The sequence below is a fragment of the Rhododendron vialii genome, chromosome 5a, assembly GCF_030253575.1.
Source record: "Rhododendron vialii isolate Sample 1 chromosome 5a, ASM3025357v1".
Taxonomy (NCBI): domain Eukaryota; kingdom Viridiplantae; phylum Streptophyta; class Magnoliopsida; order Ericales; family Ericaceae; genus Rhododendron; species Rhododendron vialii.
This window is the reverse complement of record NC_080561.1, coordinates 11,151,321-11,223,409: the sequence shown is the minus strand read 5'-3', so window position 1 is coordinate 11,223,409 and position 72,089 is coordinate 11,151,321. Positions and strand designations below refer to the sequence as shown.

Genomic DNA, 72,089 nt, shown 5'->3' with positions numbered 1-72,089 from the left:
AGTAGTAGAGTGCTCGTTCTTTGTTCTCTTCATCATTTTGCACAAGCATTGCCCCCAGTGACTCCTCTTGGGCAGCTATGTAAAGTATTAGTGGTTTTCCAGAAATAGGAGCCCCTAAAACTGGAGCATTGAGCAAGTACGTTTTAATACTTTCAAAGGCATTTTGACAAGCGTGATCCCAAATGAAAGGTGCATCTTTTTTCATCAGACGACTAAAAGGCTGGCAACGTCCCGCTAAGTTTGAAATGAATCGGCGGATGTACGCCAAATGGCCTTGCAAGCTCCGGAGTTCCTTTATGTTTTTCGGCGTTGGCATCTTTTGTATAGCATCAATTTTGGATTGATCGACCTCAATGCCACGATGTCGGACAATGAAACCAAGAAATTTTCCAGATGTAACTCCAAAGGCACATTTGAGAGGATTCATTTTCAAGTCGTACTTCCTTAATCGATTGAAAACTGCTCGAAGGTCTTGCAGGTGATCCTCTCTTTGTTTGGTCTTAACAACCAAGTCGTCCACATAACACTCCAAGATCTTATGGAGCATATCATCAAAAATCTTTTGCATGGCGCGTTGATAAGTGGCTCCAGCATTCTTGAGGCCGAAAGGCATTACTTTGTAACAAAATATTCCTTTCGTGGTGCGGAAGGCCGTTGCTTCTTCATCTTCGGGTGCCATCCTTATTTGGTTGTATCCGGAACATCCATCCATAAAAGACAATGCCTCGTGGCTGGTAGTTGCGTTTATCATCAACTCCATGATGGGAAGAGGAAAGTCGTCTTTGGGGCATGCATCATTCAAATTTCGAAAGTCGACACATATCCGAATCTTTCCATTTTTCTTCACTACTGGGACCATGCTTGAAATCCACCGTGGGTACTTTACTTCACGTATGAACCCAGCTTCAATTAGTTTGTTAACCTCTTCTTCAATAACGGGGATCCGCTCAGGTCGGATATACCGACAAGCTTGCTTTACAAGACGGGCACTGTGTCTAATCCCTACGTGGTGAACAGCTACTCTAGGGCTTAGTCCTGGCATTTCTTTATAAGTCCAAGCAAAGACGTCTCTATACTCGAACAACAGGTCGAAGTATGCTTTTTCCTCTTCTGGGCTTAGAAGTGCACTCACAAAGATTGGTCGAGGCTCGTCGGAAGTTCCAAGGTTGAGTTCTTTGAGGTCGTCAACTGTTGGTTGTCCTCCATCTTCCAGTTCGGGAGGAGCTTCTGGAAAATCGTCATCTTCAGAATCTGATTTCGAGTGTTCCTCAACCGTCATGTGGTAGGATGTAGTGTACTCCATCTCCTCTTCTTTTTCAGCTCTTTCATGACCCTTAGGTTGCCCAGTTAGTACGATGGTGCGTCGTTTAACTTTAAGTGGACCTTCTGCATTGACTTCGAGTGATGTTATCCGCTTCATACGAGAAGGAATAGAGCTTCGAGTCTCCTCATCTTCCTTTGCAGAATCTAGCTCGATGCTTTTTCCCTTTCTCTCGAAATTGTTCTCTCTCGACAATGCGCTTTTATTCCCAAGTCGAGAAAAGATTGACTTTTTTGGCTGCAACATTGCTTCCTCGCGCGTCTCTTTTGTAACACCAAGTCTATTGAAGACTGAGGTTCGAGATATGGGAGCTTTGATGCGATTGAAAACAGAGACTCGAGGAGCAACTTGTTCATTGTCGCCCTCTTTCACCTCTTCCACTGTGATATGCTGCGAATTTGCTTTCTTACCTTTTCCTTTGGCAGATATGCGGATGGGTTTCGGTGGTGTGAACCCAAGACCAGTCTTTGGAGGACTAACTCTATATCCTTGCTGCCTTAATTCTTCTTGTGCTTCACTAAGGCCGTGGACCTTCTCACCAGTGAGTTCAGGACTCAACTCTCCAAGTGGCGTAGGATTATTGAAGTCATAACCTGAGTTAGCCAAGAGCTTGTAAGCCTTTGGATCAAAACCGTCGGTTCTCTTTTCGGGAAGAGGAGAATGTTGAAGAGGACTTTGTGTAGACTTAACAAACCCTTTCAATGGAGGCTTGGTTGAGCTAGGCTGTCCCAAGGTCGGAAGAGGTGTTGTTAGGTCTCCCTTTAGCATTTGAAGATCTTCCTTGCACAAAGTTTGAGAGCATTTTGCTGGATTCTCTATAGTGGTGATGATCTCTTCAAACGGTGCCTGTCCTTCCTTTCGTCGAGACTTTGGAATGTATCTAAAGCTCTTTTCCACAGCTTGTGTTTCAGAAGATGAAGATCTTTCTCGTGAAGACTCAATTCTTAGTGGTTCTTCACAATTTCTTGCATTTTCTTGTGAATGCGTTGTTGTGGCTTGCTTCTCTTTCTTTGAACTTCCTTGTCCCATGAAAGGAACGTCAGCTGGGATAACTTCAAGAACGGCTACGGACTCCATGTAAAATTTTGCATCTGCAAAGTGAGAATCAGCTTCAGTGAATGGCTTGTCATCTGCTACTACAGTCTTTATCCCGTCTTGATAGAATTTAAAGCATTGATGGAGTGTGGATGCAACCACTCCATTTCCATGAACCCATGGTCTCCCCAGTAGCAGATTGTAAGAGGTTTTTGCATCGATGACATGAAATAGTGTACTTGCTACAAGCTCATTGATGGTGAGGTTCAAACGAATCATTCTGATTGCTCGCTGCCCTCCTTGGTTGAAGCCTTGAATGACCAAACGACTACGGGCCAACTCATCGATTGGGATTCCGAGTTTCTTCATGATGAACTTTGGCATGATATTTACTGCGGAGCCTCCATCGATAAGAATACGACCCACCTTTTGTTCTTTGATGTACCCCGACACAAACAATGGTCGATTGTGCGGTTTTGAACCTAATTGCAAGTCTTCATCGGTGAATGTGATCGTCGCACAACAAGAAGCACAAGTAGTGGAGTTCTCCGTGGTATCAACTTTATTGATTATAGACTCGTACTCCGTGAGGTCTTCTAAAACTTGAATGAGTGCGAGCCTGGCTGATTGGGAGAGTTGCGCTGCTTCGCGAAGACTAAACCGTGGAGGTGCTTCGTTCAAAGTTGTAAAGAGGTCAGTCTCTTCTTTGTTCATTGTTGCTTTTAGCTCGTGGACTTGTTCGACGTTGCCAACAATTTCTTCACTTGTTGAAACCATGTAGACATCTTCGACTTCGTCCTCCTTGAAATACCCCTTTGGAAAGAAATCTTGTAAAGTGATTGGGGCAAGAGGATTTTGTTCTACAGGTTCGCAAACTTCTAACACCTCTTTCTTGGCTTTCATTTTCCTTCCTCCCTTTCTCTTTGAATATTGGTGATGATTCCTCTTTCCTTGGATTTTTGTAGGACAGACTGATTTAGCTTTGGGCTTGTTTTTGCATGACTTCTTTCGTGTCACGACGATCCATCCTTCATCAATTTCTGCACTCGGATTTTTGTCTATGCAAGAAAAAGTTGATATTTCTTGACTTAGGACTTGAACTATCACAGGTTCAAGTGAGCCAAACTGGAGAGTTCTCGCAATTGCCCCTTCTGTCGATGTTGTTACGTGCTCTCCCTTTGCTTTAGAACCAGAAGTTGGAGAATCTTGCGACCCCACAACAATGGTGGTGGTATGGTTGGATTCCGCAGCTTCGTCTAGGTCTAGAAGGATTTTATTCTTGCTTGCTAGATCAATAAGCAGTTCCTTCAACACGAAGCACTTTTCAGTAGGGTGGCTTACAATTCGATGATATTGACAATACTTTGGGTCATTCACACGACCTATTTCCTCGGGACGTTTGCACTCAGGTAGTTGAATGACTTTCTTTTCAAGTAAGTCTTCTAGCATGCCGGGCACATCAGAGTCGGGGAACGGGTACTTCTTTTCTTGTAATTCCTTTAGAGTCAAACGTTTGTCTTTCTCTACAGGGCGATATTCTTTTTTGACCTCCTTTTTATTGTCCTTGCTGTGATCTTTATTGGGGTCGTATTTACCACCATCGCATCTTTGGTTGTGTTCTTGGAGAACTTGTCTCCTCTCTTCACATCCTTCTTGTCATTTGGATTTCCCAAAATAGGAGGATTGTTTCCTCCGTGAGTTGCTATGTTGATTTCCATATCGTGTGCACGTGTAGCCAACTCTTCAAAAGTCCGCGGCTTTACCCCTTGAAGAATGTAAAGGAGACCCCAATGCATACCCTTCATGCACATCTCAACGGCCGAGAGTTCGGAGAGTCGGTCTCTACAGTCCAGGCTTACAGCACGCCAACGGTTGATGTAGTCAACCACAGGTTCATCCTTCCACTGCTTTGTATTGGTTAGCTCCGTCATACTTACAATGCGACGAGTGCTATAGAAACGATTCAAGAACTCTCGCTCCATCTGTTCCCAACTATCAATCGATTCTGGCTCTAAGTCTGTGTACCATTCAAAAGCATTTCCCTTGAGCGAACGAACGAATTGTTTGACAAGTAGATCTCCCTCCATCCCAGCGTTGTTGCATGTTTCGACGAAGTGGGCGACGTGTTGCTTTGGGTTTCCTTTCCCGTCAAATTGTTGAAACTTTGGTGGCTGATAACCAATAGGCATCCTAAAGCAGTCAATGCGCTTTGTGTAAGGTTTTGAATACGTAAACGCACTTTGTGAAGGCCCTCCGTACTGTGCTCTGATTGTGCTTGCTATCATGTCTTGGAGTTGTTGGACAGACAACGAAGCAATAGAAGTTGGTTGAGCACTTTCAATTGCCCTTATGCGATTGACCTTACGACCATCTCCTTGATTTGATGACAAAATATGATTACCATCGTCCGTTTGCTTGAATTTCCCAGTTTGGTCACCCATCATGAGCTTTCCAGATTGGTCAGCAATTATGACTCCTTTTGGTGTGAAACCTGGTGGATGTGAAGCATCGTGGCTAGTTCCTCCCATGTTCTGAGTCTCTAACTTGTTCATAAGCGATGCAATCTGGAGGTCTTTATCTTCCACGGTCTTGGTGAGCTTTTCAATGGCGCGCGCCATAGTAGTTAGTTGCTCCTCCACCGTTGCAGCATCAGTGGTCATTGCCTGCATAGCCATGGAGTAAGATGCGTCTGAACGAATTGGCGACTCTGAGCGCTTCGGAGAAGAAGGAGAGGATCCTGAATGCGAACCCGTGCTAGAATCTGCATCAGAAACTGAATGAGTTGGGAGAGGTGAGCTTGCAGACATAGAACTTCCAGAATTGGATGGAAGCTTTTCGGAGCGCTCTTCTTCCTTCTTTGCTGCAAGTGTGGCAACACCTCGGCGCTTGTTAGGTGGCACCTTTGCTGGGTTAACTTTTGGCATAGCTCCTTGATTTGCGACGATATCGGTCGCCTTAGCTTTGCTACGCGTCGCAGGGCCAGTAGAAGTGCTACTGCTATTCTTGGCAACAGCGGCATTCTTGTTAGTGTTTTTGTTGATCGGAGCGGTTTGAATCTTCTTAGAAGCCATTTGTGAAGAACTTGACTTTGGAGAAAGAGATGAGAGGTAGAGAGGTCCCACCGGGCGTGCCAAATTTGTAACACACAAATTCGCGTCCTGCAATAAAGAAGACGAAAAAGATGCACAAAATAATACTTTTTATTGATTTTGAATTGAGAGGGTTACAATTCTCTAATAAATGCTCTTTAAATAAAGACAAGAACAAAATCCTCTGATTCGATCTCCGGAATTGGTGGCGTTCCAACGGCTTGAATGCTTGTTGTTGAATCGCAGAAACAATAACTTTCTTTGAATCTTCAAGTTGAATGAACTGAAGAACAAAGTTTGAATATGACTTGAACTTTGGAGTTTGATCTTTAAAATCTCCAAGAGTTTTGGTTTGTTGAATGATTTGTGTGGTGGACTTACAAAGAAATCGACACGGTTTTTGGTGTTTGATGATTCTCTGCAGGATGTTGAAGAATGCTTGAGTTCTTGAAGAGTGCTTGAGAGCTCTGAAGAATGCCAAGCAAAAGGTGCTCTCTCTCTCATATGAGCCTCTATTTATAGGCTCAATAAGAGAAGAGCTAAGTATGGCAAGATCTTTGATTGGCTTGATTTGATTTGATTGGCTTGACTTGATTTGATTGGCTTGACTTGATTTGATTTGATTGGATCTTGATTCCATTTCATTTCCTATGTAAGAAGATTTTATTCTTCTGTAGGGAGGTATTCCCGAGCAGATACATTTAGTTACCAAACACGTGATGTTTGGGAACACGTGGTAAATACGACTGGACTTATCGCCGAGCAGTTCGGTGAACAGCGATATGGACCAGTGATATGAGAAGTCATGGCTATAAATAGACTGTTCGGTTATGATACAGCCGAACAGATGTTGTAAAGAACCTAGCACGTGATACGAGTGATCACGGGCTGAAAGCAATACAATCGCTATCCGAATAAATGGTGCGTGGGACCATAGTTTGAATATAGACAGGACAGTCATGCTAAACATGTGTTCGGCAATATGGACCAGTGACATGAGAAGTCAATGGTCTAGGAAGGTTGAACGGGCTCAAGGACCAGTTACATGTGAGGTAGTTGGTTCAAGCCGTCTGCTCGGCTATGAGACGGCCGAACAAAGATTGAGCTCCAACTAAGATGGGAGCAAAGGGAATACTCTGGAAGATTCCAGAATAGTCATGTCCCATATAGGGATAAAAGATCCCAAGAATATAGGATCTGAGAAAGATACCCAACGAGTATGGGATGTTCGGCTCTTAAAGGAAAAGAATCCTGAAAGGACTCTTTTCCATAAACTGATAAAGGAAACGAGATTCCTTGATATCCTGGGTTTCCTATACGAGTTAAGAAATCCTATGGCAATAAGGATGCTTGGACAGCAAGCATCCATAAATCTATAAATATGAGGAAAACCTAGAGGTGAGAGGTACGCAATATTGCATTATTATTGCTTTCCTACTGATAATTAGGGCTGAGTTTTCTAGTACGTGATACTAACAAAAGCATCGGAGGGCCTTTGCCACGAGAGGCAAAGGTGCACTCACCCCCTGTCTATTTTGCAGATTAGGGTTCAGACGTCGAGCTAGGGTTCCGGTGAAGAGGCACGAATAAGCCGTTGCAATCCAGTTGATCCGAAGCGTCAATTGTTTTCATCCCCCTACAATTGGCGCCGTCTGTGGGAAACGAAAGAATTCCCTTTTGAAATACGACCATGGTGGAAGTAACTCCAGCAACGCCGCATGAACCAAAAGATGTGTTAGACGAGGGAAGGGACAAATCACCACCCGGGGCTCCGAGAAAGCCCCAGGGTGGGCACAGAAGGAACACGAGTAAGGACCGCCCCCTTACCGTGCATCATAACTCCAAAAATAGAGGAGATGGAGAGACGGCTTCAAGATCCACGAGAAGGAGTAAATCCCATCAAAGGGATGAATCAATCGCGCACTCCAGGAGTGTGCACCATAGTGACGACGTTCTTGATAGGAAGAGGCAAGAAGTCGAGAAGTATGCTCGTCTGATTAAAAAACGAGAGCATGAGATCAGAGAATTGGAAAGAATTAGGGAGCATCCGGAGGATTCTGGCCTGTCTCGAGGAAATTCTAGAGGCAGTAGGTATGCTATGGTACAATACAGAAAAGATCCTTCACGAGGAAGAAGGAGCAGAAGTCCTGTTAGAGGGCGTCACGTAGCTTCTCCACGAAAAAGGGGAAGAACAAGTAGAAGCCGAACACCGGAGAGAAAGACTTCTTCACGAAAAAAGAGGAGCAGAGACCGGAGTTCTACCCCCGAGGAAGAGGACACGAGAAAGCATCATCGAGACAGGTACGAGAGACCTGATGCTGATTGGGTCAAGGCTACGGCCCACAAGTCAAAGGAGGAAGAGGATGGGACAGTGACTGCACGAGAAGCAGCACGCAAGGCCCTGAGTAATATTGCAGCCTCTCCCTTTACAAAGAGGCTACAAGAAGCAAGTTTGCCGGGCAGAGTGAAGCACGGTGCATTCGTACTTTACGAGACAAATACGGATCCCATAGCTCACATACAGCATTACCAACAGGCCATGCTTATGCATGAGGGGGACGATTCCATCTTGTGCAAGATGTTTCCCTCCAGTCTTGGCAAGGTGGCTTTATCCTGGTTTCATAAGTTGGCCCCACGATCCATACGAGGATGGAGGCAGTTGGCAGAGGAATTCACTGCTCGGTTCTTAACGAGCAGAAAGGCCCCAAAGACTTTTGAGAGTCTTTCCACCATGAAGCAGGAGGAGAACGAGCAGATCAGGGATTATGCAAAGAAGTACTGGGAAACTTTCAACGAGATTGAAAGTTGCAGTGAAGAGTATGCAATTGCTACGTTCAAAACTGGTTTGCCTGTTCGGGGGGAGCTGCGCCGTTCATTGAATAAACATCCAGTAGCCACCTTGGCTAAATTGATGGAACGGATAGAGCAACACGCCAAAATGGAGGATGACATACTCCGTGAGGATGGCAGGACGGTTGCCGAACAGCAGAAGGCACCTGCCAAAAAGGTGGATAAGCCAGAACCCAAGTCTTACAAAGACAGAAGGGAGTACGGGCAGGCTAAGAAGGAGGCATACAAGGACAAGCAAGCTCCTGACCCCAAGTCCTTCTTTTCTATCACTACGGTTTGGAAAGAACCAATATACAGGATTCTTTATCGAATAAAGAATCAGCCATATTTTAAATGGCCCCCAAGTCTAGGTGGAGACAAAGATGCAAAACGTGCTACGAATCAGCACTGCAGTTATCACAAAGATTGGGGCCATATGACCGAGGATTGTGAGGTATACAAGAGGCACCTTGATGATTTGGTCTCTCGGGGCTATCTCAAGGAGTTTATCCAGGAGGACCCTAAAGAGAAAGGGAAGGCCATGGAACTGGGTTACGAGCAGCACCCTAAAGGCGTGATCCATATGATACATGGACTGGCTGCACCTTATACGAGGAGTGAGGTGAGGCTGTTGCAAAGACAAGTCAAGCATGATCAGCACGTGATGCGGTTGGGAAACAAGAGAGGGCGAGAGACTAATGCATGCAACGAGAGCATGGCATTCAGTGACGATGATTTGGCGGAGGTCCAAATACCCCACAATGATGCATTGGTCGTGACCCTACGAGTTGGGGAATACGACATCGAAAGAATTCTAGTGGATTCGGGGAGCTGTACAGAGGTGTTGTACTATGATGCATTCAAGAAGCTGGGCCTGGCCCAATCGGACTTGGAACAATCAACAACACCTCTAATTGGGTTCGGTGCAGGAGCAGTTTGGCCCCTGGGAAGAGTGACTCTACCTGTTCGGGCTGGGTCAGTAGTATTAAGAACAGACTTTTTGGTAGTCGATGTCCCATCTTCCTATAACGCGATTATAGGGAGGACGTGGTTGCACAAAATGAGAGCAGTCTCCTCGACTTATCACCAGATGGTGAAATTTCCAGGATCAAATGGGATTGAAGTCCTTAAAGGAAACCAGAAGGTGGCACAGCAATGCTTGATTTCCATCATCAAAACAGCCCCGAAGGTCCACCATGTTCACACACTAGAAGTACCAGATCAACCAACCATCGAGGATGTTGGCAGAAGCCCGGCTGAAAAAGTAGTTGAGGGCCTGGAGAAGATTCAGATCAACGAGATTGATCCTGAAAGATATTTTTTGATTGGGAAATCATTACCAGCAGACAAAAAAGCTGAGTCGGTAAGATTTCTAAAAGAATATATTGATGTTTTTGCATGGGTGCCAGAGGAAATGCCTGGGGTGGATGCAGACGTGATCTGTCATCATTTAAACATTGACCCTCAACACAAGCCAATCATTCAGAAAAAACGAAGGGCTGCCGTACAGCATGTAGATGCAGTGATTGAAGAGGTCGATCGTTTGTTGGAGGCCAAGGCAATACGTGAAATCTATTACCCAGAGTGGTTATCCAACACTGTTGTGGTAAAGAAGAAGAATGGGAAGTGGCGTGTCTGTGTGGACTTCACAGACCTGAACAAAGCATGCCCTAAGGACAGTTTTCCTTTACCTAGGATTGACCAATTGGTTGATGCAACCTCTGGCTACGAGCGAATGAGTTTTCTCGATGCATATCGAGGATATCATCAGATTGCTATGTTTGAACCTGATCAAGAGAAGACTTCGTTCATCACACCACGAGGGTTATATTGTTACAGTGTTATGCCCTTTGGACTAAGGAATGCTGGGGCTACATACCAAAGACTTGCAACCATTATGTTCAAGAAGCTCATCGGGAAGACTTTGGAAGTTTACATAGATGATATGGTGGTAAAGAGTCGAGAAAAGGGAGGGCATATTTCTGATCTGAGGGAAGTGTTCGCAATCCTGAGGAAGTATAAGCTGAAACTCAACGCCTCGAAGTGTGCGTTTGGGGTTGGTTCAGGAAAATTCCTGGGCCATTTGGTAACTTTGAGAGGGATAGAGGCAAATCCCGATCAGATTGATGCCTTACAAAGACTACAGAGTCCCAAAACTACCAAGGAAGTCCAGAGACTGACTGGAATGGCAGCAGCACTTAACAGATTCATCAGCAGGTCAAGCGACAAATGCAGACCCTTTTTTCAGTTATTGAAAAAAAGGGAGGGATTTGAATGGGGAGCAGAATGTGAACAAGCTTTCCAGGACCTGAAGAAGTACCTGGCCGAGCCCCCACTGTTGTCAACTCCACAGCCTGGTGAGTCTTTAATTCTGTACTTAGCTGTTTCCGAGCATGCAGTAAGTGCAGTCTTGTTGAGGGATTTGGGGATCGAACAAATCCCCATCTATTATGTTAGCAAGACATTGTTGGATGCAGAGACAAGATATCTGCCTCTAGAAAAACTTGTCCTGGCACTCAGGACAGCAACCAGGAAATTGCCACACTACTTCCAAAGCCATAAGGTTGTGGTTTATACTGAGTATCCATTAAAATCACTGCTTCGAAAGGCAGATTTCTCGGGAAGGATCTCGACGTGGTCCGTGGAGTTAAGTCAGTATGATCTCGAGTATCAGCCACGCACAGCAATTAAAGGCCAGGTGTTGGCTGATTTTATGGCAGAGTTTTCCCCCACTATTGCTCCCTTGCCTCCTACGAGAAAGGAACAGGCAGTTAAGACATCATCCTTGAAGGATCAACCCGTAGCCGAACAGGATCCTAAAGAATGGAAGTTATTCGTTGATGGATCAGCGTGTAATACTGGTTCTGGAATTGGAGTTGTCCTCTTTCCTCCTCAAGGAGTTCTGATTGAACTCTCTGTTCGGCTTGGATTCAGTGCATCGAATAATGTGGCTGAATATGAAGCACTCTTGGCTGGGTTAAGAAGTGCAAAGACCCTTAAAGCAGAACGGGTCAGGGTGTATTGTGATTCCCAGCTTGTTGTGAATCAGCTGTCCGGAGAGTACGAGACTCGGAATGAAAAGATGGTAGCCTACGTGCAGGCAGCAAAAGACTTGCTTGATACTTTCGAGAGGGTATATATTGAGCAAATAAGTTCTGGACAGAATGCTCATGCAGATTCTTTAGCTTGGTTGGCTGCAGCAGTACCAACAGAGTTTAAAAGAAGGGTGGCAGTAGAATACCTCAACGAGCCGAGCATTGGGAGGAGTGTAGACTTGGTCTTGGACGTGAACCAAGGACCAAGTTGGATGGACCCAATAATGGAGTTCTTACGAGACGAGATACTCCCTTCTGATAAAAAGGAGGCCCACAAGATAAGAGTCAAATCTGCTAGGTTTTGGCTGTCCCCAGAGGGTAAATTGTATAGGAAATCCTTTACGGGTCCCTATTTGCTATGTGTACATCCTGAGATGGTACAGAAGTTCCTTCATGAAATCCACGAGGGAACATGTGGGAGCCATGCTGGAGGCAGATCTATTGCCCACCGAGCAATTACTCAAGGCTACTGGTGGCCACACATGTAAGAAGATGCAAAGGTGTATGTAAAGATTTGTGAGAAGTGTCAAAAGTTCTCACCAATGATTCGAACACCCGCTGAAGATCTGGTGCCATTAACAAGTCCCTGGCCTTTTGCTCAATGGGGGATGGATATCGTGGGTCCATTGCACAAAGCAACTGGGAATCGAAAATTCCTGCTTGTTGCAACTGACTATTTTACAAAGTGGATTGAGGCAGAACCACTGGCCAAAATCACTGAGCCTATGATAGAAAGGTTCGTGTGGAAAAACATCATCACTCGTTTTGGGGTCCCTTATTCATTGATTACAGACAATGGATCCCAATTCCAGAAGAAATTCAAGGCTTTTTGTGCCCAATATGGAATAAGAAATTTTTATTCCACCCCAGCCTACCCTCAGAGTAATGGGCAAGCAGAGGCATCTAATAAAACTATCCTAGATGGGATAAAGAAGAGGCTGGACAAAGCTAAGGGAAGGTGGCCTGACGAGTTACCATTGGTCCTGTGGGCTCATCGAACAACGCCTAGGAGGTCTACGGGAGAGACCCCCTATTCATTGGCCTATGGAACAGAGGCTGTCATACCTCTGGAGGTAGGCCTGCCGACCAACAGGACCGTTTTGGTTGAAAGTGGAGGCAATGACAAGGCCCTTCAAATCGAGCTTGACCTTGCCGAGGAGAGGCGAGAAAAAGCCTTGGTACATCTTGCTTCTTACCAAGAACAACTGATGAAAAGCTACAACAAGCATGTTCACCCTCGAGAATTTGGTGTTGGGGACCTCGTGCTACGAAAAGTGCTCGGCAACACCAAGGTGGCTAACGAGGGCAAACTGGGGGCCAACTGGGAAGGCCCGTATAGAGTAACTGAGATTGTGGGCATCGGAGCCTATCGATTGGCTGATCTGGATGGTGATCCAATTCCGAGGCCTTGGAATGTTCATAATTTACGAAAGTTCTTTGTTTAGAAGTATTAAATTCTGTTTTGGATTTACACTACGTGATTGTGTGGGAATTACGAATATAATTCCTTTGTTCTAGTTTTGATTGTTTTTGCAAAGGGTACGAGTAACGCCCTCTTGCGTTTTACAGATTATGAATACAATCACTTCGACAAACTGTTGTGGTATTTAAATACGAACTACGAGTTTGGTTCTCCTTATTCGTATTGGGGAGCAGGGCATACCTTTTGAGTATGTGAAACTTAAAAGCATTATACATTTTTAAGTACGTGACACTTAACGAATACAAGTACGAAACACTTGTATAGAATTTCCAGTATGTGAAACTTGGGTATACATTTGCACACAAGTATGAAAACACTTGTATGTTTACTTTTAAACAAATACAAGTACGAAATACTTGTATGGACGTTCAAAGTACGAGATACTTATATGGTGTTTTAAGTACGTGATACTTGAGAACCTATATTGGCTTGACTTAAATGTAAGCCACATTTAGTTAAGTACGTGAAACTTAAACACAAGTACGAAACACTTGTGTGATGTTCTAAATACGTGATACTTAGGCGATTTTGTGTAAGTACGTGATACTTAACAAGTATAAATACACTTGTAAACTACTAAACTTAAAACAGTACGAGACACTGGGAAACAAATGTTTTTAAGTACGTGAAACTTAAACAACATTAAGTACGTGAAACTTAACAGGCGTGAAAGATTTGCTAAAAAGTACGAAATACTTATGCAAACGAATGATACATAAACGATGCTTAAACAGTACGAAATACTTAGATTGAAATTGCATACGAACAGATGCAGCAAACATGGAAGCCGAGCAAACCATAAAAGTTATGCCACGAAGGGCCGAATACCTGTTTTAAAAGTAAAGTATTGATAGTACTGGTACCACGCAGGGTAAAAAAGGCTATGGTCATGCAAGACCAGCCAGATGATTTTTAAAACTACCTGTTTATTATCTTAATCCAGGTTCTGAACCTCAGAAGGGACATCAGCCTCATCAACAACAGTAGCAGTTTGTACCTCTGGGATAACGATCTCAGTGGTCACTTCCAGAACAGATGATTGCACAACGTCATTTTGTGCCTCAACTTGTATTTCTTCATCAACATCTGCAAAATCATCAATCTGTTGATCAACGTCGTCTGCTGGAGCTGCAACTTGGTGACTTGGTAGATCATTCTCAACCCATAGGGGAGAATCCTCAGCAACTCCTGCCTTTGTAAGGCACGCCTCCCAGCAAGCAACCCAGATTTGGTCTTGAATATCAGGCATCTGCTCGACATAACTTGATGTTGTGGCGTCAAACCCCTTCTGATAACCATCTTCAAAAGATGCCTTTTTGGTGCTGTCCATCTCGGCCAAGACTTGATGCAGACTCTCCTCCGTGGTCACAAGCTTGCCCTTTGTCTCAGACAAGTCAGCTTTAGCTTTATCTCTCTCTCTCTCTAATCTCGTGACTGTTCGGATCAACCTGGTGTTGTCATTTAAAAGCCTGATCCTCTCGGCTTCAGCTTCCTGGAATTTTTGGCCCAGTACGACCATTTTTTGGATAAACTATAGCAAATACCAGATCGTGAGTAACTTTTTTCTTAAAACTTATAAAGATGAAGCTTTAAAGAAGAGAAGTTTTTATTACCTTGATTCCACTGACGAGACCAGTGGACACAAGCCGATCAGGGGGAGACAATGACTCTTTCTGTAAGTCAACAGGGAGTAGCAACCCTTGGGCCAGAGCAAGTGCTGTCTCCGACGAACTAGCACTATCCCCGACGTGAACGGGACGGTCTCCTCTAGTGAATAGAGGAGTCCATGTTTGAGGAAGTACTTGGGTAGTTGGTGAAACGGGGTGATGTGTTTCGATGTCTGCTTGAGAAGCAGTACCAGTAGGGTCTTCTGATCTAGGCCGTTTGTCTCTGTGAGCATCACTGGCCTCTATGGTAGTCTCCACTTCACGAGATGAAGTGGAGCGGCTCGAACCGCCTCTGTTACGACGGGGTGCAGGAGGGGCGTTCCCTGTGGAAGCTACCCGACCAGATCCCCGTCCCCGAGAAGAGACGGTGAGGAGAGAGCTGAGGTTTAAAGGCTGACGTGTCATGGTGCTAGAGTTAGGAGAAAATTGAGAATAACCTGAAGAGGATGATTGACTGGTGTCAAGATTCACTACTGGCTGTTCGGGTTGAAGAGAGGAGGCCTGACTTCGTGAGGATCTTCGAACTCTCACTCGTGGTAATGGAATTCCTTCAGAAATTGGGATTTCACCCAGTTGACCGGCTACGGTTACTCCTGCGTTAGCTCTTGTGCTCCTGGTCGGAGGAGCAGTTGATGTAGAGGCAGCACTGGTGCTAGGATGAGCAAGCCGCCTGTCGATGACACCTCTGTACGCAGGATCGTATCCTAGCAGCACGTCAGCGTCACGACCCCGACCAGCTGTTCGGGTACCAGGCACACCTTTATATTTGAGGACTTTGTTAATGTCCTCTGTTCGGATGTTGCTTGGGGTGCGTCTGGGACGATGATTAACGTTTTCAGCTGCAAAAATTCAAATCAACAAAACAAATTTAGTACATGGAAAGGCTACGAGAAAGCAGTAAATGAAGAAATGTAAAAGGGTAAAATCAAGAGCATACGTGGATAGCCCCATATGTGGGGGCAATGGAGCCCCAGCACTTGGCCATCTTCCCCTAAAGGTTCGAATGCTCCAGTCACATAGAGGAAGTCGATTTCGTGGTCACGAGCAGAATCTGGCAGATTGAGCACGAAGCGCTTCTCTGCTCTCCTAACTTTGAAGTAGTAAGTATTATACTCAGGGTTTAGTACTATACTATACCACCACTGGATGTCCCAGATTCCTAAATTGGTTTCTAGAATCCCATTTAGGGCTATAGTCCCCATTATCAGTCTAAAAACGTTCGTAGAAACTTGCATGGGTGTAAGACGATACCAGCTTAAAATCTGGCGGAGGAGTGGATGAAGGGGGAAACGGACCCCGCCTTCGACAATGGACACGATTGGGATACACATTCTATCCCACGATCCAGCATCCCTATCCGCTCCTAATGGAGCGAGTTCAAGCCCTACGTTTTCAGGGATATTGTATTTTTCTCTAAATGCCGCCATGGCAGCAGGGGTATCACAAAGCTTCCTAAACTTACTGGGTCTAGGAGGGTTGTCATCCGCCATGAGTATATTCAGAAAAGAAGAAAAGATGGGAATGGGTACGAATTGAAACCCTAGAAACGACCCACCAAATCTGAGAATGAGATCTCAGATAGAAACCTAAGAAGAAGAAGGGGAATGAGAGCGAGAATCTTACAAGAATATTGTGACGATTCCCTGAAATGCAATCGAGTTTGCAGACGGCGGCAATGGCAGAAAGCTTTTAAGAGAAAAACTGAACGTTTGAATATTTTTGGATGAAAAACCAAAAAGAGCCCTTTCAGGGGTTTAAAGGTAAGAGACGGAGACGAAACGTCTCCTCTCACACCGTTACAGGAAAAAGTAACGGAAAGCAGAAACCGTTCTGACGCCGTTTCATAGAACGTCAGTTCGAAGTTAATGTTAGGCATATGAAACATGCCACGTGGAGTCATTACCTCGAGATGGTATAATGACAGAGGCGCCAAAAGGCATCAATGAAGTATTGAAATTATGACTGCACGGGATCAAAAGAGTTTGGTCTAGATAGAATTCTGTTTCTAAGCGTCATATATTACCCCCGAACAGTGGTAAATACATGAAGCTGGGGAGCAATTGTAGGGAGGTATTCCCGAGCAGATACATTTAGTTACCAAACACGTGATGTTTGGGAACACGTGGTAAATACGACTGGACTTATCGCCGAGCAGTTCGGTGAACAGCGATATGGACCAGTGATATGAGAAGTCATGGCTATAAATAGACTGTTCGGTTATGATACAGCCGAACAGATGTTGTAAAGAACCTAGCACGTGATACGAGTGATCACGGGCTGAAAGCAATACAATCGCTATCCGAATAAATGGTGCGTGGGACCATAGTTTGAATATAGACAGGACAGTCATGCTAAACATGTGTTCGGCAATATGGACCAGTGACATGAGAAGTCAATGGTCCAGGAAGGTTGAACGGGCTCAAGGACCAGTTACATGTGAGGTAGTTGGTTCAAGCCGTCTGCTCGGCTATGAGACGGCCGAACAAAGATTGAGCTCCAACTAAGATGGGAGCAAAGAGAATACTCTGGAAGATTCCAGAATAGTCATGTCCCATATAGGGATAAAAGATCCCAAGAATATAGGATCTGAGAAAGATACCCAACGAGTATGGGATGTTCGGCTCTTAAAGGAAAAGAATCCTGAAAGGACTCTTTTCCATAAACTGATAAAGGAAACGAGATTCCTTGATATCCTGGGTTTTCTATACGAGTTAAGAAATCCTATGGCAATAAGGATGCTTGGACAGCAAGCATCCATAAATCTATAAATATGAGGAAAACCTAGAGGTGAGAGGTACGCAATATTGCATTATTATTGCTTTCCTACTGATAATTAGGGCTGAGTTTTCTAGTACGTGATACTAACAAAAGCATCGGAGGGCCTTTGCCACGAGAGGCAAAGGTGCACTCACCCCCTGTCTATTTTGCAGATTAGGGTTCAGACGTCGAGCTAGGGTTCCGGTGAAGAGGCACGAATAAGCCGTTGCAATCCAGTTGATCCGAAGCGTCAATTGTTTTCATCCCCCTACATCTTCTTTTTAAGGAATGATTTTAATTTAAAAGAGAAATAATATATTTATTATTTGACTCTTTTCTTTTATGATTTATTTGAAGCGGGCCTGCACTTTTGGGCTTGTATACCTTAACCCATTTGGCCAATCAAGCTAGCCCAACTCTTTAATCCAATAGGCTAATTAAATTAGCCCAACTTACTTTGGTCTTCACTGCATCTCAAATGGATTGAACCGTAGAAATTTGTTGGGTCCAATATTTATTCGAGTGCTTTGACAAATCTTTACTTTAATTAATTAAGACAATTTATCTCAATTGATCGGACGGCGATTAAGTCATGCCGAAATTTTAGTGTCTACAGTTACTCTTAACTGATTTATGTTTTTTAATTATTAACAATGAATCTTTTGTCCCTTCTGCCATTTAAGCATAGGGTACGTTTTCTATAATAGCTACAAAATTAACTGCATAAAAGCAATACATGTTTTCTTTTTGGTTAAGAGGATAAAAGAGATTAATTGAAAAATGATATACTCCTTTCTTTAGCTTTTCGTCAGGCATAAAAATACATAGATCAGTTTACTGTTGCTTCTGGTGAACTGATTGAGCGAAAAAGTACAGCAAAGAATTCATAATTATACACAGCACAGTTTTCACTAATGTGATATGCACGTCCATACTGAATGAGATATGTTGAAAAGCCAAAAAGCATTTCCTTTTGCCCAAAAAAGAGGATTCACAGATAACGAAATACATTGTTCATAAGTTAACACCAAGGAAATTTCAGTACTTACTGAATCTCTGTATTGGATTTAGAAGATAACAGAAAAGGGAATTTCTGATGATGAGGATGAAAAGAAACATGAGGAAGAGAAGGTGGAGGATGTCTCATGGGTGATTGTTTAATGAGTGCCATGAGGAGTTAGCTGTGAAGCAGTTTTTCTGTTAAGGATGAATTAGGGTTCAAAGTTGTTCTCTCTATTTCTAAGAGAGCATCTTTTGATAAGCAGATACATTGTTTATAGGTTAATAGTAAATTGATCATTTCAGCAGAGTAATCCTTTCATTTATGTCAGAAAAAGAAATGAAAGTGCACAAAGCATTCATAACTGCAGAAAGGAGATTTAGGGGATATGCTGTTCATAATCTATCAGTCAATGAGCAAACAGTAAATATTCCACAAGCGAACACCTCGCTAAAGCTAACAGAGTGCTAACGCAGCTTATAATAGTAATACACGACACTACAGGAAAAAATTGCACACAGAAAGCCCAAAAGACATTAACTGCATAAAGGAGATTTAGGGGATATGATGTTCATAATCTATCACTCAATGGGCAAAGAGTAAATATTCCACAAGTGAACACCTCGTTAAAGCTAACAGAGTGCTAATGCAGCTCATAATAGTAATACACGACACTACGGGGGGGGAAAAATTGCACATAGAAAGCTCAAAACACATGAATTTGCCTGCTTCTGTTAACCAAAATCTACATAATGCATTGAGGGTATGCCAAAACCACTCGCAGATCCTTTCCTTATCAGTAGCAGCATTAACAATGCTGACTCTTAGTTGAAGATTTGCTAATACAGTAATGAATACATAGTCATACAGTTGAGGCTGATAACTTGTCTCTGCTCATTGCTTTCCAAATGCTAAAACACAGCTGACACAATCTATCAGAATCCGCAAGCACGAATTCATGATAGTACAAAATGGAACCAAAACGATAACAGGGAAATAAGTCAGTACTGCTAGGTCCTCCAACAAAAGCATACTCATGTAATCATCCTTCATTCTTGCTTGCACAGCATCCCAAAAGCAGTAAACATAAACTCCAACAGGGAAATAAGTCAGTACTGCTAGGTCCTCCAACAAAAGCATACTCATGTAAGCATATTTCATTCTTGCTTGCACAGCATCCCAAAAGCAGCAAACATAAACTCTAAACTAAAGCCAATCGTAAATCATCTCTCTATCAGTTGTAGCATCAAGGACAACAACCCTAATGTTAAGGTTTGGTAACATAGTAATGAACACATAGTCATAGAGTTGAAGTTGTAGAGCATCCAAAAGCTGATTAAACATAGCACCATTCAGATGTCCATTGTTAACAGATATTGACCAGGTTCTATTTCCCATTCGAACAGAAATAACCTCCAAATTTAGATTGTCAAGCACAATTTGGAGCCTTCTCTGAAAGTCCTGCAGAATAGATTCATTCTATTAGAAAAGCATCAAGTTTTTAATATACGGAATAAAAGTCAATAACAAGCATAAACACTTGAAGCATACCTGGAGATTATTTGTTTGGGGCATGCACCAATATCCAGACTTCATGAGTGGGAGATTATGTTGAATTGTTGATGGTAGACAAGCAGTCACAAAATTACCTGACCTTATAGATGGCAGTATCAATATTAACCCAAGGAAATCAGTAAATTTTACTTTATATTTCAAATTACTTACCCTGGAGAGCATGTAATTCACGCCAATGTTCATTTAGTAACATTGTCCAATCATACGAGACTTCAACATCATTTGATCAAGAATTATTACGTTAAAAATCCATCTCCGCTCACATGTTAAAATGAGCCTATAATTAGTTGTTATGGCATGAGCTGTACGGAAGTCACGCCAACCATTCCGCATCACAGCATCCACAACTTGAATAGGCCAAGCTTTACATCCATGCCTTATCAAAATCCAAGTAGTCCTACTAATGCCTTCAAAAGAAGCGCGCAAACCTGCAGGCAATAACTATACAAGAGAAAATAATATATTTTTAAGAACGTACAGCGTAGCAATAATAACATATCAATGCAAACAGCCAATGCTAATAATAATAAGGACAAATTAAATGGCCACACCATAGTCGGTGCAAACACATAGAGCTGAGACATTTGCTTGATATACCAGCACCGTTCAACACCTACAAAATGGAAAAAAGTATCACGTATCTCTAAGTTATAACTTAATGCATTGCATATGTTGAACTAAATTAATACCTGAAGTACTGTGGCGTATGAATGAATTATGCACAAGAGCATCCAACCATTTAACGAAATCATCGCGCACAGCCCATACCAAATTCTCACCCAAACCCAACATCTCTCCATACTCGCGCACAAAGATACTAAATGCTTTATACTCCAACTGTCCAGGATGTCGATACCGTGCAACAGCAGCAATCACCCTTCGGCCTTGAATAGGGAGAAGACAATAAAACCCTCCATGTAGAGCTTGAGGATTTCGATGCCTCACATGCACCCACCGGCGAAATGGAACACGGATAACCATGATACTGCATCACCAAATTTAGGATTAACAATTCATTAAATCATAGAAGGTATAATGAATGAACCACATTACTCTTTAGTCCCTATTTCTCAATACTGGTATTACGTTCTGGGGCTATTCTGAATTGCATATCTTTTTTTCCTCTCCTGATGATTCTTAATTTTAGTGTATACCTATTCTCCAATAGCATATAGTTTTGACTATATATTTGTGTATGCTTATTCTTCTTGACCAGGCTGTAAATTTTGGAATTCAAGGAGAAAACCAAACATGCAACAAAAACAATAGCTGCATGATATGGGAGAAGTAACGAAGCTTTTGCTCAAAGAGCATTAGTTTTCAGTTAGAATTGAAGGAGAAAACCAAACAAAACTTATACACATATTCTCCAAAAAAAAATGCACCAGAGACCAAAAGCTAATCTACACTCAAAACTCAGACACAAATTTCAAGTTCACAAACTCTACCGAAAACCAAACATGCAACCAAAAATAACTCTGGAATTTTAGAACAAAGCAACAAAAGCAAATGTACAACAAGAAATAGCAAAGAGCCAAAACAAAAACAAAAAAACAAAATGCACCACAAAAGCACACATGCAGCATCAATGTCACACGGAAAAGAAATCAGAAGCTTAAAACTCGAAATTCTCTACAAATCCACACCCAAAACTCAGACAAAAAAATTACAAGCCCACAAACTCGCAAGAACAGAGCACTGCACGACAGAACAAGCAAAATACACCATCCAAATCGTGAGGAATACCTGTCACCAACGGCAAGAAGCAGAGCACCAACGATCGACCCCAAACACCAAAGCAAACAGCAAGAAAACCAACCTAAATCCCACGCCAAAAATCCGACAAGAAACAGCTAACAGATTACAGAAAAAAAGACAGAAGCTTCTCTCTCATCTTGTAAATCTTCTGGCGTAACCACTGCACCCAACTCTACAAAAACCCTCCACATTAGCTATACCCCTCACCTCACAACGAAGACACGTAAGCCACTACATGCATAAAAGTTACCCACCACATGCAAAAACCAAAATGCCGATTATACCCAACTCAACAAAGAGAGAACATCCATACATTGAGGGGTAGGATTGTCCAAATTGGACCAAAAATGACAAGCGGAAATCAGCCCAAACGTAATCTTCTTTAAGAGAGGTAGGATACCTTTGTGATGCCGAATGCACCCCTTGCCAGGGATATAAAAGCGAGAGTGAATTATATACTCTCACAAATGGAACCTCCGTGATTTTTTTTGCTTAATAGAAGTGGAACCCAACCTCGAGCGTTTTTGCATCTTCATACAGTTCGCTAATCAGTAATATGTGATTGAGTTGCTCCATACCCTAAGGCTGACTCCATTCTTGAAGTTGGAGGATCAACATGAGTTGAGCCCATAATGGATTACAACGAATAAGGAATTGGTAGAGGAAGCACTCTCTGAACAAGCAACTTGTCTTAGACCGCAAATGAAGAATCATAATTGAAATTGTAGGGGCGAGGGAAGCCCTCACTTTTGTCGCCATTCAAAGATTTAATGGATAATCAATCCCCTTCCCCAACCCAACCCACCCCCCCCCCCCCCCCCCCAAGCTATACTAGATTAAAATCTTATGGATAGAAGAAAATTAGCGGATGGACGGTATCAAAACAACAACTCATGGACATGATTTTACCTAATAATATTTGATTACAGACCAAAGCGACATCTTCCTAAAACTACAAGACAATATACAATGAATGGGTTGGGCTTCAAGAATCCCAGCGCAAAATGGGTTATTTTCATTTTTGTCCTATTAACTATGCAAAATGTGTTTATTAGTCCCCAAAATTATAAACCAAATTTCAACCCAAAATTATTACTAAAATAGTTGCAATTAAGTCCAATCCATAACATTTACTCTCAAAACACACTAGCTCTGTCACATACGAACTTGTAGTCTAAAAAAGATTGACCGATTATCCATTTCCTTCTGTCTTAATACTCCTTTCTATATTAATGAAAAAAAAAAAATAGGTCAATACATTGAGAGTTAAATAGTGCTAGTTTTGTGGGAACATGGAGATCCGTGATCTCTGGTTCTTGAGCTAGCAGTTGAATGTTCTCGCTTTAAAAGTGTCACGGATGAAATTAGAAAATATGGAAACAATATAATTACCAGACTTTGTTATATGTGAGATTGGTTTTCGTCTTCCGTTATCTTTTTTCTTCTTTCTTCACTAAGTTTTTATCCCGAACTGACAGGGAATACCTTTTTCCCAGATATAAATATATTTATTGGACTTGATTGCAACCATCTCAATAGTTCAAGAACAAAATAGATTGTTTTAAAAGTTGAAGAGATTACACAAACATATTTTATTAGTAGTTGGTTTAGGGGATAAAGCCCTGTTCTTTCAAATTTTTTATTTTTTAAGTATTTATTTTTTACTTTACAAGATATCATTCTTTCTCAATACATTACTTTTGATTAAAAAAATATTTATTTTAGTTGATGGAAAACCCTAAAAATAAAATTAACCCTACGACCAAAATTGACCCAATCGGTGGCCCAAAAACCAAAAGGCCCAAATTAAGTAAAACGGGCAGGGGTCATCATCAAATTCAATCTCAATTCAAAACAAAATCAAATTAAATCATTAAAAAATTGTTGGGAAGTCCACTATAGCATATTTGTAACCCACTAAATCCACTTCTAAATTTCATAACCCCTCTAGTCCACTAATTAGGTTTTGATGAGGCCTTAAGTCCAATTCAATTAAAAAAGGAATTAGTTCAGGACCAAAATACCCTTACCTTTAAAAACTGTTAATCTGATATATCTCACTCCTATAAAATTTCCCATATTCCATTCCTATAAAATCTCTCATATTCACGTTGTTCCCATATCCAAAAGGGAAACATAGTCCAAACGAGAGAGAGAGAGAGAGAGAGAGAGAGAGAGAGAGAGAAGATTACCCTTTCCATTCAAATCCCATATTTTTAGCCCATTATCCGTTATAAGTTTGAAATCCCAGTAGTTACGTTGGAATAAAGCGACAGAAGATTCTCCTTTTCTGATACACTGTATATAATGTAATTGTACATATATAACGTTATATACTCGTTTATCAGTTCTCATTTAACGTGCGATACTTACATTTTACGTTATATACTCATTCATCGGCTCGCATTTAACGTTATATGAGTTTTTGAAATCTTTTTTTATTATAATACAAGAACATATAACATTCCACGTTTACATCTGAACGTACATATATTAACATAAAATGGTATATGTTCTATAATTTTTTTGGAGTTTCGCTGCACAAAAACTCTCATATAACATTATATTTTTACTTTATTGAATTGGTCCGCGCAGCGGCCTCAATGACTTGCTTCGAGTAACAATATATGTTCTTTTTTTGTTGGGAGGTACACAAGTCAGCAGCTTTCATATAATGTTATATGTTTCTATTTTTTGGAGTTTCACAGCATAAAAACTCACATATAACGTTATATGTTTTACTTTATTGAATTGGTCCGCGGAGCGGCTTCATTGACTAACTTCTGATAACCGTATATAAATAATCTTATATATGTTTACAATGCAAAAATAAACAAAGAACTTTATATGTGTATTATTTTGCCACATAAATAAATACACACAAAAAAACGTAATAAGTGTGACAAAAAATAAACATATAGCCTTATAACATTATACATGAGATTCTGTCCTTTCTAACTCTAAAAAAAATGGGAAAAAAAAGAAGAGGAGATCTTGTAATTTCTTTCCCTTTGTCGCCGTCGCCTTCTTCACGGTCGATTTCATATGTAACTTAATACTCTTCACTCCTTGAACAACTGCACAAATAATAAGTCAGTAAGGCCGCTGCGCGGACCAATTCAATAAAGTAGAACATATAATGATCAGAGTTTGATATAATCATACCTACTCGCAATCAAAACCCTAACTTATATATTATTAACTGTTCAATTGTGCTTTGCTAATGAGTACCTATATATACCTTGAACTGGACTCAGTTACCAACATTGATATAACCATATATAACCCTATATATTTGTTGAACAGAACATCATATATAATGTCTCACGAGATAGTAGATCGTATATAACGTTATATAAATCAGAAACTATATATACATATATGCAAAAGTGACAGAACATCATATATAATGTCTCACGAGACAGTATATTGTATATAACGTTATATAAATTAGAAACTATATATACATATATGTAAAAGCAACAGAACATCATATAAAATGGCTTACGAGACAGTAGATCATATATAATGTTATATAAATCAAAAACTATATATATATATATGCAAAAGTGACGAAGGGCGACGATCGACGACGAAGGACGACGGCGAGGAGGAGTGCGATCGACGACGAAGGAAGTCTGGGGCGTGGGTTGATCTCTGTTTTTCGTCCGTTGATCTCGTTGTTGGAGTGACGACGGCAATCGAGTGCTTGACGACGGCGACGGAGACAACGCCGGTATTCGAGTGCTTCTCGCCGATCGAGGACGACGAAGAAGGGCTGACGCCGAAGAAGCCCGACGAGGACCAAGATTGCCGACTACCAAGAAGGCGACGACAGAGAAATTCGTCTGTGGTTTCTAATGAAAAATCGTCTGGATTTTGTTAGTCTGGGTTTTGTTCTTCTGGAAAAGGGGGGAGGGGGGGGGTAGGGGGGGGAGGGGGGAGGTGGGATGGGTTTTATAATTGAGGAATCTGAGAAAAAAAGGGGAAGGGAGGAAAAAAAGGAGAAAAAAAAGGGAATGGAGGAAAAAGGGGAGAAAAAAAAGGGAATGGAGGAAAAAAGGAGAAAAAAACGGGAATGGAGGAAAAAAGGGAGAAAAAAACGGGAATGGAGGAAAAAATGGGATAAAAGATTTTTTGAAAGCAGGGGTATATTAGACTAACCAGGGTTATTTTATCTTTACTAATAGGTTAGTGGACTTAGGGGGTTATAGAATTTAGAAATGGACTTAATGGGTTTGGAAAGTGGTATAGTGGACCTGGGAAAAATTCTCCCTTAAATCATTCCTCAACGACTAGAAAAAAAAAAAAAAAAAACCTCCTCAAATTCAATCTTCGTTAGCAAGTTTCTTTCCCCAACGACTAGAAAAAAAAAAAAAAAACTCCTCAAAAGAAACTCACTATCTTCAACACGCATCACGGCATCAGAATGAGCTTCAACTCGTCTCGCTCTGCGGACTCTGGTTCCAAATCGAAGAGAAGCTTCAATTCAACCACCTCGAATCGTTCGAGCAATCCTAGCAGCAATAGCGACAGCAGCAAGAAGCAGAAGAAGACTACCCAGAAAACCCTAGGCATGGCTTGGGGATCAAATTCTCGCTCCGCCTCTCGCTCCTCCTTCCGCAACTCGCCTTTCTCCGATTTCGGCAGGTCCCCCCCCGCCCGCCCCTTCTCTATTCAAATATGTATACGTATATATTGTTGGGAAACAGCATGGGGAACAAAACTTGCTGCAAATATCGATAGAATCCACAGGTTTAATGAAATTTTTCACGTTATCACTTCTTATCAATAGAACTATAATTGCTCCGGCTTTAATTGGGGCATCGTAGGTTAGGTTTAGTCGGGGTGTGCGTAAACTGGCCGCTGGCCCAGACCCTGTGTTATAAAAAAATCGTTTTCATTCACATATATTTAATTTATGTCACATGAGGGACATCATTGAGTTGAATGAACCGGATCATACACGAAATTGAATTTTCTATTTTGAAACGTCAGAGGCGCGGTATTTGTAGCTTAAATACTTTGTGGACAAGTGTATGAGTATTTTACTATGAAACATGATTCTAGGTTTTTTAGTTTGAGCTGTAGTAATTGCACAATTACAACGTGGTTTGAGAAAGTTCGTCGAATTTGCATAGGGAATAGAATGGAAGAGGAGAGCATGATTTCTGTGTGAGAAAACACGTGATGATTTTGTTTTTGGGTTTTTTCTTATCGTCTCAATTATGAAGAGATAGTGAATGTGCCTGTTTGTTGATGACATTATGCGTTAGTTAAAAAGTAGTGAAGAATCAGAAATTATAGAAATAGATTGATGGTTTTTGGATAATACTACAGTCGCGTGAGTGAGATCATTAAGTAGACTAGTAACAGAGAGCAAAAAGATTTAGGCCCTGAGCCAGCCCTATAATTTTAGTCCATTATAAAAGTCGTTCCATTTTTGTGGATAACAAAATAAAGCACTCCTGTGCATAATTTTTTGAGTTTTTTTTTGCACCAAGTTAATTCTAAACTATGCACAAAAGTGCTTTATCTTAGGATCAGAATAATAATTAGTAAAGGAGAGCATAAAATTAGTATTATTCATATATCCAAACACCAGAGCGGCATTTTCAGCTTTCATTTTCCCGAGAGACAAGTATACAATTTGTTTAATGCGAAAGAGTCTTTTTTTGGGTGTCTTTTCGGCGTTTAAAGTTGATTCGGAACTTAGACATCTTATTGCAATGGGTTTGAATGATGCAGTTAAACATGTCATTGCAATTTGGTCATATACATAGTCAATTACTCAATTGTAAAGAAATTGAGGACTTATGGTTTATTGGGCTTTTCTCCTTTTTTTGTTTTCTGGTTATCTTCGTCATGATTAGATTTTATATTTACGCTGACTGTTTGTGACATTTGTTTTCAGTTACATGGCAGTGAAAAATCAGAAACTACAGGAGCAGTTTGAAGCTGAAGCTACGAGTTCTTCTAACAGTGGTTCAAATAGCGGGAAGCCTATTTTTCAAGGGGTTTCTATTTTTGTTGATGGATTTACTATTCCCTCAAGCCAGGTTTTGATGGACTTTGATAATTTCTTTGAATGCTTTTTACTGTTGCCAAGAAACCAGGCATAAAAAGAAAACCAAATCCTTAGTTGCACTGTGACGTACAGATGCCCTTAAATCCTTGTGATAGGTTCATACTTATTCCATTACTTCTTAAAATCTTGACAGGAGCTGAAAGGGTACATGCTGAAGCATGGAGGACGCTTTGAGAATTATTTTTCGAGGCATCGTGTTACTCATATCATCTGCAGCAACCTTCCTGACAGTAAAATTAAGAACTTGAGGTTTGCATTTGACGGGCCAGTTGGACGTCAAATTTGATAATCAGCATTTTTTAAACTTTTATAATACCCCTTCGGTGTTTTTATTCAGGTCTTTTAGTGCTGGGCTCCCTGTAGTGAAACCTGCATGGCTGTTGGATTCTGTTGCCGCTAATAAACTTTTAAGTTGTATGTTTTCTTCTTTGTTAGTGCTAATTTTGGTTCTGATCTAGAAGACAGGCAAATCAGGTTGACAAAACATATTACAGAAAATGACGGGGAATTCCGTAAGAGCATTGGCAGTGTTTTTGGAAGGAAGCCAATTTAGGAAATTTATTTATTCTGAAATTTACCTTTTATATTTACCCATTGTCAGTTTTAAGAAACATGGGTTTTTTCTCGAGGCATGAACTGCATAGGTCAAAAGATTGTGGTGGAATGTAAGCGGCAGTGGACTAAATGTAGTGACAGTTCTACCTGAGGGAGATTGTTATCATAGGATGTTTTTAAGGTTATGGTTCCTCATGTTGCTCTGCTTTCTTGTACGTTTTAACTGTTAAGTGTTTGATGGTAAGGGTACATGTTTTTGCATGTTATGTGTTTGTTACCAAACCCAACCAAATCAAACCAAGCCATGTGTTCTCCCAACTGAGTTGGCAACATGAATCTTTTTTCATCGTAATGCTTTGTCAAGGGCCATAATAATGCATTAAATTTACTAAATTCATGTTCTTTTAGACAATAACATACCATGTAAATTTAGGCTGTCCTCTCCCCCTACCATTTCTGTTAGTATCATAGCGATCTTATAGATTTACTTAGTCCGGGATGGAGTGATATCAAGTTCATGTTTTATTGTGTTGTTTGTAGGGGTCCCATATGAACTTGAACAGGTTGCTAGTGAAACTCATAACCAACCAAAGCTATCATCCTTCTTTGCTTTGAAAAGCAGCGCACTCTCAAATGATCCTACAACTTGTGTTACTGGTCAAGTAAACTCTGAAATTGAGGATCCATCATTGATAGGTGGCACAATTAAGGAGTCTGATTTGTCTGGGCGGTGTGGATACACGGAACACTTAAGGCCATGCAGTAGAGAGTCTAGAGACTGGGATGATAGTGTGCATGGGAATAGCACATCAGTAAAAATTGGGGAGGCGACATGCAATGATGGAGAATGTAGCGAAGGGAATGTGGCTGAACCAAGTAATGGTCTACCAATAGACAAGGGCAGCGTTGATGATCGAGATCCAGGTAGCCCCTCTGGACCTTCTGCATCAGTTATCAGCGACAATGCTAACAAGTCAACGAGTTCAGCAATTGCTGGGCCTTCTAAACGGCATCATTCAACTCTCGTTGACCCTAATTTTGTGGAAAATTATTTTAAGGTAAGTGCAAGTGAATGTAATATTGTGGCTCTTTTTTATGGAAAAATCGGATAATCACAATTAAGACGTCTGGCAAATTAGCTGCTTGTACTATTGTATATTTGTCCAATAGGTCAAGAATTGGTTTTTGGTCATACTTAATGTATCAAGCCAAACATGTCCTAGGTGTATCATTTTGTTATCAATGTGAACTATTTCCATAATTAGTCTGTTTGAATTGGTTTCATTCTTCTAGGAAATATATTAATTGTTTTGGAATTTCAGTAATTCTAAAGAGAAATCTTGTAGATTTCCACAAGTGAACTCTCTGGAATTTCATTCCATAGTCTGTTTGGGATTTTCTCTCTTACATGTTATGTTGGGATCCACAAGTACTTTTATGGTTGTAGCAGTTCGTCTGGAATTTCTGTTGCACTTAATCTGAGTCTGTTGCTCTCAGAATTTCTAAAAATAAATATTTCATGCTACATGTTTATTGTTTTGTTATATAATCTATTTTTGCCACATTCAGGTTACTAGATCACTAAATATGCTCCTGCGATGTTATATCCTTGTGAGTTTTTGTTTTTACAGAAATCTAGGTTGCACTTCATAGGTACTTGGAGAAGTCGTTACCGTAAGCGTTTTCCCAGCTCCATATACACAAGTTCTAATGTTAATGCTTCTGGTCAGAGGACTAATGTTATCCATGTGGACATGGTAATCTCTACATTCTGGGCTTTTAGATGCTATATGATAGTTTACCTTCTTCTTCTTCTTTTTTTGTTTTCCCCGGATGGTTTATCTATTTGTTGTTTAACAGTTAACTTTGGAGTACTATCCAAATTGACATCACAATATGAGATGTAACTCATGTAAGGCTCTTGTAGGCTGTAGCACTTATTTGGTCCTCATAAGCCTTACCTGTTTGCGATATGTTGTTTCCAGGATTGTTTCTTTGTCTCGGTGGTCATCAGGAATCATCCAGAATTGCAGGATAATCCTGTGGCTGTGTGCCATTCTGACAATCCACGAGGAACTGCTGAAATTTCGTCTGCAAACTACCCTGCTCGAAGTTATGGTTAGTTTTGTGCCACATAAGTTATATTTAAATTGCCATTGGGCTCTAGCCCAATTGGCATCTCCCGGACCTCCCCATGTGGGAGGGCAGGGTTCGAGCCCTATCGTGGGTATTTGGGATTCAGGGCTATGGATAGCCTCTGAAACCCCTGTGGACTAACCTACTAACACCCTGTTGATGTATACAATATTGGCAAATAAATAAAAAAATATTTAAAATCGGGGTCACTTGGGTATTTAAGGACTTCAAATGAATGGATTTTATGATTTAATAAGAACAACTTAAACTTAGCTTTGAAATGCATAGGGATTTTGATATTGAGTTTGAGTGGTCTATTGAGATGGGTTTGAATTACCTATCTAATAGGAGTGGGTTCAAATCCTCAGTCTTAAGGATTGAAATTCATATACCTCCATAAAATACAACTCTTCCGGTTCCACTCCACATTTAGTTTAACAAGCCTCCTATAACAAACCTCTTTTTTGAAGAATTGACCATCAATTCCCTTCGTATGAAATCCAAATCTATCCAAAGAGAGCTGCAGCCGCTCTGTTTATGCTGTGGGCTTTGTCTTCATGAAATATTTTGTGTTTTCTCAGGAGTACGGGCGGGAATATTTGTTAGAGATGCAAAGGCACTTTGTCCTCACCTTACTATTTTCCCTTATGACTTTGGAGCTTATGAGGAGGTAACATTTGACATTAAATTTCACTATTCAAATGCTTGTATAGCCACTGGGTTGATGCTATGCTTTTCCCATCTCTTGTCTAGCATGTTGTTCTATCATGTGGGTTCCTTGGAATGATGGGGTCTCTTGGATATTATCCAGGTTGCTGATCAGTTCTATAACATCTTGCATAAACATTGCAAGAAAGTGCAGGTCAGCTAAAGAGTGTGACTAAAAATGAACTCCATTTTCATGCTGTTTACTTTCTAAAATTGCAAGTTTATTAACAACAGGCTGTAAGCTGCGATGAAGCATTTTTAGAAGTCAGAGACTTTGAAGTGGAAGATCCTCAGTTTTTAGCTTCAGTAATTAGAAAAGAGATAGTTGAAACTACAGGATGCACTGCAAGTGCTGGAATCTCTGGGAATTTGCTTATGGCTCGCCTTGCCACAAAAGCTGCTAAACCAGATGGTCAATGCTATATCCCTCCTGAGAAGGTTTGTTTTAAGCAATGTTCGTTATATTTGTTTTCAACAATTTTTAAGGAATCAGAAGTTCCATTGGACGTTGTCTATGTTAACCCGAGTTCCCAGATCTTGCTTAGTTGTATATGACAAGTGATGCTTCTAAGTTGATTTTCAAATTTGATTCCACCCCCCCACCCCCCCACCCACCCCCCCCCCCCCCCCCCCCCCCACCTACACTCACAAAAATAGATAATAAAATTAAAAAAAGACAAAGGTAAAGAAAGAAAAGAACACACGTATACATTGGCATATACTTTCAACTTTCTTATGGCTGAGTTTTCTCATGACTTTATGTTGTAGGTGTTTAGAATAATAATTGGGAAATTGTGGTTTCATTTACATTTCTTACTTGAGATGTAGGGGGATTTATCCTGTTGAGTAACTCCACCTAATATGCACATAGCATTTTATGGACATGGAAGTCAGTTTCATGTCATTGAAGCTTTTCTTCATGTGAACAAGAATGTTCTTTGAGTTTGCCTTGTAGAATTTCAATAGGATGCGAAAGTAGACTTCCATAGCTTTTTCTGAGCATCACACCTGAAAATAAGGTAGTTCCTTGTAGAATTTCAATAGGATGCGAAAGTAGACTTCCGTAGCTTTTTCTGAGAATCACTCCTGAAAATAAGGTAGTTCTTGCTGACTGTTGTTAATTTGACTACATGGGTTACAACTTACAAGTGCATTTGGTTTTCCAGGTGGATGATTACTTGAATGAACTTCCAATTAAGTCACTTCCAGGAATTGGGCATGTCTTAGAGGAGAAGTTGAAAAGGAAACAAATTCAAACATGTGGCCAGCTGCGGATGATTTCCAAGGTTTTCTAGTGTTATCTTTCTGAAAATATTCTCTCTATTATTTGAGAAATTTGCTCTGATTCTTAAAAATTTCTTGTCAGTTGCTATATTTTCTTCCATCATCTTATGTTACGGCTTTTTATTTTTATTTCAGGAAAACATTAGTTCGAGTAACAATCTGTATGCTGGGTATAAGTTTTATGCTCCACTTTTGTGTTTCCTAGCTGTTTACTTTCTTGGAAGTACACTTCTCCTTTCAGCTTGGGAAATGCTGAACAATTTCCATTTTTACCTATGAAGGAACAGTTAAATTACTTGTACTAGAACGCTGGTCCCACATTGTTCTAGTTTTTCCCTTGCCCTCCTGAACGTAGTACACCAAAATTATGTTGGGGTTTGCTTTCCTCCTTTGCCTTGCCCTTAGTCTCTGTGTCTTAGAAGCATATCACCTACCATAAAGAAAATAAGTAGTTTACACATGCCCGATATTGCCTATTCAAGAAGTGTACGCTTCTCGTTTGGAGAGTTGTACTACATCCTGAAGGTCGAATATGCGAGATCCTTGCCCCTTCTCTCTCTCTCTCTCTCTCTCACACACACACACACACACACACACACACACACAAAGCCACTAAGCAATGTGGGGGGTTGTGCATATCTCTGGAGTTTTGATAGGTGCTGAAAAGCACCCATTTTTTCTCCTTAATTCATGCATTGTTGGTCCCGTTGCGCTGTTATTTGATGTGTTTTAGATGCTTAGTGGTGTTTTAGCCTTGGAGAAAGGTTAGCGCTAAAACGTGCAGTTTGGAAGGGCTTAAGGCATGCTGGCGCAAAGTAGGAAGATGTAGAAGTAACCCAAAAGCAGGGAAGGAATCTCTAAAAATCCTGTTTGAACGGCTCCTGCCCAACTGAAAGACAGCTGATTTCTAAAGTTTCCGCCTGGGCAGTCCTCAAACCCACCCGCACAATCACAAATCTCTAAAAATCCTGTTTAATTAATGCTTTGTTGGTCTCGCTGTGTTGTTATTTGATGCATTTTAGATGTTTAGTCGTGTCTCAAGCCTTGGCGAAGGGTTAATCAATTTTAATGTTTTAAAAGTCGCAAGAAGCTAGTCGGGTGGTTGGCCACCTTCGAGCTTCAAAGCCTAGTAATCGGTGATTAATCGGCCCATAGCAATTAGTAATCGGCAATTAATCGGCGCAAAGCAATTAGTCGGATAGGCCCTCCCATCAATTAATTGCTAATTACTTCCAATTTTTAGAACGCTGGCGTTGCCGATAAAAAAAAAAAAAGCGTGCTGGCTCGAAGTAGGAAGCTATAGGAAGTGACCCGAAAGCAAGGGAGGAATCTCTTAAAATCCCGAGCTCCGTTTGGATGGCTCCTGCCTGACTAAAAGACAACTGATTCTCTAAAATTTCCGCCCGTGCGGTCCTCAAACCCGCCCGGATGGTGGGGACCGACCTAGACTCGTTTTGTGCATTTTTAATGTAATTTTTAGGTCCTAGGGTATAAATACAGCTACTAAACATTGTTCTAGGATTCTGAAATTATTGAGATGCTAGAGAGAGAAACAAGAGAATACATGGAGATCCCAAGTTTCCTCATCAATCAAAGCTTTTTCAACCTTCTCCATGGCCGGCTAAACACCATTCTAGGGAGAAGATGAAGCCCCGATTCAAGTAACTTTGTTTATGTGTAGATTAGGTTTATTTATTCGGATCAATTGAGTAACTAAGAACCCTTTCATTATGATCGAATGGAATGATTTTAATACTTTCAATTGATTGAGTATTTGTATGCTAGCTCTCAAATATGTAGTTATTCAATTTTTTTTCTAAGCTTGTGTTTGGGTAACTGAGATGGATTTTGCTCGTAAGATAGATCGTGCTATTGGACAGGCCGTGAAAGAGACGGGTTGTACTAGTAAGTCGGTCCGTTCTATGGGATAGTGCATACCTCATGCCTGCCAACAACTCAATATTCTCTTGAAGAATGTTGAAAGCGTTTGCAAGCCCTAGCGATAATCCCTTATGATTGGAATAGTAAGCCTAGCCTACATATAGCCTAGTTACGTGGTTGGGGTGGATTTGAAACCCTAGATCCTTCTGTCACTAGTATTCAAACAGCTCAATTACTTGCTTTCTTAATTCTCTTAATTTCTCAAGACAATCAAATTAAACAACTCTCTTTTTCCTTTCGAATTAATCCAGAAATTAATTAATTTTATAGTAGCTTAGCCATATGGTGTGCGGATTCGGTACTCGGACTTGGCCGTTAATCTCTGAGTAGTAGTTAATTCCGAGGTTTTATAAATTTATTTTTGATACGACACGACACGATCAAGTTTCACCTAAGAAAGGAGAGGGTAAGGTGAAAGTCCCTTTTACGAGGAATGATATAAAAGGGTCAATACCTGCCCTAATTAGCGATATCAAATGTTGCACCCCTAAATTGCTAACGCAAATAAGGTGCACATTCCTGTCCGAATTGTGATTTTTGGAAGCACAAATCAGAAGTTATTGAGAATACCTATTCAAATAGTTTCCAGTCTTTTGTTGGCTATAGATATGTTTACCGTAGGCTTGTCTACGTCAAGTCCATGCCACCCCTTTAATAGCTCCCATGAAGATTTGCCTTACCATAGAAATGTTACTCTCTCGTATCTTTGGCACTCAAGTCCATGCCACCCCCTTAAAACGACTTTTGGCGTTGTACATCTTTGTGTCCAAACAATCCTCTCCCACTCTGCCAGGAACTCGCAGAATATTTAAAAATTATACATTATTATGATGATGCAATCAAAATACCAAAAAGAATAAAAAATTCAAAGAAAGGAGCAAAATCCCATTCAAGCGGGATAAACCCCTAAGGGTAGAGAGAGAAACTATGTCTCAATCAATATATTCGATATTCTTCATAATCAAAAAGCTTATAAAATGAAAGACAACTTACCTATTTATAGATTCAAGACCCTAACAACACTAAGGACGCTAAAATGACACAGTAACCTTTAATTCTATTGCATCATACACCCCCTCTAAAGAAAACAACTTGTCCTCAAGTTGGACACAAGACAACTACTAAATAAAGAAAACATAAAGTATGCAAGCTTCGGGTTAGGCATGTAGCAGCATTTTATTGACCATCATCACCCCTTATGCAATAACCCATCTTCAACACAAGTTTTCGTTTGTGTACATCCACCGCGTCCATACTTATGTGCCAAGAAACCATTTGTTTGCCATGCCTCTTAAGGCTCAATACTTCATCAACATAGGTGACTACACTTGGGTTCCGGAAACATTAGAAGAATTACCAACCATTGCGTAGAGAAATTTCAACCTCAACCCATGCCCAAAATCATGCCCAAGAGTCAAGATTTTCACGAATGAAGACCATTCCCAGAGGATCTTCAAGTTGTCTCAAGTTTCCATGAGTGAATTCAACACAAAGTTTGCTATCTCGCACCATAATGATTCGGGAGGCATCTTATTGAAGCAATCATTAAGCGTCAACTCTATGAAATCCTCTTGAACCGGCGGGAAATCAAAGACAACCTCTTTGGACTTTGGTAGCACACCCGAAGCAAGATCAACTCCTTTCCCTTCTTGCACGAGGAACCCTTCCTTGACAATGTCAACAAGTCTTCCCACTTCACTTGCAATGTTGAACTCCTCATTAGGATACTCATCAAACACGGGAACATCTTCAAAATCACCTCCAAAGTCCTCATTTGTTGACTTAACAAAGATGGGCAAATCTTCAACCTCATCTCCAACATCAAAGACACAATCATCTTCAAGAACACCCTTAAGTTCTTCACTTGGATGTTCATCAAAGATTGGAACATTAGTATACCCATAATCATCATCACAACTTGGTTCTTTAACCTCCTTGACAAAGAGAGCATCAAGAACGGGCTCACTAGCCTTTTCACCAACTTTCAACTCAAGAAATGGTTCTCCAAGCTTGAAGTATTTGAATATTCCGCTAGGTGACGGATTTCTAGCCTCCAATGTGCCGATTAAAGGTTGATTATCAGTTGGGACAGCCCCTAAAGACTTACTCTTGCCAAAACTAGTCAAGGAATGGGCATTGGGATGTTGATGGAATGGTAAGAATTCCTCCTTGAGCTTCTTCTTCATCTTACCCCATTCCTTAATCTTTTCTTTGCCTATCCTTTGTTGACTAACTTTGAGTTGTGTCCACCAATCCGAAGCTCTCCCCGTAAGGCAAGTAGATGCCAACTTCACCATCTTTACTTTGGTAACATAACAATATTTGAAAACACTCTCAATGATGTTCAACCAACCAACAAACTCTAGTGTGCTTCCACAAAACTTGGGAAGTTCATTATCAACATCGTTCACCGATGTGTATTCAAATCTAACCACATTTGCTCTACGCCAATGCGGAGCACCGTAACAATTTTCCAATGGAATGGAGTCCTTCCTTTCAGTTGGACGTTGCAAACGCCATACCTTGTCATACAAGGTAGCAACTTATTCACTCAACTTTTTAATCTCATTTTGATTTTGAGTTACATTTTCATACTCAAAGCTATCACCATTGTTCACCAAAAATGCTCTACCTTACTTTTCCTTGTTTCTCTACCTCCATAAGCCATTACACTAGCAGACTCAACTGCAAAACAATCAAATCAACCCCAAATAATGAAAACCCAATCAACTCAAGACTCCACACCACCACAGTTTGCAAGAAATCGCAACAAACAAGCAAACCCAGCTGAAATCAAACCCTGAACACAGATTTTGAGTGCTAAAAGAGTAGTTCAGAGACTCTTACCACTGAGATGAGTTCCGAAACAGAGCTAATCCACTGTTACGAGCCCAACCGAGGCTACACGACCACCAATCAATTGTTTCAAGTGCCTAAACAGTAAAAATGTTCACCAAATCAATGTTTCAAGTGCTGAAAAGGGCAGATCTGGGTTCGAATCACTGTTTTGAGTTCAAAAATGGATGGATTGAGGTCGGAAAGGGCTGGGTCATGCTCGAAAACACAAAACAAGTGCTGTACAGTGCTTGAAATGCTCCGAAATAGGCTGTACAGTACTCGAAATGCTCCGAAATGGGTTTTGATGTCTAAAAACAGCAGGAATCAGCTTCGAAATGGTTGATTAGTTAGTTTTTAGGGTCGAAATCGAGGTTTGGACTCTTGGGTTGGGTAGATCTAAGGATTTTGAGTGGTTTGGGGGCTCCGGCTAGATTTTCCGATGCTGTTTTAGGTTTCCGGGGAGATTTTCCAGCGAGGTTTAAGTTTCTGGTGAGGTCTCCGGCATGGTTGGGATCGAGCCTAGATGCTCTGATACCAAATGATGCAATCAACCAAAGGGAATAAAAAATTCTATGAAAAGAGCAAAATCCCATTCAAGGGGGATAAAACCCAAAGGGTAGAGAGAGCAACTATGTCTTAATCCATATATTCAATATTCTTAATAATCAAAAAGCTTACAAAATGAAAGACAACTTACCTATTTATAGACTCAAGACCCTAACAACACTAAGGAAGCTAAAATGACACAGCTACCCTTAATTCTACTGCATCATGCGAAACATAGAGTAGGGGCATGGTCACCACTTACCAGATTAATCTAATATTCTCTGATAACTATCATGTGCCCCTTGCCGAATTGGTTACCCTCTCCCAAGTCCCGCCATTTAGTCCATCATGAAGTTGTTATCCTCATCAAGTATATGCATAATTGATTGATGATTTTGTGAATATGATGATTTTGTCTCAACTTCTCCACTTAAAAGTAGTGAATATGGGTGAGTTTTTCTAATGTCATGTGACCTTGGTCATATGTCCAATACCTGCTTGACAGTGCAGGCTGTTGGTGTGTGAGAACTCTGCATTGAAATAACCATTTTCTAATTGCTTTCAGTGGGGTATGATATTCAACCTTGAAAGTAATCTTACCACTTCTTGGTCTTTCCAGGAATCTCTTCAAAAGGAATTTGGAGTTAAAACTGGTGATATGCTATGGAATCATAGTAGAGGGGTTGATAATCGGCTGGTTGGAGTGATACAGGTTTGGAAACGATATGGGTTTTATTTAACTAGCAAAGCACATAGTAAACATCAACAATATTTTGTGCACCTCATGTACACAAGATTGCAAGTTCAACGCTGCCTATCTTTGTCTCACCATAGCCATGTTCATGCAGAAGAGGGATCGACCTATCAAGGGACCTTGTCAATCTTTTCTCTGTCCATTTATGGATCCAATAGTAACATGATGTTTGAGTATCATGTCAATAGTTGATGATTTTGTTTGAAGTGTGAATTCTATTTTAAGTAAAATGCTAAAAGAAACACTTACTTTAGTTTCATTAAGTCGGTTCACACAGACATTTTAGAAACAGATCCTGCACAGATCAGTGAGTGGGGCCCACTATGGGTTTCACACAAACGATCCGAGCCGTTCATTAAATGTAAAACATTTTTTCAATGGCCCCCGTAAAATAATCAGCGCAATCCGATACCTATAGGTGCTTGTAATTGGACAAATACATGGGCCTATATCTTACTCTGCATATTATCCTTGACAAAGTTATTTACTAGCCGAGGTAAAAGAGTAGGTGGTAAGTAGATGGACAGCATGAAACCTGGTTTTAAGGAATTCTCTTTCGGAAACAAGCCTGGTAAATTGTTTTCAATTGTAACAGCAGTGAAAAAATCGTTGTCATTGGAGTCAATAGTTTTAGATAGCCATGACAAAGATACAGGTACTGCATAATCATTATCCAATGTCATTCAAACCTTTCAGATTGATTAGTTCGATATAAAACTGCAGTTTATGGCGGTTTTTGTGCAACATATTATACTTCCTTATGTTTGTGGATGTGAAGAAATTCTCTGTCTATAGATAGCAGCTCCTTCGAAGTAAACTGCATCTTCTCTAAGTTGGTATGAAGTTATAGGTAGACATGTTCCATTATGAATTAATTTTATTCGTTGTTGTTGGCAGGAAAGCAAGTCTGTTGGTGCTGAAGTAAATTGGGGTGTGAGGTTCAATGATATGAAAGATGTCGGTATTTCCAATGCGTTATAAGGACATCTATTGTTCCTTTCCCTGGTTTAACTGGGTGAAAGTGAAACAACTAATACTTGGTTATTGCAGTGTCAACATTTTCTCACAAACCTTTGCAAGGAGGTCTCATTGCGTTTGCAGGGATGTGCGGTGGAAGGACGTAGTTTTACCCTTAAGGTGCTGTCCATCTGGCTATTGAATTAAGGACATAGAATAATTTGCTGATCTTTTGAGCTTTACTTGTAGTAATGTTATGTCTAAACCGTATTGCAATGACTCTTCGATTCACCACGAGTACCCATATCAACAGTTATGGCGATTAGGGTACGGGAATGTGGTCCAACCAGTTTGCAAATTGGACATGGGTTACTTTCAAGCAATTGATGAGAATATGTTTCTTCTCCTATTGTTGGGAACTAGAAAGCTCCTTCCCACTGAGTCGCATGTCATGTATATTCCTAAGTACTAATAACACCATAGTATTTCAAGAACATAAGTTATTGAAATGTAGAAGTAATGCACACATACATGTCCCCACCTTTTGAATATATGTCGGTATCCAACGATTTGGGGTTCAGGGAGTGTTGACACCCTAGTACACACAAGGCCTGTGTCATATCTGGACCGATTCATGCTACAAATTATGAAAGTTAATTATGTTGGTTTCTTTTGTGACTTCCAACCTATGTTTTGAAAACCGGTCCGGTGAGCAAATCGGAAAGGGGATCGGAACTGCAGGATGGGCCACCGGTTGAACCGGAATCAAACCGTGATGTCAATATTATTATGTCAAAAATATATCAATAGCATATAAGTAAATAATATGAGCATATAAAAGAATAGATGTATATAAAGCTTGAAGATATAAAATATCCCTTATTACTTGAATTGAAAAGAGGAAGAACTGTGCTAGAAATCAAGCTGCGCACTTTGTTCCATTCCCACGTTGGTGCGAAAAAGATCAGGCAACCTTTGGCTTTATAAAAGGTCCCAAGTGCTTGGAGTTTGCTTTAGGTAGCCAGTTAATAGCGTTGGCTAGCCTAGATAGTTGCCCAAGCGCGCCTTTCCATCACGCGCCATCTATCATCCATCTATTCTAGTAATATATATAGGGAGAGCACCAGTTTGGCGTTTCCCATTTTTTAAACCCTGTCACAAAAGTGATTTCCATAACTTCCCTCTAAAATTAAGTATTTATGACTATTTTTAACTTACCTTAAATAATTATTATGGGGAAAATAGTAATCAATTTAAAACCACCTATCATAACCACCACCCCACTATCCCCACCCATTCTAAAAATGTGCACACACATAATGTGTGCCCACCTTGTAGTTATACATTGATTGGGTGATCTCTTTAGTTCAAAAAGTTGTTACCGGTTTGATTGACCCAGTTCCGGTTTTTTGTGGGTTGACGGTTCAACCGCTTTGTTTAAACGGTTGTCATTTTGAAAATGAAGAGGTCATTAAGTCAATCCGGACCGGATCAAGGCCTGGTCGATGGCCAACAGGGCGAACTGACCTGTCCGGTCAGGTTTTTAAAAATTGATTCCAACTAATTAAATGGACATGCATTTAATACACGGTAACCAAGTCGAAGGGTATAACAATAGTGCGCCGTTATCTCCATTTTTATAATTTATAACATTGGCAAGGGATGACATTGGGAAACTAAAAAGTGTTATTCTGTGACTTTTCAAGGTGGATAGGCATTTTGGAACATCCCATCTTGGATAGATAGACACACAAGATGGAATGGAGGGATTACATTTTACATATATTGTATGGTTTCTTAGATTTTGTCTCATGTGCACAACTAGCACAAGTGAATACCTACTCTGGTCAGTCCATACATTTATGTAGATAAAAAAGAGGAGAAGTGATGCTGAGGAGCCAGTGAAGTATATGGGCTGCGGAGACTGTGAGAACCTGAGCCACTCTATGACGGTAGTGATGAACGATGCCTATTAAGGTTCCCATTTGTTTGACTGGATTTGAGCATTGGATTGGAGTCATTGGACTTCAAATCTGAGGTCACAACATATCTTAGTTTATAGAACTTAGTTACATGGTTATGAAATCCCATAAAAACCTTGGGGGATGTGGTATTATTAATCCCATCACTATTAGGCTGATGGGAATACATATCCTATGAGGTTATATATTCCTTCACTATTAGTCCAGTCAAACAAACGGGCCCTTAGTATTCCTTAGTCCTTCGATATGTTTTGGGTCTAGCATTTAGATTGTAAGCTTATTGGTGAAATTGCAGGTTCCAATGGCTACCGATGATGTGGATATAATCCGAAGAATAACCACACAGCTCTTTGGATCATTTCATATAGGTAAGTCAGCTTCAACATATGATTCCTCCTCCATTATATTTGGAGAAAACCAAGAGCATTTGATGAAATACTGTCTAAGTTTTTAGAATAACCATGAGAGGGTAGTATTATTAGATTCTTATTCGAGCTGTCAAAAAGATGGAACATTTTGATGTTGTGATGAAAATGTTGGTCTTGATAAGAGTACAATGGGTGATGAGGAGGAGAACTATCTGTGTACAATTGGTGAAATGGTTTTTGTCTAGTAAGAATTGACTATGACTTTTATAATCTTACTACTGCAATAATCCACAGGTGAGAATGTTTGTCACGACTAAGATGCCACTTTATGCAGATCCTGCCAATCATTTTTGTCGGTTTCTGCATTATGTCATTTTGGTAGGTGACTTTACCACTTTCATTCAGGGGAGCTGGAAAATGCCTCACGGTGACTTTGAAGTTTATGAAAAACTGTTCATTAGACTCATTACTCATTCTTTCATGGGTTTGCCGATGCAATGTTCTTTTCTTGGTTTAGTGTTCTGTCTCCTTTGCAACAGTACAATTGATATAGTATTGTCTGCACAATGGCTTGCTAAAAAGTGGTCTGCTACGCCGAATAAAATGTGACGCCAAATTTGGTCCTTTTTTTCCCCAGATGTCAAGGATATTCGCGGCATGGGCTTGCAGGTTTCAAAGCTTGAAAGTGTAGATACTGCTAAGCAAGGTTCTTTCCCCATCTTTTCTAGTTTATAATAAGTTTGCTCTTAGGGACAGTCTACTTGAGGGTGCGCAGAGTCAAGAAGCGATCCTATTTTCGCACAAAGGTACAGTGTGTTGTGGGATAGTATGGGTTATGTAACTTATCTACTGCTATATATAACTGCGACAGTTGGCCGTGTTTCTCCTGCACATATACTTAAATGATGTTCTGTCCCTCTACCTTCTAACTTAATTACAGCTGTATCTAAAGACACATATATGCAAGGTTTTGTACCAAATGACCATTATGTCTTCTTTGTCATTAAATGAGGCTGGCGATGTGGGATCCTATTGGGGGCACAGAATTTAATCTGGTGCTTATCATGAAGAAATCGCAAGTGACTGAGATTGGTAGTGAATAAGATAAAGAATACTGAAATATGAGTCCGATGTGGTAGGAGGCCAACGCTACAATAGAGGTACGGCATGATGATTGTATGACGATAGTAGAAGCGATGGAAACTAGTAACAGGAAACTTAGTAATCGAGGAAAAATAGGGATTTTCCAATATTTGCTGAGCAAAAAGGAATATGGCAAATATGATAAAGGCCACATACACTGATTGAGGGAATTGACCAAATTAGTCAACAGAAATTTTGATGATTTTTACAAAATCAAACATGCAATGTTTTCGTTGATATCAAAATATTTAATAGTATATGGTGACCGGTATTGAGCATGTGCAGAGCTCATGCCCGACTCTGTAGTGTTAAAATAGCATTAGGCTAAATTTAAATGAAATATGCAATAAATATTTCCATAGGACAGTGTTACTCAGCATTATGTAACAATTTTCTAATGGGTAGTCTTGGAAACTATATCCCACACTGCCACACTTGTTGAGGTTTCAAGTTCCGACATGGGTACTTGATTTATTTGAATAGGCAAGGTAACATAGCTCTTATCAGACCATTTTATGTTTTATAGGAATCACGTTGGCCATTGTTTTCTTTACTCTTTGTGTACAGACTAGGTTTTTCTGGATGGTATTATCTGCACCATCTGATTTATCATCGATTTATCTGAATTTCAAACTCATCTTTGACTTGAGGATTCACAGGGAATGAAAGGAACTCTATTCGGTCTTGGCTCAGCTCTGCCTCAGCAAGTACCAAAGAGCTGCTTGAAATTAGTTCTCCAGCCAAAGAGAGTGCTAGTAGAGGTATTCTGAATATCAATTTTTTGCAAAGATATGCTTACCAGCAATGGATCAAAGTTCTTGTTGTGTTGCTAACTTTTCTTCGGTTAGCACTTAGCACTGTCATGCTAGAAATTCGCGCAGTATTCTATTAGTATAACTGTCCATTTTGGAAACTTGAGTATTCTATCAGTATTTGTTCATTTGCCAATTTAGAAACTTGTGAATGAGATGATGAGCAATGTTGGAGAATTCTGAAAAACTGTTAAATCCTAATGTTTGTGCTGATAAAGGTTGCCAAGTAGGATTATACATGATGAACTTGAAGCCAGACATTAAGTAGGACCATGTGATCTTGAATTTTTAGTTGGAAATCCTAGAAGTACTTTCCTTTCACCACTTGGATTTGCTGAAGGCAATGGCCATGTTATTATTTTTATTTAAGTTTGTGACCTTGTCATGTTAGCGGACATCTGTTCTTAAAATGTACGAAATTGAAGATTCGACGTGTAGTAGGCAAATTAACCTTTGAATATGTGGACCAAACATGAGACTTAAAAAAGTGACATGGGACTATTCTTAAACACTCCCCAGCATGTGCAATCTTGTCACATGTGGAGGTGATAGGGAGGTGAACAAATTGAAAGAGACACAGAGACTTGGCCTTTGAGGCTACCCAAGATTTGGCTTCGGTACCATCTTGGAATTTGGTGACGAATTTGAATAGAGTAATGAGAAGTGTAAGCGTATTAAAGAAGTTTCCACTTCTTTTACTCATACCATAGGCAAAAAGGATTCATATCATCTATTGGTGCCACAATCGAAGTGCTCATAATAGCTGGTTACCCAGGCGTTGTCCTTTCTTTGAGAGTATTTTAAAACTTGTAGAATATTTAGTAACTTTAGTTGATGCATATGCATGATCTTGCAGCATTATATCTTTCCCTCTCTAAAGAAGTGGTTGTGACTTGTAATGTATATGCACAACCACAGTACTTCCTCCCAGTTTTCCATTCAACCGAGTTAGATGATACCTACGATAATGCTTCTTAGAAATATGGCTCTGTTGATCATATCCTATTCCGTTTCTGAAATGCAACATGCAATAATAACTCAAATAACCTACATAAGCGTATTATATACTAGTATTTTGTTTGTCTGAACTTGGACGTTATGTGATGCAATGTGGTTTGAAAAAGAGAATGGTGGGAGCTTTGTATTGTAGTTAGTCGCCTAAATGGTGTTTCTGAATCTAGAGAGTTCCTTTTCGTTAAGCGCATGGAGCCAAGAGTGGACATAATCTAAAATGAAGAACATTTCCCACTTACTGTTCTCACTCAGTGTTTGCAACAGCTGGGAAGGCAGCGCGATCTCGTTGCACGTGTTAAATCCATTCTACTCTTAATACATGAAAGTTAACGTGGTAATTTCGATTTTCGAGTGCTGGGGTCCCCATATCCTTAAAAAGGGGAAAAGGGCGGAGCATGGCTTTCTATATTTCTATCTTGAAGTTGTTCATCTTTATCTTGCTCGGCTTGTAACGAGTTAAAGCCACCGGGAGAGGAGAGACAATCTTTCATGAGAGAGGACGAGCAAGTGACAGATTTTTTTCTCTTTCGTAGTTTTGCACTTTAGGGTTTTGAAGAGTCTAAATATGATTCTAAGTGTGGCAATGAGAGGGGGATCAAGATGTGAGACTCTCATTTGTTTGTTAAGGGCTGCGCCTCCATGATTCCCTTCTCATTCTGTTATTCTCCTTGTGGACTAAAGGCCCATAAAACTTCTAGGGCCTTACTGTTACGTTTGTGTCCTTACTGTTATGTTTTACAGAAATTGATGAACAACACATTGATGAAAGCATCGGTCGGCTGAGCTCGGATTTCATGGGGCCTTCAGTTCAAATTGGGACTAACCCATCAAACTATGAAGCTCCTTTAAACCACGATTTAACCCTACCAGCTTTAGGTGATCTTGATTTGGGAGTTGTAGCAAGTCTTCCTCCGGATGTGTTTTCAGAAATTAATGACATATATGATGGCAAGTTAATGAATTTGATTTCAAAAAGGAAAGGCAAAAGTGTCGCACAGGAAAGAGTACAAGGTACCTGTTTCTAACGTACTTGTCAAATGAAGCATTTACTCTTTGTACCAGTGCCCTCAATGCATTGTCGTTTTGGTGATTTAGTTCCACTAAAGGAGGGTAGCGGAACCTTTTACCATCATCCAGCCTGTGTAAATGAAAACCGTGTGGTGGATAAGGTATCACTTTGACTTTGCTCTCAAATCTTGTTTGCTTGAACAATATATTTTGGGCCTTCTTGCTTCCTTAAGTTCTTTAGATTATTCACCTGCTGCTTTGATTAAACAATAAATGAGAGGAAAGAATATGACCACAGTTTCCATCACTGTGTGAGTTGATACATGTGGGGATTTTTTCTCCAGCAATTCACATGTAACGTTTCAGGAGAAGCTGCATGCTCAAAAGTCAATAAGAAAAATGTGTTCCATTTGCTCCCTTAGTGCAGTAAACTTAGCAAGAGCCAAAAGTTCTCATTCGTAGTCTTGCAGCATTTATAATGTGATATTGATTCTTTACTGTTGCTTATATTAGGAAGAAAAATATCCACTTGACAAAATTCTGCCGGGACCTTCAAATATGGGCATATCGACTGAAGTTTCTAATAAACTTGATTTAATGCCTTCATCTCTAAGTCAAGTGGATACCTCAGTGCTACAACAACTGCCTGAAGAGTTGAGAGTCGACATACTCCAGCTGCTTCCTGCGCATAGGCAGCCAGAATGTGTGTCAGATGTTAATTTGGATCCTTCATCCAAATCTAAGGAGCTATTAGGCCTGAAGTCCCCTGAAAATCAGCCTTCTGTTTCAGGCAAAGAACTTTGGGCTGGAAATCCACCGGAATGGGTTACGATGTTCAAACATAGCAATTGCTGCATCTTTCGGACTCTTGCAGACATGTACTACAGATCAGGATCTACTGGTCGTCTGTCTTCTATCTTACAATGCACTCTTTCAGAATCTCAACCTCTTGTGGATGCAAGTAATGATGGATGGGATGATGCTATTCGTTGCTTATGTGATCTTCTCAAGCAGTATATTAAGCTGAGAGTAGAAACAGATATTGAGGAGATCTATGTTTCCTTTCGTCTTCTTAAAAGGTAATAGTGCTTAATGAGAAATCATGTATGATATGAAGTCCGGTAAAAATATCTTCTCCTGCAAGTGAAGCTTGTTCCTTAACATCCCAAACCCAAACCGAAAAAAAAAAGTGAGGAAAATTACACACACACACCGAGAGAGAGAGAGAGAGAGAGAGAGACATTTAACACTGCAGTTTTACTTTTTCATCAAGGGATAAAGAGAGGGAGAGGCAAGAAAGGGAGACCCTTGAGTGACTAGGCCTTCATTCCACAAGGAGAATAGTGGGAGAGAGAGAGAGAGAGATTTAACACATAACTGCAGTTTTACTTTTACATCAAGGGATGGGGAGAGGGAGAGGGAGAGGGAGAGGGAGAGGCAAGACAGGGAGACCCTAGAGTGACTAGAGCCTTCATTCCACAAGGAGAATAGTGGGAGCATGAAAGGGGGAGGAAGTCCTACAACTTTTAGGGGCCTTGAGTCCACGAGGTGAATAAGAAAAGTTTTTTTCCTTGTGGCGCCGTAACCCTTGACAAACCCACAAGGTTCTCACATCTTGATCCCCTAAAAAACCATAAAAATAGCCGTACTACAAACTACGATTACAAAGCAGCCCCCGTTCTTTTCTTCCAACCATATCTCATTAGAGACGGGGGGGGGGGGGGGGGGGGGGGGGGGGGGGGGGTTGTTGTGTGGGGTAGAGTGCGTAAAAGTTTGTTTTCGACATAAATGTTCTCCATCACTTGATTCATTACTTTCCTAGGTGCTCAAATATGCCATGTGCTTCCTTCCTCATGAATTTGGTATTTGTTAGTCTCTTTGGACGAGGATCATTCTGTTTTACGGTGCTTTTTCACTTTTCACAGTGCTGTTTTAACTTTTCAGCAATTACTATTTTGTCCACTTTCGATTATGTTATGTTTCAACTTTGTTTGCTTCAAAACTGTTTCATTGTGGAGGAATTATGCAAATGACGGTCCGACCAATGCTTATTTGTAAGCGCACCCCACTTTTTCAGTGATTGCAGACTCTCACACTCTTAAGCCAGTGATTATTTGTTGAAACTTGAAACTATTGGCCTTTGAGCTCCTTTCCTGGAGGGTGGATGGTTTCTGTGAACTAGTTTATTGTTTAATGTCATTCAATGCTTGCCATTTTCTCTGAGCATCTACTTTTTGTCTAGCTAAGCTGCTTATGGAAATTTAGTTCTGTTCTGGCAGGTTTACTATAAAGTCAAAACTTTTCTCTCAGGTTTACAATGTGGTCTTTCCTCAGCTTCAGGTTTGTTCAGCGATTTAAACTGTTCTTTACTCCTGTTTTCTGTATGGGTGGGGCCGTATTCATATTTTATTCGTTGGCCTGGTTCCCCAAGTAATTTTCTTATGGCGTGACACCTATGTTTTAAGCATCTGTTGGGGAAAAACACTTTGGCAGCCTGATTTTTTTTTTCCAAGTAACTCTCTTATGCTGTTCCTATGTTTTAGGCATCTGTTGGGGAAAACTACGGCGGAAGGTTACATATTTCAGATGGGAAGGACTTATGACTACTACGGACCGGCACACACTGATTTCTTCACGAAGGAAGCCCACAAATGGCAGCCAGTGGATGAGACTCTCTCTCTGGGGTATAGGAAGCATCAGATGTGTATGTACAATGTATCTTACTGTTTCATGTGTTCATATGTGATGTCTCAACCTAAAATTCTTTAGGTGGTGTCTTGTGTCTTTACTTTATGTTTAGGCATCTGTTGGCCAAAACTATGGAGGAGATATGCATGTTTCTACATGTGAAGGACTGTTTTTTTTTCCTACAGTGTGTACGCTTCAGGACATCAAGTTCTTTGCTGGACGATGCATTATGGTTGTCTTGATCTCCATTACAAAAATCGTGATTCCTGACAGGGTTTTAAATAAAGAGTTTTTTTTTATGTTTTTATCCCTCAAAGTCTCAAACTATCACCCCTTTTTCTACTTCGTCCTTAAACTACCAAAATCACCCATTTTGTCCTTAAAATATCCAAATCCCACCCATTGAGTCCAATTAGTCCCTTAATGAGTCAAAATCCCATTCTTTGGACTCAATAGGTGAGATTAGGATAGTTTAAGGACGAAATAGGTGGGTTTGGTAGTTTAAGGAGGAAGGTGAAAAAAGGGGTGATAGTTTGAGGGATAAAAACATAAAAAAACTATTAAATAAACACTATTACGTATCGTATCGGTCATTACATAATTACATAATAGGGTTTTGGACCTCCGATACTGTTATTTACTTACCTATCGGCCGATATATGGCCGCATCACCAACAATGTTACGTTTCTCGATATCATGATTTAAAACCTTGATTCCCACTAAGTATCTCTCAATTTGATTCGATGCACCAAGCAAACAATTCATATAGTTTTGCGTTGGAATTGTACAATTTGAGATATGTCTCACACGATTCAGTTCAATCCACTAAGCCCTTGATTTCATTTGTGCTCAGTTTCTATGTGCAATACAAATATTAGGAGGCATCAAGGGAAAGGTTCGATTAGTTTTCTGGAAGAGTCATGGGTTTGATATATTTTATAACCACTTAACCGTGTATAGAGGGGGCTGTTATTCTGACATTTTTTACTTGTCAGATATCATGCGCGGCTGCGCCCACTCCCCTGTCCAAATTAACTTAAACTAAAGTACTAAACTAATTTTTGCCTTATAATTCTTGTGTATAGAAATCTTCATGTTATGAAGGATCATTTGACAGATGACATCATCTTATACTTAAGGCTATGTTTGGATCATAGATCCCTGAAAGGACGGAAGAGGGGAAGGAAAAATTAAAGGAAAATATTTGAAGATAATGGATTGAATAAATGAACTCATTACTTTTGTTTTCCTGTTTCCCTTTGCTGAATTCCTGTATGAATCCTTGATTCAAACACACCATTAAGGAAATCTAGAGATAGTATGTCCTGAGTAGGCAAGTCCTTTATTTTATTTGTGGTCCCATTCATGTGATACATTTTACATCAAGAACTAGAAGCAGTGCTTTTGAGCAATTCCACGTTAAGGAACATCTATAGATCCCTTGTCTCTCTCAACCCTTTTGATTATCTACGACAACCTGTGCATAGTTGCTGGTTTCATCTTTGATTTTTGTTTGTTTCGTAATGTCATTGTTATCGATAAAATCCACTTATGTTGGGCCTATGGTTACTTGTTTTGTGTCTTAAGTAGAAAGAAGATGGCATTGAAGGTGATCGATTCCTGCACGTGCATTACCTTTTGATTGTAATGGGAGGTACAAATAGTCTTCCTTGGAGTTTTGGAATGGTTATGCCAGTTGATTCAGGCTCTGAGTAGGTGAAACATGGGATTCAGGCTGTGGATGAACATTTGGTGGGCATCTTTGACATTTCATGACGTGCTCACATGCTTGTTGATATCCAGACTCAATGAAATCAAAGTGTTGGCGGTAAATGGAGACATGGTATGGTTTTGTATCTTTTACCTGTTATTCATGGTGCTGTTTCCAGTTGACTTCTAATTACTCTTTGGGTGTTTTGGCTTCGAGAAAAGAGCACTATATTTTAAGTTGCTTATTCATGAAAAGTTTTGGCAATTTATAAAAACGTCTTGTTTGATATACCATGATCCTCCCTCCGTCTTACATAGTGGGGCCCAATCATGTGCACAGGAGGGCTGTCAAATCATCAAATGGGCTGTGGATTGTGTGCGCAAAAATCTTTCCAGTTTGCTAGTTGTCCCTTTACAGATTTATGCCCCACTTATCCTGGTTGCTAGGACTCGGTTCTAAATTGGTGTGACAATCTTTGTGCTGGTACAACCGAGGTGAACGTTGAGCCCATTACAAGGTTATCAGTGACTTTGTATCCCTCTTTCTATGCATTGGCTGTGCCTAGAATCAGTACCGCCTTAAGCATGGAAGCTTCATGACCGCACCAGTATGGAAGCTAAACTTTGGGACTCAAAAAATGGACTCAGATACATCCTTCAACAAGACCAACTCAAGTTGAAGTACAGATGGACTCTTTGGGAGTGGTGAATCTGGTGAAAGAGAACCCTGATCCACAGGGGAACTTGATTGAGGAATGCAAGAGCATTTTTTGAACGAAGCAATAGCTCCATCAACCATGCTCATCGAGAGAGAAACAAAGTGGCTGACATGCTGGCAAATCTAGGAGTGGGGCAAGAAGACCCCCCCTTCTGATGTCGCAAGCCTTCTTGCAGCTAATTTGTGCAGGAACAATGTTTGAGAGGCCTTGACCACTCTCCGGGTTTTTTTTTGAATTTTATTTTTATTTTTGCCGATGTACCAAAAAATAGGGAAATTCATGTCATTACCAGTGCATTGGCTCATAAGCCCATTTTATTCAAGTTAGACAACCGCATAAAAATGTGAAGTGTTAGTGCGGATTATAAACACTTTCATATTAGTGTGGTGTCTAAACACTTGTGATCGTGTGGTTCACAAATCCAATGTACGGAGGAGGATTTAGTAATTAGTCAATTGTTCGTCCTCTCATGATTCACCACCACCACCTTAATAATAGGCTTATATGAGTATATCCCAAGAGGAAAGGTGACAACACATTTTTTAATGTTATTTATTTACGGTGGCTTGCTACGAGTGGTTGAGCGTTTTTATTATTAGTAGTATAAAAAAAGAAAAGAAAAAATGAACTCTGCATTCATTTTAGTGTATCAAATTTACACAAATATTTATCCCGAAACTCACTCATTATGGAAATGGGCGCATTTGTTCGATATGCTTAGCCTTAATTTCTTTCCAATGGTGTGGGACATAGCCCCACCTTTTATGGTTACATTTTCCCAATTCTTTCTTTGAACAGAGAGCTCAATTGTCAAGATTGGTTGTGTTGACTATGAAAGCAGAAAAGAAGGCAGGAAAAAACTTCCCATGTTTTGTGCCTTGGAAACTGCTAAATGCTAATCACAACTTGAATTTTTGTGACTAAAAATCAAGCAGCTCTTGAATGTAAAAAATTCGTTAATCTCGAATCCCCATGCCAAGGGATAAGTAGTTGACAAATTGAGGGTCCATAGATGCAAAACAAAGTTGGGAATCGGAAACAGAACCCTATAGTGAGCAAAGTCATTGCGGGATTGTAGTGAGCAATTTTAACCCGTTCAAAAGTATTTTCAACGGTTTGGATTAAAAAAAACTCTTCCACGGAAGAAAATAACTTTTTCCTAGAAGATTATTATTTTTAGCTCCAGACCATTGATTACCGAGAGATACAGTTGAGATGCACAATACAACCCTGTAGTGACTTTGCTCACTACTGGGTCCTCAGGTCCGGCGGGTGGGGGAAGGAACAATTAATTACCATACCCTCAGCATTAGCCATTAGGCATGAAATCTTGGGAGGATGGGATGTTATACAACATTTTGAAATATTGTTTATTTATGTGGGACTGAAGTTGTTAGGATGACAAAATATTGTAGCAAGACATTTTTTTTGTGATTCTCTGTCCATATAATCTGTTGTGGCAAGACATGTACCATGATTCTAAGTGTCACCAATTTGGGGTGAGACATTTATTGTGATTCTCTGTCCATGTAATCGATCTTTTGCAAATAAGAAACATGTCGTTGTAAAAGTTTACTTACGCTGTGACATAAACCAATGATGAAATCCCGTTATATAGACTCATTTCTATTATCGAAAGCCAACCAAATTCATTCTATTTTTATTTTTTAAAATGACACGTGATTTACTTTACCAATTTTCCCTCCTCAAATGTGTCACCATCAATTTACCAAACACTAAAAATTATGCGTCCAAATAAGATCCATCATGTTTCATAGAAAGATCGATAACGGCACATAACAACCCCACCTCACAAAAGGCAACAAAGCCATTAATCTATGGCTCTATGGGAAAGTAAATTCCATAGAATAACTAAAACCACACCAAACCGGTTGACTTGGCTTCAATAATTTACAAATTCCATGTCAAATTTTCAAACTGTGGACTATACGTTTTCAAACCCAAATTCAACTTCTTGAAAAAACAACTTTCCTAAATTCCACTTCCTCCTACTGAATTAGAATATCAAATGGGAGGATTTTCTGATGTGCTTATGTAACACCTAATGAAATCAACCATAGTCTCATTCAATGATCTAAGTCAGTTCATTTTGTAGGTATTCATCATGTATATTTAATCCTACAAAAAAAATTTGCTGATCAAATACTTAGTATCTATTCTGACAAATAATATTTATCTTAACGAAAAAGAACGGTCAAAATCTGACCGTCCATTTCTCTAAGAAAATACTCCCTCCGTCGGAAAATATTTGATCCATCCACAAAACGAAGACATAAAAATAAGTACATTTTCTCGAAAAAAAATTCCAACAATTTACTAGATATTCATGCGAAAAGTTTGATTTTATTTTTCAATTCTCGTTTTGCAAACTGGATAAACATTTTGGGGAGGACGTAGTATGATTTTACGAAGTCTTGATTGATGTCCGATTCATTAATAATTTACACTCGATATTAGAATAGTTCAAATCGTTAAATGAGACCATAATAAGTCTCATTTTGCATCACATGAAGGATCGTCTCAGGAGTAAATCCTTTTCTACCTCCAGACCCAGCCTACATGCTAGTAAATTAAAGTCAAACAAACTTGCTTTACTTGAGCTCTCACCTGTTTTTCCAACTTATATATACATAGACACAGATATATCCAACTCCACCTCCTCTCCAACCCCCTTACCCTTAGAAGCACAACCCAGGCCTTCAAAACACAACAATGAAGAAGTCCCATTCTTTGACAATGGTTTTCAATGCCATTTGCATATTCTTTTTGTTTCTCTTGGTCTCTTACTCTGTTCCAGTCCAGGGCTTGAGACCTCTATTATATCATCAATCGTTTCCTCCTTCATCCATAAAGAGCTTCCTAACAAGCAGAGCTTACTCCGGGCCGAGCCGCAGCGGACCGGGTCACTAGAGGGTGGAAGTTACCCTGGCCTAGTGCTTCTTCACATACAGTTATTCTTTGGAAATAGTAGTGTTCTGTGCTAAATCTACAAACCACGTACTCTCTGGATGCGGTGACATTGGGAGCACCGGCGAGTGGTAAAATCAGAGTAAGAAGATCTTCTCGTCGTGTAATGACTCTCTTGTGTTTCGTAGTATGACAGCAAAATGGAGCTCGTCATAATTTCATTTAACGATCCAAGCCGAGACAGAATGCGCGCGGAAGAGATCGACAACTCCATTTTGACTTTTTTTTAATCTTTATTTTTCTTTTTGAGTACTAATTACACGATGTACATTACAATCAATTAGTTTTCGGATATAGGAGGAGGTTAATTAATTAGATTTCTTTCTGTTGGTTATTATTAATCGGTTTGTATATGTTGAGGATATGAGAATTTGTCACAACTTTAAGGACTAGTTTGGGGATATAACTATTCCAATTGTTTGAATGATGAAAAAGTTTATTTCCAAAGAAATGTTTCGATGATTTGTAGAGGTTGTCGAGAATATCATTTCGTGGGGAAAAAAAAAATACTATGTTGATTAGTGTATTTGATGATATGATACGTAAGAAAGTAGAAGTATTTAATGATTATGGCTTAACGAACCATGAATGAGCCAAAAAGTTAATTGTTCAAGGTTGCTTTGTTAATGTAATAAGCCGATCACAAATGAACTTTTAACGAGCGAACACGAGTGGTTTGACTCGTTTATCAGTCCTTTGATTAACATGTTTTCGAAACATACTATGAAAAAAATAGGTTGGCACAATGAATGGAAGGAAAATATGCATCTCTGTTTTTTTTAGAACATGCAAGAAGTGTTAATTGTTAGTGAGATTAGACCCTTAGTCTTGTGCACGAAGGTATATGGTGCCTTCCAACTTGACTATCACCCTACTTGTTGAACAATTGCTCAGTAACATGATTTTTTTTGCATGTTGAACTTCTTAACAAGCTCCTTAATACGAACGAATATGGATCTTTTTTCGAGAGTACCTCAATTGCTCTTTAATAACTAAAGCAAATCGAGCTTAGTGGTTGTGGCACTCCCTTACCAGGTAAAATGCATGGGTTCAAGTCTTATCACTACAAATTGCAGCACCGCTTCCCCTATTCCCTCCTATCAATTGACAAAAAAAAATTGAGCCTTAATCAATTGCACTTTAGTAATTGCGTCTTGCTAACCTCAGCCTAGTAGGCGACATATAATATGAATATAATTTCAAATAAGTTCGGATTTCAGCTACAAATCTCATGAATATTAATATAATTCTACAAATATCAGCATATTTTTCTCAAATATTGATGCACCTTTTACTTAGTATACTTAGTATCCACTATCCTTATAGATGAGGTTAGAATTTTCCTCGGTAATTTTGTAAAAGATTATTGATTGGTGATTAATCTAACTTTAGTTCGCCCTCCTTGACGCTACGGGTTACACGCTGAGGCACACATTGAGAGAAGTCAACAATGCTGCGAACAAATTTGCAAACATGAGTGTTGATCAAGAGCATAGCATGATTTCTCATATCATCCCTCCTGATGATCTCATTCTTTTTATTGAGGCGGATATGAGGGGAGTGGCTTTCGAGAGGTTTTAGTTTGTTTTGTTAATTTTCCTATGTACCAAAAAAATAAGAAAAGAAGAAGAAGAAGTTCCCCTTATGTGGTGCATTTTTTTTTTTTTTGATCCGCTTATGTGGTGCATTTGATGAGTAAAAAAAAAACAAGGGGTTAATGTGGTTCAATAGGGCCACATCGAACGGTACTCCGACGGCCCAATAAAAGCTTGTTGGGCCAGCAAATAACGATTGGGCTCCAAGTTCGGAAAATTTGATGATATCTACACAATCCGGACCAAAAATAAAAAGAAGAGCCCAAGCAATAAGAAAAGGTGCTTGGTTTAGGGCAAAAAATATCATGCTGGTCTCGTTTTCTTTGGGGAAAATGATGGCCAACGACGTGTTTCGATAATTAATACCCGTCAAGAACATTTTTAATATTAACAAATGTTCTCAGCATGTCTTTAGCGGATATTAATTATCAAAACAAGTTATGGGCCGTCATTTTCCCTTTTCTTTGTTATTCCTCCTTCCTTATTAAAGGTACTTAGTTTAGGTTTTTCACATGACATGAAAAAAAAGGTGCTTGGTTTAGGCCCTGTAAAAGAAATATTGTGGTGGAATTTTAACAAAGTTATGGTTTAAGATAATGATTTATTATTATTTTCATCAAACGTTTTTTAGTTTTTAGTAAAAAAAAAATTGTTTTTTTGATTCGTCTTAAAGAGAGGAATAAAAAAAAAAAGTAGAAAAACAAATGTTTGAGAAAAAATTTAGAAAAGACAAAAGCAATTGAAAGAAACAAGTGCGTGATTCCTTTGGGTAAATGAAATTTATTAACAAAGCCAAACTCCAAAGCAAAGGGCAATACCCCAGAATTACAAAAAAAAAAAAAAACAGACAGCTCAAAGAGCAAAGCTAGCTAGAAACCTAGCTAATAAGAACTCAGACCTGTTAACTAGGAGACTAGAAAACAGACAACCAAAGATTACCGCCAATACGATACAGAAGTTAGTACATATAACATAACACGCTGTAAAATAATGCGATATATCATCCAACGATTACCTTCAGTAGCGAGGGAGCGACTCCCAACACGCATAACGTAAATTGATCAATTCAGTTAGACACCTGACTGTGCCCCTTTTCATTCCGCTCTTATAACACCATTCCGACTAGTATCTTTGACGTCCCCTAGATTCTAGGGACATCGTTCGGATGTATAAATAACACTCTTCTTCACAAACTGTTCAAAACGTTATAATTTCATTTTTCCATGGTATATTTACTACAAAAGAGTTTCATATGTTAAATAATCATACTTTTGTAAGTCGAAAACATAAACTTTACAAAAATTCATGTAATAAGGATAATTCATAACTCATTTTTCTGCATCCGAAATTTACCGTAAAATCTAGTGAGTTGTACTGGGTCCTAAAATAACACATTAACAATTAGAAATGCTGAAATTGTGATTAATCATTCTACTAGTGAAATTTCGAGTTATTGTTTCCTAACAAGACCTCTATCACAGATTATATTGAGTTTGACTTGTTTAATAGACTAGTCTAAAACGTGAGCTCGAGTTTGATCCAGAAAATTGATACAAGTTAAGAAGAGCATAATTTCTTTCCCTCTCTGATACTGAGTTATGGTGCTACAAGTCGAGCCGAGCCACAAGTTGTGCGAGCAATTCGATTCATTTTCAGCCCTAAATCAAACCCGACAACTTAAAGGGATAAATTATATATCATCAATTTGCAAACCTATGGATGGATTCGACCCCGAATTAGTCTAATCCTATGAAATCATTTATTGAAGGCCATTTAAATTTTTTCCACTTTCGTTTTTACTGTGAGTTTGAATAGGAAATTAAAGAAGAGATTATATAGATTTATACAAGTGCAAGTATGAGTGCGTATTTACGCCAGTGGCATGAGAAAAAGAAGAAGAAGTGAGAACTCACCTCCTATTGATTCCTCTCTCTCTCTCTCTCTCTCTCTCTCTCTCTCTCTCTCTCTCTCTCTCTCTCTCTCTTTTCTTTCTTCTCTCTCTTTTCTTTCTTTCCTTTGCTAGGTGCCGTGTGTGAGGGTTGTGTGTTTGTGCCGGGTGTGTTTGTGGAATTGAGACAGCCTATTTATAGAAGGCTTTGTGCATATAGATCAAAAAATGTTAGAGGCACATCACCTCAACCACACCCCTCTCATATACATGTGAGTTCCACTAGAACGGGCCCCACCTGTATGTGAAAGGGACAGAGGTAATGTGCCCCTTGCACCTCTAATCTAGATCATATCTAGAATGTACGTATCTAGCCAAAAGTGTATAAACTTTTTGACTTCATAAAATCTGGTTAAAGAAAAAAAAATCAATTACTTTATTTCGGAATGTATTAATATTTAGTTTAAAAGAAGTGTTACAATTCTATTCCATTTGTTTTTCCAAGCTTCAACGGTAGCTCTTTTGCTCCTTAGAGTTCAATGAAATAAACAATTACTTGCTTTTTTATATCATTTCAGTGACTAATATGGAGTACCCATAGGAGTTTTTTTTTTTTTGCCTCAACCCGCAGGAGTACAAAGACCTAAAAAAATAAAAGGATTTGAAAAGATAGCGTAGAGGTAAAAGTAAAAAGGATAATTTGGTCCCACCATAAACAATTTTTTCTCCTAGTCAAGGTTGCCTAACCTATTTATTCCCTTTGCGAGTTTCTGTACTTCGTTCGAAGATCTCAAAATGTACTTATTGTCAAATAAGTACTTTTTGTAATTTTTAAGCTTAAAAAATAATGGGCTTACTGAAATCTAAAAATATGCAATATGGATCTTATTTGAAAGATCTCTTTAAATGATGCAAAAAAAAAATTGAAAAATTATTTTCGTAAGCACATTATTTTTTAAACTTGAAAATAAGTACTTATTTTTTTTAAAAAAAATTGTGAAATAGGCAATGAGTATGAAGATATGCTCCTAGTCCTAGGACATACATTAACAAAATTCAAACTTTTTTACGGAAACCTAGCGACAGGTTCAGGCCCAGCTAAGCCCAACTTCTGTCTAGACCATAGTGGAATAGAGAGATGCAGGAAGCATGGGATCTAGTCGGGGTGCCCCGACTAGTTCTACCGCGACAGGTTCAGGCCAAGCTAAGCAACCACTTTAGAATCCTTACGAGCGCATTTTCTTCTGAAGCAATAGATAATACCTAAAAGAACAAGTACTAAGACAATGCGAATTTTTGGATTTTATCTTGAATATTTTCAAAAATATTTGGATAAAAGTAAATAAATTCACTTTTTCAATAATTAATCCACGAAAGTTGGCGCAAAACTAACAAATGCGAATTTTTTTGAATAAAGACAAAACTCTCAAAAGCCCAAAAAAAAAACTTAACAAAACGTAGCCTAATTAAGTAATACAACGTTTACAGCTAAATCTCATCAAGTCATCATAATTTTTGCCAATCTTTGGAATAATGAACACCAAATAAAACCTGCACAGGTAGTTGCATTGCATTTTGATCAAAGCCAGAACTGAAAAATTAGCCGTGTACCAGTAATAAATTTGGTGTATCATTGTGCAATGATTTTCTATGTGTCTAAAACAATTTAACTGCAAACTATCAAATTAATGTTCTTGTGAGAAATCTAATTGAGTGGATCAGGAGACTAGCAAGGCACATGCACGTGCACAGTGAAGAACAGGCACGACACAAGCACGATATGGGCACAACTCGAGCACAAGACATGCACAGGTAAGCACGACCAGATTATAACTTTTTACCTCATTTACTTGAAGAATTGCGGAGATGAATGTCTTGAACTTTGAAATCGTGAACAAATGTTATATATTATTGAACATTTTTCTAGCGCAAAACTGGATACCGCCAAAGAGCATCGATAATTTCACCCCAAGTTTCTTCGTCACCGTCGACGCAACAATTGATGAAATCAACGCAGCCAAATACAGGTGCGACATGAACATAGTCAGTGTCTGACTATCAAACTTATAATACTGATTCGTCGACCAATCCTCCTATTCCTTCTTGTATACCACCAGGAAGAATTTCTTAAAAAAAACAAGTCCATCGATGTCACACCATGTATAACACCCATTGAAATATGTCAAAAGTAAAATATTTTAAAGGGCCTCGCTTTTCTCTCTCTTCCGACAATAGGCGACAATTTTATTGCTTTTGGTGACTTTTTTGGTGTCACCAAATCTATTTTTTCTTGTAGTGAGAAAAACCTTCTTAGCCTATAGCACCACCAGAGCATCAGTTTGACATGCATCACCCCGTAGAAAGCAAAGCATCAAAGGCAAAAATAGCTCCATCTTCTGCACAACAGACTAGGGAAAGCTCCACTAATCCACAATGGGTTTAGTAACGTAACTACTCCTTCCGTTTCTAATTGAGAGTCCCTTAATCTATTTTACATAAATATACCAAACCCATTACGGATGCTCTAAATTATGATTAAGATACTGAAACAGTGAGTGCTTTACGTAGACAAATTAAGAACAAAATGAGCAAGAGTGCTTCTGAAAACTCAAATATTGGTTCTACACATGCCCTTAGTCAATTACTCTCTCTCTCTCTCTCTCTCTCTCTCTCTCTCTCTCTCTCTCTCTCTCTCTCTCTCTCTCTCTCCACATATGTACTATGTATAGAAAGTTATACATAATTCTTCCCCTGTTTCTACTTAATTTGTTTGCTCCACTACAGTCTACAATGCCTCTTCACCACCCCATTTCTCTATCTCTATCTGGAAACATGGCTGGTGGTGGTTTCGTATCCGGTTCGGGTATCAGAAAAACATATCTGGACAAAAAAATTAATAAATTTCTTTTTGTCGAGAAAAAAAAAAAAGCATATCTGGGCAAACTCACTTGGAATGTCATCGTCACATGTATCGTTGTGTCCATGGGCGGGTTGATCTTTGGTTATGATATCGGAATCTCAGGTACTCAAAATGCCAGTCACAAAATTGCACACTTTAAAACCATTTCTTATAAAATCTCCAGTATTCTCTGTGGAGGAATTCTACACCGAAAATCGATAGAGAATATGAATCAGCTTATACATTTTTAAAAACGAATCCAACTTTTCTGCAATTTTGTTTTTAATAGTTATGATTTGCTGCTTTTAATTTGTTCGTAAATCAAAACTATTGATTGTGGGCAACACATATGCATCTACTTGGTGCAATCCAAATACAAATGGAAGAGAAGCATGAACCCTTTAAAATATTTTACTCTCACATATTTCGATTGGTGTTGTAGGTAGGGGTGACATCCATGGACTCGTTTTTTGTTGAAATTCTTTCATGCAGACTCAAAGGAAAAGAAGGATAGGTCGACAAATCAATATTGTAAGTTCGTCAGTCAGATGCTGACTATGTTCACGTCATCTCTATAGTGATGAGGAAACTTGGGGGGAAACAATCCATACTCTTTGGTGGTGTCCTATTTTGCGCTGGAGCTAGAAGTGGAGCCGCTCAAGCCCTGTGGATGCTTATCGTCGGCTGTATTTTGCTTGGTTTTGGCATTGGATTTGCCAATCAGGTTAATCTCTCTCTCTCCCTTGGATTTTTGTTGATCTTTTTTCCAAAACTCTAGAGACAAAAAAATTGCGATGGATTTATGAAAAATTAAATGAACTTATAATAATAATAATAATAATAATAATAGAATTTATTCCGACATTGAGGACCACAATTACTAAATTTTTTATTCGGAGGGACTAAATTGACCTATGAGTACTATTTTTCTAAGCATAGAAAATTTGGATTTAATATTCTGGTCCAAAACATCATTCCTAACCAAAAAAATCCTGTCTATTCCTTACATTTCTTGCTCTATTAATTTTTGCCTCAACTCCACCCCGGGTACGGGTACCCTCTCATACAAACAATTTGAATTGTTCATTAATGTTTTTGGAGTTGTCATCATTGTGTACGATAGGATAACCAAGTGATTCATCCAATCGTTTACTTTTTCATCAGAATTCTGAAAAAATTCTAAACAACTATATGATTAGATCAAGTATTTACGAATCAAAAGTCATTTGAAAGGTTATTTTAAAATTGATGAACCATTTTGGATCATTTGTATGAGATTCGATGTGGACTCCACCATGGGCAGAGTGATATAGGGATACCGAAGGGTAGCCGACCCTACTAGCTGCCAAATTTTCATAGGGATGTGTATCATTTTTATCCCACTTTTACTAATTTGACCCTACTTTAAAATTTATTTTTGCCCCAGCCCATATAAGAGTTTTGTACTTAGAGAAAAAAGGTGTCAAAATAAAATCTCCAACCACAAAATTCTCAAACATTGTGCTAATTTGTTCGTTCCTCAAAACAAATCAAGGATTTCGTTTGACGTGATCTCTTCAAACTCTTCTCCTAATCTATGCTCGACTGCTCTGCACCAAAATCTCCATGGAAGATAAAGAACCTCGTTCTCTTCTCAATCGTCTCTCTCTCTTTCGGTTAGCAAAATTTTATCCAAAGGACTTCTCAAATGTTGAGCTTTGGGCACTTTCGAATCAACTAGAGAATTTCATCATGGATGTACATTCTAGTGAGGAGTTTTCCAATTTGAAAGGAATTAGTGACCTTGCGCAAAAGATGGTTGAGACCCAAAGAGATATAGCATAATCCTTGGTTTATAGGCTTCTTACTTTGACTCTTATTTTACTGGTTGCTACTATCACGGTAGAGGGAGCATTTTCTGCTATGAATATCGTAAAGAGTAGACTTCGTATCGTATGTGTAACCAATGGATGCATGATAGTTTGGTTGTGTATATAGAGAAAGATATTTTTGAAACCATTATAAACGAGGCTATCATCCATCGTTTCCAAAGTATGAAAAAGTCGTCGAGGTCAATTGTAGATTGAAACTACATTTTGTTGTTAATATATACCCTTAATATTATATATCTACTTTTTGATTAACTTGTTAAATAAACCTAATTGTTTTTTTTTTTTTTTTGCTCGGCAAACGAAATTTATTAAAAACTCGAAGGGGTACATCGAGGGGAGAAAACAAAGACAAAAAAACAACGCGAGACCATCCAACAGAAAGTTCGACAGTCTAAAGAGGAAAGGGGATAAGGGTCCCCTTGTCTGAGGCCTTTCTGAGTTTGAAACTCTTTAGAAGCAGAGCCATTGATCAATACCGACATGGAAATAAAAGAGCAACACTCCTTCATCCATCTACACCATTTCACCCCAAAACCCATTTTGGCAAGTAAATCCAGCAAAAAACCCCAGTTAACACAATCATAAGCTCTTTCAAAATCAATTTTAAGAATAAGACCCCCTTGATTACTCTTTTTCCAACTGTGAATGACCTCATTAGCTATCAAAATCCCATCCAATATTTGTTTACCTCCAATAAAGGCAGCTTGAGACTCACCAATGACTGAAGGTAAGTGGATTTTGATTCTATTCGCCAAGACTTTAGAAAGCAGTTTATAAACCCAACCCACCATACTGATAGGTCTATATTCTCTAAAAGATAACGGGCAGTTCACCTTAGGAATTAAAGATACAAAGGTTGAATTAATACCTTTAGTAAGCTTTCCATTGGCATGAAACTCTGAGAAGAAGCAGAGAACCGTACTTTTCATGAATTCCCAGCCCTTCTTAACGAAGGAGAAATTAAAGCCGTCGGGGACCGGCGCCTTGAGATTGCCGCAATCCTTCAACACTGCCACAATCTCCCTCTCATCGAACTGTTTCTCAAGAAGGAGAGAGATATCCAGATTCAATTTTCTGAGAAATAAACCCCCCAAACCAGGTCTAGAAAATCTCTCCTCCAAAAAATTATTACTGAAATGCTCGATAGCCGCTGCCTTAATTTCAGTTGGATCTTCCACAACTCTTTCGCCTGCATTGATAGAACCCACCATGTTCCTCCTTTACCTATTATTAGCCAAGGCTTGGAAAAATCTTGTGTTCTTATCACCCAGCTTCAACCAATTCCCTCTGGACTTTTGTATCCATAACGACTCAGTTAAACGAGAAAGCTTCCAAAACTCAGTTTTCGCTCTACACTTTATTGCTTTCTCATCTGAAGATAGTTTCCTATCTTCGGCCAGTAAATCAAACTGGTGGAGTTCAGCTTCAATTGCAAGTAAGGCTGAATTTACATTCCCAAATTCTTCTTTATTCCACATTTTCAGCTTAGCTTTAACGGCCTTTAGTTTCTGCAATAAAATGAAACCTGCCCAACCATTTACCTGAGTATTCTCCCATGTTTCTTTGGCTATCTTCATGCAGTTCGGATGAGATAACCAAATGTCCATAAACTTAAAAGGCCTGGGCCCCAATCCCTACTATCGTCCATAATCTATCCAAACGGCTAAGGATAGCTTGGTCTTGGTAGTTCGTCCAAGTGTATTTTCTGCCAATCATTGGAAGATCCACCAATTCCATATTGTTGCATAAGTCCACGAAATCCCTCATTCCCCTCTCCATTCTTAGGCATCCCACCCTTTCACAGGGACCTTTAATTTCATTAAAATCATCCCCCCCCCCCCCCCCCCCCACACACACACACACACACCATGGTACCTGAGAGTTCCTCTTTAGGCCTAGTAGCTCTTCCCATAACACTCTCCTACCCACCACATCATTAGGAGCATAAACATTAACAAAGATGCACGGAAAGACCTCGCTCACGACCCCTTGCACCAAAATGAAATATCTATGAGAGATGACAGAATCCGCTATAAAAAATTCTTTATTCCAAATGGTTAACAAACCCCCTGATGCCCGAACAGCACTTGAGCTAGCAAAATCCAGATCCGCATTACCCTAGACCCTCTGAATCAATGTTCTATCCACCTGCTCTAACTTTGTCTCCTGAACACACACCATACTAGGCTTCCTCTTTTTAATGAGCTTGGACAAAAATCTTTTCTTTACTGAGCTACCCAAACCCCTTATATTCCAGGTAAGAATTTGCATTAAGACTGACCTACCCAACAAAAACTCCACAGAGAAAGAGAGAAAATTAACCCTTAGCCTCTCTCTCAAGCATGAGAGAGTACTCCTGGGCTTCCATCTCTATCATTTTATTCAGAATCACTTCATCTTGAGGTAAGAAATTAACATCTAACTGACCTCCAATGGCCATAGTCGCTCGAACCTCTCTGTAAATTACAGAGTCACTTTGAATTGTATCCTCCGATGATGATGAGAAGCTCTCCTCGTGGTTAAGCGATCGGTCCACCTCCTCTCGTAGAATCAGCAAATTGGATATCTGCCTTCTTCTCCTTCTTCTATGGTCAGCTTTATTGAGGTCTACCAACAGATTAATACTAGGATCTGCGATAACCTCACCATCGGGGTATTGTCTCCTTGCATTGAGTTCCCATCGCCACCTAATTGAGCAAGAAGAGGGGAAATAAGAGACTCAGAAACATGGGATTCATGGGCCTCTACCCCCTCCTCCTGACTAAGCTTAGTAGACGGCCCAATAGGCCCATCCCCCTCAACCAGATTTTGCTCTCCCTTTTCATCTGCTACCTGGGCCATAGAGTGGGCTAAAAGGCCCATGCCCACATCTACCTCAACAGGGCCCACTGAATCCTCCACTCGGGATTCAAAATCCACCGACAGAGCTTGCGTCCTTGACTTCTCAAGCATTAAATGCTTGCCTGCAAATACAAACTTGGAGCCCCTGAACCCATCATGCTCTTTATCCTGCCCATGCAGAGCTACACCTCTAGCTATACTGTCCCTTCCACCAACCCCCTCTTTTCTATTGGCTGTGACTATTTTACACCGTTCCACGTCATCGTCTTCATCCTTTCCTATGTTTGAACCAGACTCCATGGAAGCTTCCCTCCGAGGTTTTTTTTGACAGTGATTCACCCTATAAGCAAAAACTTCCACTTCGTCTGGATTAACAAATGTGGAATCCTCTGAAACTTCCACATCATAAATTCTCCCCTCAACCTCCAGTTGAATCCATCTGTGAATGGGACGATTTTCTTTTGTAGCAATCAGCACTCTACCTTTTGCAAAAGATAAGTCTTTCAGAGTAGCCTCATCCATCTTGATAAAGAACCCCAAAATCTCTCCTATTTGCTTAAACGTCTCAGCATTCCACCCGTTAAGGGGAACTCCTCTGCAGTTCAACCAAACAAACCGTTCAAGGCTCGCCGGCTCACCCCTCCACGGTGTCACGGATTCGAACCATAGCTTCATCCACGGTTGCAGAATGAGGGCATCCCTGCACTCTTGGCTATGGAATGTTATCAACACCGACCTCCCTCCTAATGATCTGAACTGAGCAACTTTATCAGTTTCTAAGCTAAAGTTAACTTTTAGTGTCATCATAGAAACAACTCTATGCATGACTGCTACGGTGCTACCGCACTCCTAAACAGCCACCCATTGCCACCAGGGTTTAGTTGCAGTTTGATACTCTGTTCTTCCACCTGTTTAGAGGATTCCCCTTTCAGAACTTGAGCAAAGGAACACCCATGATTCCGCTTAGCCCCAAAAATATCTGGACTGCCTTTCTCCACCAGCTCCCCTGTTCTAAACTTGTTACGTAAAATCCCCTTATCCGAGGCCATCTGCTCCTTCCCAACCTGAAATCTTGACATCTGCACGTTGGGTTTGACATCATAATAACTAAAACATGCCTCTTTAACAAACAATCTATCATTATCCACCCATACTCCGTTCATCCGAGAGACTGCCACATTAGCTGACACATGACAGTCATACCTAACAAACCCAAATTTATGACCTTTGCTCATTTTTCTTGGAATAAAGGCATCCTTAACCATACCAAACTTATTGAAAGTTCTCTGCAACCAAACCTAATCTTTGTGATCAGGGATGTTATCCACAAACAAGGTGACAATGTCCTTGTCTCCTATCTTTACAGTAGACGCCTTCCTACGATTTCGGATAACCGGAATCCACCCACCATCTGTGTCTCCGTTCTTCCAGATAACATTTTTTGACCCTCTCTCACCCTCTCTCTCTCTAACTCTCTCCATTTTTTGTGTGATATCAAATAAACCTAATTGTTAGCAACTAGAAAAGTGAATTACACATAATTTAAATTTTTGACCTCACTTATCGAAAATTCTAACTCTACCACTGGACTCCACATACGGGCCGGTACTAACCCATCGATACCAGTAGCATTATGATTTTTCCCTTGAAATTCACAAGATGCAACAATAATGACGAAGTACCGAACATACTTCTTTTTCTTAGAAAAAAAAAAACCTTGGAAGAACCCCCATATGATTTTTCAGTAAACTGATTTTGCAGTGAAGAAGATACCAAGGTTTATTTACTCTCACTCCGCTGTTTCCATTTGGTCCCTCCCAAAAGACTATGTTTGGAGTTTTCCAAAGGGAAATGATTTTATAACACTCACCTTATATTTATTGACACTTTTTTTTTTAATCTTTATTCATGTGAAAGTATCAAATTGCTCTTCGTCATATGAAAAAAGTAAATCAAGAGGTAAGAATACTTTAGTAATTTTACATGAATAGAAGATAAAAAAAAGAGTTTTTTTTTTTTTGCTCGGCAAAACGAAACATATATATAAACTCGAAAGGGTACATCGAGGGGGCTCGAGTGACGAAAGCTAAACAAACTTACACAAACAAGCAGCAAAAGCAGAAAAAAAAAAGCCACGCCCCTTACAATGACTTCCAACAGAAAATTGGAGGAAAAAACAAACCCCTCATACACCACTGCAAACAATCTTTACAGTTTCAACATTCTAATTCCATCCAAAAAAATCTTAAAATCCTCGATCGAGTACACCTTAATGTTGAACTTTGCCTTTATCCACATAGCAACTCTAGCTTTAATCTGCTCGCCCATAACCCCAGCTCCCGATGTGGCGTTGTTAAAAATATAATCATTTCTCGTCAACTACAAAGACCACAACGTCGCAAAGAAAGTAACTTCCCACAAATTTTTCTCCAAATTTCTAAATCTACTTTCCATCCACCACCCGAAATGAGCTTCCAGAGATGGGGGACACACCCATCTCAAATGTCACCAGTCTAGAATCTATGACCAAACATCCCACGAAAAGTGACAATGCAAAAATAGGTGTTGCGGAGTTTCCAAGTGCAGCGAACAAAAAAGGCACGGAGTGATAAAAAAGAGAGTTAACAGATGGATAAAACAGGATGTGAAAATGGGAAATAGCAAAGTAGTGGGAACTGGGAAGGAAAGAGTGGGGAAGAAAATCCCCGCCAATATAAATTTGAACTTACTTTCGTGATTTAAAAGTGAAAAAGGAGTATTATTAATTGTCTTTTTTAGAATACAACTTTTCTACAATCACACACCGGGTGTTTTCGGTGGTGAAAAATTTGTAAATTTTTATTTATGGTCGAGAAATTGTTAGGTGTTTCCGGTAGTAAATAAGTTGTTAAGAATGTCAAGTTGTTTCCGGTAGTAAAAAAGTTATTGATGAATTTGTGAGTAGAGTTACTATAATAAAAAAAAATTTGTTGATAACTTTTTTGTTAGTGGAAACGAGATGGTGAAATGTTGAAACTCTTTTGTTAGTAAAAACGAGATAGTAAAATGCGTTAAGTTTTTAGTATTTTTTATTAGTAGAAACACCCTCTTACACACAAAACTCTTCTCACATGAGGAGTATTTAGTGTGTGTGGGTTTCACTTCTCAATAAACACTGTGTGTGTCTAGTTAGCATAATTTAATTTTGCCTTCTATTTTTTTGCTTAGGATAGTTGGGCTAGCGGCTAGGGTTGCAAAACGAATCAAACTATTTAAAATTGAGCTTGTGTCTATTTGTTAAAAACTTATTCAAGATTGACTTGTTACGCAAACAATCCAAGCTTGATTATTTTTTTAAATAAGATTTCAAATCAAGTTCGAACGATATTCTACTAGTCGGCTTAATTATGATGGTAATAATAAAATTTAAAGCTACAATTCGCAAGCCCCCTCACGATTACCCATGTTCACGTGTATATTGTATACATCAGGGAAGGTTAACGGAGTATTAGTATGTTAGTCAATAGAGAGTTCAGAGGTTGTCCATAGCCCTGAACCCCAAATCCGCCTCTTGTGGGACTCGAACTCCGATCTCCACGTGTATGCTATTTAACTTAAAGATTAGTCTCTCTTACATTTTTTTTTTAATCAAACCACAAACATATCATATATATAAATGAAAGTAAAGTACAAAAGGGACACTACTGGTCCGAAAATACAAAAAAAAAAAAGCAATACAAAACAAAACAAAAAAACCAAAAAAGCTGCTCAGCATCGATGTCAGACCCAGAGCTCCGCTCATGGAAGTGGGTGGGCGGAGGATTGCCACCGGATTTGCACTATGATGTCACAAGATCGCCACTCCCGCCGCAAGATCGCAACCGGATCTGCATTAAGACGCCTTCTTCGTCGCCGTTAGAGGACTCAAGAAACCGCCGCCCGAACTGAAGCCGACTAGGATCTCCGTGCAAGAGCCAATACCCAAACCTAGAACTCTCGCATTAAAATCAAACAAAGTAGGTGGAGAGAATTTTAAACAAAGTAGGTGGAGAGAGAGATTCAAAAGTGGTAGTAGGTGCTCCAGTTGGGTTGGATGAACTCTTCCGTTGAAGATGGGTCCAGTGTATAATGTATATATGGAACCCCAAAATTCACACACCGACCAACTGTAATTCGCTAATGGACCCACCACGCAATCAATCTTGGTAAGTCGCAATCTTATTGCAGTTCTCATATAATTTGGGGTCATTATTATCTTCTTGATATAGGAATTCAAAAGTCTAGTGAGATAAGAATATGGTCATATGATGTTCGAAGCTTTTTTCTACCATAGAGTACATTTTAGTGGGGATTCAAACACTTTGTCATGATTCCACCACAATACGTGGTCAAGAAGAGATTTAAGATATAACGTGGCGATATATCAAAGGCATTAAATAGTTTTTTTTAATTCGGGGATCACTTTTTTTCTTCTTCTTTTTTCGTAGGAAGAATACTAGCTAGTACAGTTTTTTTGAAGGGACGAAAAATCAAGGCAAATGATTTTGGCACACTACTTTTTTATGATGGCACTTTAAAATTTATTTTTTAGTGTAAAAATTATTCTCTCTCCGTTACTTTTTAAGTGTCCTGATTCGTAACTTCAATTTATTAAAATGATATCATCATTATACCTTTCACGCCAATTTTTTCCTCCACTTTCATTATTTACCCATCATTATTACATTTTTACTCACTTACTTTTTAAAATGGAATCTACTTTTAAGGACAAAATAGACAATGCACCAACTTTTACCCACTAACTTTACAAAATGAACACTTATTAAGGGACAACCCAAAATGAAATACTGGACTCTAAATAAGGGACGGATGGAGTATATAGAAAGACTTAGAGCATCCGCAATGTAATAATCAAAATTGGATAACCAAAAGTTGCCACATCATCTTTTGATTATCCATTTAAAACATTGCTAAGGTTAGCAATGTAGAGGTCCACAATGTAATAATCAAAATTGGATAACCAAAACTTGCCACATCACCTTTTTAAACTACAAAATTTTAAAAACTAAATTTTTTGACAATAATTTGAATACTCTTTTTGAAAAAAAATAACAGTTTTTTTTTTAAGAAAATGGTTTAGTGAAAAAAAAATTTGAAAATAGGTTTTTTCAAAAAGAAAACAGTTTTTTTTTTTTGAAAAACTGTTAGAATCAACATTTTTTTTGTGTAAAAACACTTATAATTTTTTTCTCTAAATACTGATTTTTTTAAAAGTTTTTGAAAAAAAAAAAACAGTTTTTAAAAATAATTTTCTGGAAATATTGTTGAGAGAGAAGGTTTTTATGTAATGATGAGTGTACTTGATTGAGAAAATGTGGGAACCATTAAATTTGATTATTGGTAAAAAGCAAGGGCGGTACTACACTTAGGCTCCACTAGGCTGTAGCCCAGGTGCAATTCTGAAGAATTAAAAATAAATAATAAATTATGTGTAAAGTTTCGGTCCAAGTGAATTTAGCCCAGCACACCATCCTCCCATTCAGCCTACCTCAATCCACCATCCCTTTGAACGGCGTGAAGATCTTATTTGTTTGATCATTTTATCATAAATGATCATAATTAATTTTAGGGCTCTTGTAATCAAGTATCTGCTCTTTATTTGAGATTTTATAGGGTAGATACTTGATTATGAAAGTTCTAGATGCAAATATTAATTATGACCTTCTAGAACAATATGATCAAAAAAATAAGATCTTCGCACTGATTCAAACGGATTAAAAAAATGGAGTACTTGATTTTTTTAGATAGTTTATATATTTAAAAATATGGTTAAAATTAATTATAACCATTTAGAATATTATAATCAGAAAAATAAGATCTTGAAATGATTCAAACGAACGAAAAATTGGAGCGCTTAATTTTTTTGAGACTGTTTGATAATATAAGAGAAATCAAGAGAGATAAGTGAAAAATAATATAAAAGAAATTGTTGATGAACAGTCGTTCATAATATATACCAAAGTATTTTAGCGAAATGTATTTTATCTAAGCTTTTATCTAATTGCTTTAGGTGGGTTTTCTCGGTTTTAGGTTGCTATGATAGCTAATATTTTATTTTTGCTACTCTGGTGTATATACTCTAATGGAACAACAAAATAAAAAGGGAAGAAAAACACTTTTGTACTTTTGTTTTGTTTATTTTTAAACATTTATATATTTATATACGAGTTTGCCTTCTTTTTGGTTCACATATATAAATTTTGGTTAGCCCATGGCGAAATAAAATTCCTGGTTCCGCCCTTGGTAAAAAGGTTGCTAGTTTTGCTTATTCAAAGGCCAAAATTTGATGAGTTGTTAAGAGGTTGCTAAGTTTGGTTATTACAATGTGAGCATTTTTTTGAACAAATATTGCTAACTTTAGCAACCTTTTGGTTTTAATTATTACATTGTGGATGCTCTTATAGTACCATTATACTCTCTTCGTCCTAATTTGTTTGTCCACTCTTTAACTTTTATTTGTCCAAAAATATTTGTCCACTTTAGAAGATTAAGGGACAAAAAGCTACAAAATTCCCATTTTGTCTCTTACCATTTGAACTAAAGTAATTTTTTTCAAAAAGTGTGGAAGATAACTTTTAAAAAGTTTGAGCATTCATTGGTACAATAATTGTGTTCTCTTAAAAAATTGTATTCTTTAAATTGGACAAATAAAGCAAGACGAATGAAGTAAAAAAAAGTGAGGCGTAAAAATCAATACACAAATGTTTCTTCGGAGTAAATTGCTACTAGCACCCCCCCTCCCCTCCCCCCCCCCCCCCGACACCCCACCCCCCGGCCCCACCCCCCATTTTCCTCCTTACCCTTTAATCACCCCCCCCCCCCCCCCCGCCTTCCTTTTTTGTTTTCTTTTTTTTTTATCAAACCCCAAACTTCTTTAAAACCCGGATTATCCCCCGGCCCCCCACCCAAAAAACATCCTGCCCCCCTCCCCTCTTAAAACACCTTCACTTTTTAAATTTAATTTTTATTTTATCAAACCCCAGACTTCCTTAAAACCCGGATTATCCCTCGGCCCCCCACCCAAAAAACATCCGGCCCCCCCTCCCCTCTTAAAACACCTTCACCTTTTAAATTTAATTTTTATTTAATTAATTTTATCTTATTTAT

The 72,089-nt window shown here is 39.3% G+C and overlaps 2 protein-coding genes across 23 annotated transcripts; one reads left to right on the top strand and one right to left on the bottom strand.

Moving 5' to 3' along the window:
• Positions 1–19,482: 19,482 nt before the first annotated feature.
• On the bottom strand, positions 19,483–20,361 carry LOC131327557 (uncharacterized). The gene is made up of 3 exons (XM_058360709.1): positions 20,002–20,361; positions 19,828–19,925; positions 19,483–19,737 (listed from the first exon to the last, which is right to left on the bottom strand). Exons 1-3 carry the CDS (start codon positions 20,042–20,044, stop codon positions 19,483–19,485), a joined length of 396 nt encoding a protein of 131 aa, XP_058216692.1. The 5' UTR covers positions 20,045–20,361.
• Positions 20,362–25,898: 5,537 nt separating this feature from the next.
• LOC131327104 (DNA repair protein REV1) lies at positions 25,899–51,340 on the top strand. 22 transcript variants are annotated; one of them, XR_009200188.1, is made up of 25 exons: positions 25,901–26,259; positions 27,524–27,668; positions 27,831–27,946; positions 28,035–28,111; positions 28,793–29,310; positions 29,884–30,009; positions 30,238–30,370; positions 30,970–31,058; positions 31,200–31,250; positions 31,331–31,534; positions 32,263–32,382; positions 38,325–38,417; positions 39,357–39,416; positions 39,510–39,596; positions 41,285–41,368; positions 41,694–41,766; positions 42,404–42,472; positions 43,569–43,670; positions 45,477–45,746; positions 45,831–45,904; positions 48,023–48,083; positions 48,287–48,447; positions 50,023–50,086; positions 50,167–50,275; positions 50,483–51,340. XR_009200188.1 is itself a non-coding variant. In XM_058360102.1 (23 exons), exons 1-23 carry the CDS (start codon positions 26,039–26,041, stop codon positions 48,835–48,837), a joined length of 3,228 nt encoding a protein of 1,075 aa, XP_058216085.1. In that variant the 5' UTR covers positions 25,900–26,038; the 3' UTR covers positions 48,838–49,416. The 22 variants fall into 22 exon arrangements, 9 of the variants coding, with proteins under 9 accessions (XP_058216089.1, XP_058216085.1, XP_058216088.1 ...); XR_009200186.1 differs by having other exon boundaries at positions 49,286–50,086; XR_009200182.1 differs by lacking the exon at positions 48,023–48,083 and adding an exon at positions 46,257–46,822 and having other exon boundaries at positions 25,902–26,259.
• The last annotated feature ends 20,749 nt before the right edge of the window (positions 51,341–72,089 follow it).

What these genes read in the sequence shown, in the direction of transcription:
- LOC131327557 (XM_058360709.1), bottom strand. Translation starts at nt 20,044, where the DNA reads ATGTTACTAAATGAACATTGGCGTGAATTACATGCTCTCCAGG. An exon ending in TGAATTACATGCTCTCCAGG is followed by an intron (nt 19,926 to 20,001) that starts GTAAGTAATTTG and finishes CTATAAGGTCAG; the next exon opens with GTAATTTTGTGACTGCTTGT. An exon ending in CCCAAACAAATAATCTCCAG is followed by an intron (nt 19,738 to 19,827) that starts GTATGCTTCAAG and finishes TCTATTCTGCAG; the next exon opens with GACTTTCAGAGAAGGCTCCA.
- LOC131327104 (XM_058360098.1), top strand. Translation starts at nt 26,039, where the DNA reads ATGAGCTTCAACTCGTCTCGCTCTGCGGACTCTGGTTCCAAATCGAAG. An exon ending in AGCTGCGGATGATTTCCAAG is followed by an intron (nt 32,383 to 38,324) that starts GTTTTCTAGTGT and finishes TGGTCTTTCCAG; the next exon opens with GAATCTCTTCAAAAGGAATT. An exon ending in GGTTCAATGATATGAAAGAT is followed by an intron (nt 39,417 to 39,509) that starts GTCGGTATTTCC and finishes TGGTTATTGCAG; the next exon opens with TGTCAACATTTTCTCACAAA.